The 72,089-nt window shown below is 43.8% G+C and overlaps 2 protein-coding genes across 2 annotated transcripts in view; both read left to right on the top strand.

Moving 5' to 3' along the window:
* The window catches only part of LOC147269721 (uncharacterized), an 11,885-nt gene extending 7,178 nt beyond the window's left edge, over positions 1 to 4,707 (top strand). Inside the window, exons 3-5 of the mRNA XM_086195727.1 lie at positions 206 to 377; positions 1,664 to 1,830; positions 3,945 to 4,707. Coding sequence (XP_086051853.1) covers positions 206 to 377; positions 1,664 to 1,830; positions 3,945 to 4,094 — 489 coding nt within the window. The 3' untranslated portion in view covers positions 4,095 to 4,707. The remainder of the gene's footprint in view (positions 1 to 205; positions 378 to 1,663; positions 1,831 to 3,944) is intronic.
* Positions 4,708 to 28,937: 24,230 nt separating this feature from the next.
* Positions 28,938 to 70,484, top strand: LOC147269720 (collagen and calcium-binding EGF domain-containing protein 1-like). Its single transcript, XM_086195714.1, has 11 exons — positions 28,938 to 29,384; positions 31,411 to 31,491; positions 60,852 to 60,904; positions 63,687 to 63,821; positions 65,063 to 65,200; positions 65,331 to 65,464; positions 65,999 to 66,104; positions 66,555 to 66,694; positions 67,260 to 67,295; positions 67,669 to 67,704; positions 68,325 to 70,484. Exons 1-11 carry the CDS (start codon positions 29,272 to 29,274, stop codon positions 68,511 to 68,513), a joined length of 1,161 nt encoding a protein of 386 aa, XP_086051840.1. The 5' UTR covers positions 28,938 to 29,271; the 3' UTR covers positions 68,514 to 70,484.
* The last annotated feature ends 1,605 nt before the right edge of the window (positions 70,485 to 72,089 follow it).

Here is a 72,089-nt window from a genome sequence, read left to right as displayed (position 1 = left end):
GCAGGCTGTATCAGTGCCTTGGGTGACTCACTCGCTGCTAGAATGCAGGCTTTACAGCTTTGAATGTGATGCATTTTCCTTGTTGTCTTTTCTTGGTTTTATTTCCATCTTCCTCAAGGATGAAGGAAACATCTGCTGAGTCAAAGAAGACATTTTCCTTCCATAAACCTCTCTTGAACTCTGCGTTTTTCCCTCATCCTCTCAGAGCGTGAGTTCTCAGGAAACGCTGGGTCACAGGAAGAGTTCCGTTTGTGCGCCGCGGTCTTTGGGTCAGCTGTTCATCCTTCTACAGTACCAGACACTGGCGCAGCGCATCAAGGTGATGGTCAGGAAAGCGGAGAATCTGGCCAAGCTCACGCGCATCCCAGGAGCTCCAGGTAAAGAAACCTGTCCTCTAAAATGACACGGAAGAGGTTTAGGTTTGGGAAGACTCTTTTCTGATTTGACATATTCAATGGACTCCATTCACAAGGTTAAAGGTTCAGTTGATTCAGCCATTATGGTGGGCAACAGTTGCAACGTCTGTCCTGAAGCCTCCAGTTCCTGCCCGCCCATCTACAGGCACAAGCGATCAAACCAGCCCTCTGCCCCATTCTTTGAGTTGCAAAACAAGACGAACATTCAGTTGACGGGCAGCAGCTCTTGTGAATATTCTGTCAGCGCACCACTTGTGTTGTGTTGTGCGATAAAACTGCGCCTATTAGAGTGTCTTGCTATTGTGACATTTCACCCGTGCAAGCCTTTTCATTGTTGTGCTGCTTTTCTCCATGAGAATTTGACATGGAAGAAACTTTGTTTGCGTGTAGAAAGGCTTGGATCTTTTACTTGATGAGAAATGGGGGAAAAAAAAACGAAAAGCAAAAAAAACACACACGAGTTTTGCATCTACATATTTATAGTGTTGATCAGTTATTTCATTTTCAGAATTGTTGCCGTACTCCCCTGTATTTTATCTTTAGGAACTCCAACTAAACCATTGCATCATCCATGCAGTGGATAAGAAGTACCATGACGCCACTGACGTACCCTTGGCCCCCCCCGGGCCTCCCCATATATGAAAGTCTGGTTCCGTCTCTGCCTACAAGTGGATGAATATTACGTTGCACTTTGCCTATGCTGATATTTCCCTCAAGCTGACGTGTGAACGGCTGGTTCTGCCTCCGTCTGAACTCTGCTCAGTTCCCTCAGACACGTTCAAGACCGACTGAATCCCTGATGGGCTTCGAGCACAATCAGATTAGGAAGCGATCGGGCCGGTGTCATTTCCTCTCGCGTCGGCATCGTATCTCACTGCATGTGATTTAAAGCTCTACCCTGATGATTCAGGGATGGGGAGCTTGTGGATGCAGAAAACAAGCAAGATACTTTGGTTTCTCTCATTTAGATTCTAGATCAAACATGCAGCATTTCGTTGATTAATACATCCAATTAGCACACTTGAATGGATTAACAAGGGAAATTATATTTGTCGGTAATGATACGGTTGTGAAACAATGCCGGTGGAGAGGTGGAGGCCATACAGAATAGAGAAACTGCAGACTTGTTAGTTTACTGCTCAGTTTTTTGTTTTTTTTTGTTGACACTAAGTTGCAGGAAATGATTTGATCCATGTATGAAACAGATAAACAAATAAAACTGCATAAACGCTGATTTCCCTCCTCAGACCACTATGTCGTCATCAATCTGCGTCAGGATGGGAGAGTGATCGGGACTAAAGAGACTAAAGGAGCCAGTGGTCCGAACCCCGTCTGGAACGCTCCCTTCCTGTTCGACTTGCCGCCTGGTGACATCGCGCAGCTGCCGTTGGTCCTTGAATTCATTGTTATGCAGGTAGGAAGTTGTGTGATTTTATACAACAGCACACATTAGTGTGCTGAGATATCGGTAACCAGGCTCAAACAAACAAACAAACGCTGCAAATTTATGACAAACAAACGCAAACGGAATTTTCACTTAGAACAAAGCATTTCCAAGGCAGAAACTCTTCAGGAGCGACAGCCACAAACACACACTAAAGCAAATGGAGCAGCGCAGTTTTACACAGTGACAAACGTGCTGTCTAATCGCACAGAAATATGGGAACTGACCGCGAAAATGGCTGCAACCTCTCAGCACCACATTCTGTGCTGGTGGCAGGACATGGAGGCACCACCATGACAATAGAAATCCAGTCAGGATCCTTTAGTTGTGGTGGACAGTTTCAACCCAACAGCGTAGCGCTTTGGGTGGCCGTTAATATTGTTTTGTCGTTCAGAAAACTGCTCTTTGCAATGACGTTGATTGTTGAAAATTATGTTTAATGATGGACCAATGGAGTCTCTTTGGGTTGTGTGGTGTTACAGTATGAACAGGACTTGAACGGGACTCACGTGTCCCACTGCGGAGTTCAGGGTCTGTTCTTACCAACCACCACCTCAACCACTGCCTGTCAATGACGTGACTGAACCAGGGAATTTCTGTGCCTGCGATGACAGTCCTAACTTTTAACTACAATCCCATTGTTTCAGTGGTGCCGCTACATAATTTAACACGCGACCTTCCAGCTCCACTCACGCAATTTCTCAGAGATCGCCTTGTAAAGCCCAACACGTCGAAATGTGGAGACCCAAATGCTGGCTCCTAAAGGGACCTCATGCTTAACCCAGCGGTGATCAGCAGAGACAGGGGTACAAATTAATCTCAGCACAGGAACACCATGACCGAGCAGCTTAAGGGGAGAAAGCCAAATGAGAACGAAAACAACTTGCCGCCGAGCGGGGAGGAAAAGCTGCTCAAGGTCGAAAAAGGTCAACCTGACCACTAACACGGGGAGACGGGGGCTTGGCGAAGCAAGGAGCAAACTCAGGGAAGTGACCGGAGTGTCAACACAAGGAGCCGCTTTCTCTGGCTCTGGTGGAGAGACGTTAGAGCTCAACAATGACCACCCGCCTTTGGACTCCAGAGAAGAGGAGTCTTCATCAGCAACCAATCACAGCATTTGACACCACTATCGAGTGATACTGGTCAGCTGGCGCAAACTGAGTGGGGACAAAGATAAATGTCTGCAATATGAACAGTAAAAGAACTACATCCCACTCCCAGGACCTCACATCTCATGTTTACCACTGCAGACACTGGAGCCAGCTGTGAGCCTCAACAGGTTCACTCGCGTAAGGCTGTCCTCGGCCGCAGACCGCCGGCGTCCACTGTGCGGTTGCAGGTGGGTGGCGAGGCCCAGCTAGCAAGGCGAGGCCGGGGTTAGCGCTGCCATGAAAAACAGCCCCACGTAAGAAAACATCCAGACATTCACCACTGGCTCAGATGCCTCCTGCAGTGATTTAACATGAGATATGCCGAATTTAATTATAAGGGAACCCAAAACTTAAATTTAACTAGCACGCCCAGCTAATGAGCACCGCTAGCATTAGCATGCCTCGCTGCTGAACAACTGATGCTCCTGATGTTTTATGTACGAGTTTGCCGAGAATTGTTTCCTCTCGTTTTATTAAAAACTGCTGTTCCAAAGTGGAGAGTTGTTACCGCAGAGCTGTCGCGTGGTTTGAATTTATGTTACTCTTCAGAGAGAGAGAGCGAGCAACAGGAGAATACAAATCTCTCAGCTGTCTTTTATTGATTTTATACTTTAACCTAAATCCGTGAGGGAGAACACCACTTGAAGAACTGCACGATGATGCTGTGACTCCAGGGAGTCGTCCGTCTGTATCAGCCTGGCGATATTTTTACACCATTTTTTTCACTAACAGGAGTGGAAAGCACCATTTCATGTAGGCCAGACCAGCTGATGTCACTGAACTGGACTCAAACCACATCATTCATACCAACTGTTGGGTTTGGGTCAGGTTTCCACACTCCAGAGCTGGTTTTGGAAAAAGAGAATGGGTTGATGGTGGTTAGGGTAAGAATACTGAAATAATGAAACTTTGATGATGTTTATGCATCCACAGGGCCGTCTCTACACCAAGAGCAGCATTCTGGGTTGTGTGTTGATTGGCGGCGATGCTTCAGAGGCGGGGCAGGGTCACTGGAAGGAAATGTGCAGTCGTGGACAAATAGAGACTGCTCGCTGGCACGCCATCCAATCAGACATCCAGTAGAAGTACTGACAAACTGCTGCCTCGTCTGTGAAACACAGGGAAGCTGGCTTCTTGTGGGAATAAAGAGCCAGCGGGGTGCTCGCTCCTCCCTGCGTCCAAACGTTTTTTAATTTATTTTGATGTGTACAGAAGTGATTACGTTGGATTTGGCTGCTGTATGGAGAACATCAGTAGCTGCAGTCTCATAGTCCAGATGATCCATTTGTGTCTAAGGGCTGTGGAGGAGCACTGATCAGAGGAGGCTGTGAGGAGAGCTGTGGGGCAACTTTCTCCACTTTTAACAGTATTAAACATCAAGCATTGCCTTCGTGATTATGATTTCATGCACCGTGACCAAAACTGTGTCCTTTCTGATGTTGTGGAACTCTTCGTATTGTGTCCTCAAGCTAGAAATGTGCAAAAATGTGTTGGTCTACAGAGCATATATGTTGCCACTCTGTTTGTGGTTAGCTGTGTACTGTGTACTGTGCCAGTATTTGTGCAGATACTGTAAACATGAGATATTATCTAACATACACTATGATACTATTATATTATTGCTTGTTTGGTGTGCAACCAGAATGAATAAAGCAGAATGAATAATTAAACAATGAAGTATTTTATTCTCTTTACAACCACTTTACATGAAATAAAGGTATTTTGCATCCACCTCCTTATTTGTGCCTTAATTTTGAAGTGGAGCTGATAAACCTTAAAATTGTGACCTGGAGTGGAAGGAAACTTTTTGTCCGTCAAATACATTTTCATTTTAGGGAACAAGTTAGCATCTGTCAGGCTGCGATATCCATTAGTGCAGAGATATGACACTTGGCCAAGCAACACGTGGCTGTGGACATAAACATTTGTGTCATTTTGTGGATGTGAGCCGATCTGGAGGGTGTTGGAAATCATACACGATAAATGAAAATAAATCCTTGTCAGTGTTCCAAAACAAAAAAGGCCTGACTTCAACAGTTTTTCTTTCTAGTTACAGAAAAATAAATGCAGTAACAGTTCACATGACGTGTGAGACCACCCACATTTGGCCGTTTGCCATACAGCAGTTCCACTAGGATTTTTTTTTTTTAATTTTGAAATGACCATAAACACTCTTATTATTTTACCCCATTTATGATTCTTCCACCATTCACGACTCATTGACCTCTAATCACAACCTTAATGTCTGTGACCTGGTCGGCCTGAACTGCTGATCAGTTGGAGCGATTGCAGTTACACCTGTAATCAGTACAGCAGTCGCACGCGCCTGCGTGCTAAAAATGTCCTTCTTAGAGGATGTTAATCGCAGCGAGGCCAGCCTGGGGAAGAGAAGTCAGAGCAGCTTCTCCACCATGAGAATCTCACATGACTTCCAGGGTGATGATTGGGATCATCAGGTTTCGGCAGGCTTCCCTAAAAGACCTGAATAAAAACCAAGCGAAGTTCCTCTGCGTGTACGGTGCTTGAGAACACTGCAGTCAGGGGGTGAACCTTGAGCAGGACTACTCAGACTGTCTGGAGTCTCCTAATCACACACTTCAACATTCGATCCCATGAGGAATGGAAGAAGTGGAACACTCAGTCAGACGCTCAGGAGCGTGCTGCAGTCCTCTCCTCTCAAAGAGAGCACCAGCAGATGAAACCTTCGCTTATCCATCATTTCAGATCAGGTCTGGGTGAGTCCCAAGGCTCCCTGGGGCGATGGATTGTTCAGACAAGTGTAGAGAGGAACAGACCTGAACAGAAGAGTCAGAAGCGAGGAGCAAGAAGCAAGACAAGAACCTGCAAACTCGTAGCTGGAGGACATTGAAGGTGACACAGCGATAGTGGACCTCAACCACAGCAACTGCAGAGGAGGTGTGTGACGCGAATCAGAGGAAAGTTTGAGTTCGCCGCTGACTCTTCTGACTATTATGAGGAGCAGGAAATGGAGGACGGCGTCAGTAATAACAATAATGACATATTTAATTGAAGGACACCCAAGGAAACCTTAGAATTAACAAAAGAGTTAAAAATTGCTTGCATTCAACATAGACAATTACCTTTTCTGATGACCTTTAAAATGGATGCTTTCATTTTCATTCATGTTTCATGTTTTTAAGGAGAAGATGAAATCAAAAATAGAAATAGACATCTGTGCATGCAGTAGAAAGTGGAAAGTCCAAAAAGTCACTGCATTGGTTCCATTTCCTCCATTTTCCATCCATCCAACATTTTTCATCCGATCTCGACTTTCAGTTTTGTTCTGCGCATGTGCAGAATCTTTCATTTCTGTCTCTCCATGATTACATGGAGCAACAAACGCAATGACTGGGATTTTGTGCTCCCAAACTTATAACAGCTGTGTGTGTTGGTTAACAGGCTGAAATTGTTTGTTCCTAATTAGCATTCACAGCAAAGTGAGCGCAGGAGTATTCCACTGCAGCTGTCTGGTATCACAACTGGGACAGAGAGCGAGCTTCTGCTCACACTCTCCTGCTAGCTAGAAGGAGGGAGCGGTGCTATGTTCAGGAGGCTGATGACGTGTCATCTGGCGCCTTGGCGTTAGCAACACTGACGACTCTCAAGAAATGTACCGTGCTCTAAGACTAAGAGGAAAGTTCCTAGAGAGTAATTGTTGTGCTATAAGTACAGTGTCATGATCCGGCGGTGGCTGCATGCGTTGTCTCTGTTGCATATCTTTGCTTTTAAAAGACTTCCCCACAAGCAAGAATTTGAAATAAATGGATGTGTGAAATGATCAGATGTGCAGATCTGAGTAGAATATTCATGTTCAGAAGATCAAAACAGGAGAAGAACATTCAGCAAAGTTTCGTCTGATAGAGAAGAACCTGGGCTGCACCCTTGATGTTAGCAGAAGGCCTACCGTTCAAAATATGTACTTTACTACAGAGAATAGCAGTTGCAGCCGAAGCAGCCAGGCCTGGCATAAATATATTCTTCATGACTAAATCCTTAGTTGTCGTTTCCAGTTCACAGTGGGTAACATCCCTCCCTATAGCTATAAATACAAACGGGAAGTGCAACTCAGAGGTGATGTAATCGAAGTCCCAGGGTGATCTTATGTCATACCACATCATCAACAGACCTCTGTTGCTCACACTTATAGAATCACACACTTGATGCCCACATCCAAGTAAACACTAGCATATCTGGTGCTCGCAAGTGTGACGACCATCGCAATGTGTAGAATGAGGAAATGTGCGTTTCATGATTCTGGTTGGGTGGAAATCACATTCTCGCATTAACGTGATCACGTCAAATCACGCCTCCTATTCAGCTTCTTTTTTTTGGGGGGGGGGGACGGGGACGTGTTCCTTGCAGATTCGCAGCTTCTCTCCTGATTCTGCTTGATCTACCGAATGACATCATCAGTGTTTCCTCTGGAGTTACTTGGAAGGTTTTGAAGTTTGGGAATCAACCAGCATCTGCGGTTTCTTTTCATGTTCCACATCAAAACTGTATCACAAGCACTGATGCAGATCGTATGCATTTCGCAGTTTTTAAAACTTTTGCTTTATTCAACAACATACAGCATGAAAGTGTCTCTCCTTTCGAAGAATCACCAGGTTAGTAGCCGACCACAATAATAGGCCTCATCTGTGACTTTACATTAGTGAATGAACGGAGCAAAGATTTTTTCTCGAGACGCTTTTATGGTGTTTGGGAATAAAATCCTTTCTGACATGAAAGCACAAAATACTGCACATCTTGTTTGGCGTAACAGATATGAAATAAAACTGCTGGCTTGAGTCTTTATAGCATTTGATACAGACTTGCTGCTCTTTGTTGGGTCCTCTGATCTGCCCACTCTCCTGGGGGAAGCAAGAGGAATCAGATTTTGCTTCTCTAGCTGCCAGCTGGCTGTGACGGCTGGCGGCGTCTCCGGTTCCATGAAGCGACGAGGCAGTATCCCTCTTTCTGTTCCCGTCCCGCCGTGCAGGCCAAGGCGTGCGAACGACTTGGCGACTAATGATGTTTTCTAACATCTTCCACACTCCACAGCAGGGTGCCTCTATGACTCACTCAGGCTAACGCTGCTTCGTTTGCCTTCACCAGACCCATCGTGACATTTGGTGCTTTTCCCTGCCCACCTGCTTTCATCGGAGGAGACAGCAGGGCTTTGCCTCTTTGAAACTTTATGGTAGGTTGGATGCTGAAGTTTACCACCCACGCTCCTAAATAATTTTTTTTTTCCCAGCGCTGCCACGACAAAGCGATTCAAAACTCTCTTTTGTGTGTTTCTCAGAAAACAAACAAAACAAACAGCAGAGAATCCATGAAAGTATTTCTTCAGACCTCCAGCGAGGTGTGATGATATGTGATGGAACCAGTTTATTGAAGCAGGGGAAAGAGGGCGGGAAGTCCTACTACGCTCTGTAATGACGCAGGCGTCCTCACAGGTAGTCAGGCATCCATGGGCTCCACAGCATGAACCCCAGTCACAGTTGGAGACCATCCTGGATCATGGAGGCGTTTGATCTAAGTTTTACTGCTAATGGACACAGTCCGATAATAAACCCATTAGCTGGTCGAATTGAACATTTTGGTTTATGGACACACTGGCAGCAGATCTGGTTGCTATTGGAAACACGCTAGCAACCTATTAGTCCCATGTATAGATTCACATCTTTCACGTGGTGCTTTTTGATCCAGACACAAGTCACAGATAAAAACAGTGACATAGATAAAATGCATATTTAATCAGTGCTGCTTTCTGCTCAGTGTGACATGCAACAACTCTAAATCCGAACTTGCACTTTCTTCACATTGATGGTTAAGAATTCCAAACTGTAGGGAAAAAAAAACCAACCCTCAATCTTCCCAATGAAACTATTGTAATACAGCAGCAAATTATAGCAGTAAGGGAAGAATATAGCAACCTGATGGTCATCTGGAAGGTTTTACAGCTCGAGCCTGGCTGACTGTCGCTGGTTTTATGATTTGAAGACATTCAATGCGTGAACTTAAAAATGTGATTCCAAGTGTTTGTGTGTATGCTAAATGTGCGTCTGTGTGGCCGTCGTATGTTATGTGATGCGGCAGCGTTGGGTTCAAAACAAATTTCCTGATGGGACACTAAAGTACGCCTTACCTTACCTCCAGGCTGATTCACACGTGTTTGTGTATTGATTGTCCTCCTCTTCCACTCAGCACTCAGATCAATAGTGTCAAACCCCAGAGGAGCACAAGCTGTCCGTAACCTCTCCTGCTCGTAGTTTAGGTGGGTAGAAATGCCCTGTGGCCCGAAAGAGAAGCAGCAACCAGGCCCAGAGGAAATGTTGCTATCACTTCAGAGCAGAGTTTTAGAAGTATGTGCACGGTTAAAAAAAAAGAAAAAGAAATCTCAAATTGATGTTAAATAGAACTCAGAGGACTCTAGGAGAAATACACCAAGACATATTACTGTGTTAGATTTGTCTCCCGAACAATAAAAAAAAAAAAAGTCCAGAAGAATCGAATCAAATTGTATCCACATGAGGCAAATCATAAGACGAATCAGTTTTTGGATGGAAGAATGTTCAGGGTTTCTGAACAAGATTACAGTGATTCGGTGCGGCAATTATGAATAATTGTGATGATACTAGAATTGTGAATATCATGTTAAATTTGAGTCGGTATGTCGTTCTGTGGCTTGTTAATGATTGCCCACGTCTTCACTCAGTCTGGTATCCTTGCTGCTGGCTATCAGGACATTGAGTACATGTTGCAGTACATCAGCATGTAGTACACAGTTCTCTGTATTCAATATCCCGGACATGACTGGAGGAAAGTGCATGCGTCAAGACTTGAGAGATTTGCATGAGTTTTTTTTTTCCCTCTGTATTGATGCTGAATTTTTCCAGTGGGTAAAAATCGATGTACCTTGGGGCCGCTGTATCTCCAGCCTTGTAGCGACATCAGAAACCCGTTGACCCGTCAGTGAGCACAGCATCAGGAGATCTCCTGCCCTCGCCGCTTCCAAGACAATTCGTCTCGTCTTGGAAAAATCGTTCAAATATTTGGAAGAGATGTCAGATTTTTCTTTTCTTTTTCAGCTTCTGGCTGTGACTTTCTGTCATTGGTTTTGCCCCGCCCACAAAAAAGAGAATGTTCACAGACAAAAAAAAGGGGTCAACAGCAAAGACCCTTCAAAATCCAATGTGCAAGTCCTTTTATAACCTGGTCATTTTTTTAATATTTTTTCCCTTCACTGAGAAAAAGGACAGTTCATTGCACGAGAATATGTTCTTACAAACCCTTTGAAGAAAATGTACTTTCACTTGAAGCAGAATAATATTTGGCTGGCATTTACATTTTTACTCAAGTACTGGGATTGTCCACCTCCACTAATTTCACGTCATTGTCTCGCCAAACTTTGACCATCATCCATGTCAAAACTGCTTGGCCACTGCTCTCTTGTGGATGTCTGAGGTAAAACATCTGCTGGCTTAAACCCCAGATGAACTTCACATAACTTGTAAAACATTATATGGCAGCAGACTCTGTTTGTCAATAAGTGTATGTGTGTGTGTGTGTGTGTGTGTGTGTGTGTGTGTGTGTGTGCTTGTGTCCTGACACGCATATAATAAATTAGCCCATTATTCACCATGCAGAGCAAAACCGACCCCTGCCTTCTCAGACACACACACACACACACACACACACACACACACACACACACACACACACACACACACTGCTGGGAATTAAAAAGCATCAAAGACTTGGCTGTCAACCTGCATATCCAGGTGAAAGCGTCCGTCTTGGCTGCTGCAACACAATAATGCACTTTAGAGCTCTATCAGGTCAACACAAACACGCCCTGCCTCTCTCCTCTTTGAAAACAAAATCCAGCACATGATTCTGCAAGTGCGTGTGTGTGTCTGTGTGCGTGCGTGCGTGCACTGTCAGCCCTCACATCTGGAGCCCACTACAGACCTGGTGAAGGATCAGAGAACCAAAGCTTAGATCAGATCTGCCTCTTTTCCTTTATTGGAGCTCTCTGTGACTATGATTAATGAACACTCCGTCATGGTTAGACCAGCTTTCACGCCCTCTTGTGCCCGCTCACAGCGTTACCCCCCCTGCCCCAGGCTCAGGTTGCTCTGGGTCCACCGTGGTCACAGGTCTCCGGGCTTTCGATGCCGTATCAAATACCTGCTGGATCGAAGGAGACAGGGACGTGGGTTTGGCTGCGGGATGTGGATTCACAGCTTACATGTATCTAAAAAGGAAGAAGGGTTTATCTGCCACCACTTGCCAACAGTTTATTCGATAAAAGATTAAAAGAAAAATGAACATTACAAGTCTCATGAAGGTAGCATTTACCGCAGGCATACTGCATTAGTTTTAGTCCAGGTGTACCTAACAAATTGGCGAGTGAGTGTATACGTGCTTTCAGTGGGACAGCGTGGTGCCAAGTACGCCTGCAGCTGCAAGGAGGGTGGGTGAGAGCTCCAATGAAGATGTGTTAAAGACGGCGAGATCCAAATATTCCAGAGCAGCTGTACTCAGTGTGCCTCTCTCCTCTCCGTGTAAACAAAGGGCCAGGCAACCTTAAGCAAAAACACATGAGACTTGTTTCTATTCAAACTATCTACATTGTTGAGCTTTTACTGACAGACTCCTCTGCACGAAAGGCATTTTTGAACGCCACAAAATGTTGGCAAGGTCGAGGGCGCTGTGAAAGAGTGTTGCTTCACCCCGGAGAATTTAATAAACCGGTTGTTTCATTTCATTTCAAGACGCCATGTTTTCTTGATGTTTTCTTTGAACGGAAAAAAAGAGAAAAATCTGCGAGCGCATAATAATCCGATTAAAACTATTAACTCGACTTGAGAGTCAACTTGATGCAAGAATCAACAAATGGTGAGGCTTTCTCTTAGCCAGACCGGTCTTTGTGCTGGCTGTAGCTTCTACCATGCAAGTTATTAATCTTTTAATTCACAGTAAGCATGTCAAACATATTAATTAGGGTCACAGACAATCGAGGGGAGGAGCATATTTCCGAAGTAGTTAATTAATCATCTCAGATGGTTCAGAAATGGGCCAACTGGGATATTTTCTTCTCTTACGGGAATCTACATGAAAAACAAAAACAAAAAAATTGCAGCACGGGGGCACCCTGAGATCACACACGTCTTCCAAGGTGATATGACATCATCAGATCCAGATGTGTTCAGTACTCGCTCCAAAATCGGATGAGTTGTTTCTCAGAGAATTCCATCGACCTACTAAATTTTCTTTTAATGACACAGCTGGATGTGTGGAAGCTGTTCAGATCAAAGTGTGCTTTCCGTTAGGTATCAGTGCAGTTTTGTGTTTTTGCATCCGTCCCTCATCTTCACTTGTAACTTGTGACTTTTGATAACTTTTACTCATTGCACTCGGCATCCCAACACTTTGTTGACTGCTGCATGCTCGATTATTTTATGAAGTGTCATTTCTTTTAAAGCATTGTTGATCGTTCTTGTTTTATCCCATGTGCATGAAGGGTAATCCTGCTTCCAAACCAGCACCAGTGAGCTCATTTTCTTGGCAGAGGTGAAAATGCCAGTTGTTTGTCTGTAAATGCGGCATATCTTTACACATGTACCACGTCTCTATCTTTTTCATCACTGCGAGCCATTCTTTTTGATGTGCAGAGCACAATGTCATTGTCTTCAGCCTGCTCCATGCACCACTCGCCGTAGCCTGCCAGCAGACTGTCGACACTGCGTCACTCCAGCTCTGTTCGCCTGCCAGAGGAAATAAATAAATAGGAATAAACCAATAATGGGAGTCAGATGATGATGTGACAATCATAAAACATTTCAGGTTTAACATGTGATTCACAGAGGGTCAGCTCCAGGTCTGAAGTGTCTCACTGCACGTCGATTTGAAAAAAGGCAAAACTTTGGGCCTCAGTTTTACAGTTTATCCAGGCTGTAAGATTTTATTACTTATTACCCTAACCGGATGTTTTAAATTAAATTATCAAGGCTCATTATATTTTACCCAGCTTAATTTGATCACGAGATCTTCCTTATAAAAGTTTTATATCAAAGTCGTGGCACCCAGGCAAGAGAGGTTGTGGAAAAAGTCCCACGACAATCAAGCAGAGGCAAAGAGCCAGAGATAACACAGAGTTGATATTGTTCTGGTTAAAGCAGACCTTTATTATCACGACTGCATCCCTGAGAGAGCCTGTCTCCGATCCCATTAACCCTTTTGTTCCTTATTGGCTCAGGATTACAGTGGGAGGTGAACATCAGACCACACAGATGCGCCCGTCAACAGTCCTGTACAACACACACACACACACACACACACACACACACGCATGCATGCAGACACACAGACATATGTTTACTCAAATCACTTTTGGGGAATTTAAATCGACTTAGAGTCTAAACCCTTACCACGAGTTTTTAAGCAACCGGGTTCAGAGCTTTTGTCTGAAATTGCACGTACCTTCCCTAATTAACTTGTCTAGTACAAGTTCCCAAAAGTGTCTTAGGTCAAGGCAACCCCCCCCCCCCCCACACACACACACACACACACTCACTCACACTCACATACACAGCTGCCCGTGATGTGAGGTTGATGCAATTAACTTCCCACCAGTCTCCATGTGTGAAAGTGATGAAGCTGGGAAAATCTTTTAGTGTCTTTTTCTCTCTCCTACTCAGTTCATGTCAGACAAGCTGGTTTGTTACTTATTACAATGACACCAGAGAGAAGAAGGCCCCACAATCAGATCCATGAACAGCTGGTGATTTCCACTGGAGCGAGAGAGAGAGGGAGAGAGAGTGAGAGGGAGGAACAACTAGAGAGAGAAAGGGAGGAAGAGGACATGCCTCTGAGTTTCAACTGTGTACCTGGTTTGGGTTCTTTTCAGCAGGTTTATTGTGGTGATGGTTTAATCTACAAAGATTACAATCATTGAAAGTTTTTGTATCCTTGCTCATTTTTAAGTGATTAATGAAATTAATTCACACGTTTGCATGTTTGGCGTATACAACCCACACACTCACGCACATACGCTTATAGACATGTACAACAACGAGCTAAGCTACGAGTTACTCTACAACAACAGCAGGACTCCGAGACCTCCTGAATCGGTCAGCCCCCCGCTGTGTGCCCTCCTCTACCTCCCCACGCTACAGTGACAAGCACAATGGCTGCAGCCAAACGTAGCAGTCCCCTCAAGACTGTAGCGGCAGAGTCAAACACAGATGTTAGCGCAGGACTATGACAGTCTAATGAAACCATCACAGCCTTTAGATAGACCTGTGCTGTTTCTATACTGGCTACAAGACATTACATTTGGAAAGATGGGGGGTTTGGTTCTTGAATAAATGCAAGCACCTTCACATATAAAACTGACAACAGAGTGAGGACGGAGGAAAATTCCAACCTGCAAAGTAATTGCAAAGTCATTTGTGGTGTTTCGGAGTGAGTGTTTTCTTTCTCACTTCAAAAATACAACTTGTTAAGAAGATTACGTTGGACCTCTCAACAGGGCTTGGAACAACTGCGGCCTGCAGCTCCTCATCAGATGGTTTTGATAAAAAAGATCGAATGCTTCTGATTCATTGCTGCTTGTAGCAACCATTTTTTCTCAATGACACAACTTCCACGGTACTGGCTTCTTTCATATTACCGTACTCCGACTTCAAATTTACAAGGAACAGTAAAGAGAGCTGAACAATAAAACTAAACATTTGAACTGGGCTGTTTGAGAACAGAGGTTTGCCTGCTGTTCCCATCTGCTCCTGCTTACTGGTGCATTTACTGTTTTCAAATCACTACTTCCCACCCATTTCCAAACTACCTCTTTTGTCGAATAAAGCAAGCCTTGTTGGAGACTCCACAATTTATTTGTTGCCTGGAGTCCAATTTGTTCTGCATTTGTTTATATTGCATCTCACGTTTGTAAGTCGGGTCCTCGGTGTTTCCGTCAGGTCTCGCAGGTTTGACCTGTAAGTCTGCAGGTCGAAGTGCGCACCCCTCATAAAAGTTGCTTTTATTTGGGCCAGTGACCGTGGAAACACTACAGGTTTGTCTTACATTTTTCAAATGTTTTTTTTTTTTACAAAAGAAAGTGGAGGGAAATTGTAAAACAACAGGTAGTTTCAACTAAACTACATGATTAGCCACAGTGAGTTCCAGTCGTGCTGATGCTGCCTTATAAAGAGAGCTAGTGGCTTCATTAATGAGAAAGTCATGTGGTAACCATGGACGTCTTTGTTGATTTTAATGTGTTTGTGAATGACTGTTCTGCAGAATCATCCTGATAGGATAAACAATGATTCATTATAAATTATGTCATTTTTTTCTAATGGGAACTTACCAAAATGACACATTGTGATGAAGCTTCTCCTCTGAAGAAGGTTCAGTGGTTTGATCTCAGGGTTCTGTGAAAGGGATTTTAGTGTGTGTGTGTGTGTGTGTGTGTGTGTGTGTGTGTGTGTACAGCTCAAATGCTTGACAGTACCGTGTGTGAAATAGCGAGCCAGCGTGTTACAAAACAATCAGCGACAACAAATTACCAGAAAGTAGATGAGTCACACACGCGAAGGTTCCTGTTATAAATCGAGGTTGAAAAATCTTGTTTTATATTCATGTCAGTGATTAAGTTTTGTTTCACTTCCTGTTCTGAGGTGGTCCACCATCTCTGAAAAGCAATCTCAAAGATGGCGTCCTGACGTGACAGACCACGCCCGGGTGATAAAAGCTTACTTCAGGTAGTGAGAAAGTCCCCTAGTTAATATTCACACCCCTGTTAGATTCACATTCTGATTGTTTACATTGCCAACAGGGCAGGGCTGCATCGTCACGCAGTCGTGGACCTGTGGTGCCTCCAGCTTCAGCAGCTCATGGTGAGACCGGGCGCTACTTGGGCCGATGACATTCCAGGCGACACTCACAGGAAGTGAACTTTAACCGTATTTGAGCTGTTTAAAAATGGTCAAAATGTGGGCGACATTCAAAGTTCATTGTTCCGTCACCTGAAGCTGGATGTCCACCCACATACCAACTCATTCCAGTGCTGCTGCACTGCATCTTTGGCCATGGAGCTCTGGTGATGCCGTGTGTGTTATATACAATATGGATTTGTTGAATGTAATGACTTAATTTGCCCTTTTGTGACACTAAATATGAGTTATTACCTTAAAAGCTTTCTTTACTGGAAGCCAATAACACTGATGCAACAGCTGGCTTGCTTTGACTTCAACTATTTCTCGAGCGAATTGAACTCTGACAACTGTCCTCCACTCCCCTGGACTGCAACCGTGATGTTGTGCTGAGCTTTACACTCTCCAGATGGATGGTTTGGATGATGGAAGGGTCACAACCTGGTCAGCCAGACAGGACAGGTCAAGGGTGAGGGGAAGAGGGTTGGGCTTGATGACCCCACCCTGGAGAAGAAAAAAAAAAGAAGAAGTGTGATTTACTGAAAATTTGACACATGAAAATCAAATGATGCAATAGCAGCTGTTCATAATTGATACAGTGAGAGTCTGTTATTTTTCTCAGAACACTTGCAACATTTCACACTGGTTTTCCAACCCGCTTCCATCACGTCAGTACTGTATAAGACACAGGCGAAGCTGTAGTAGCAGCACCTCGCCCAGGGAATATCATCTACCGCTCAGCTCATTACAGGTCATCGCTGCTCATCCCGGCAATCTTATCAGCTCCTCCGGAAGAACTATTTCATTAAAGTGTGACCGTAAGCTCCTGGAGCCCGACGCTGCGTAGACGGCGAACAGACTCCTCCAGCTCCTGCCATCACTACCAGAGAAAATGTCCTCTAGGAGCTTGATTCCCTTTGGGGTAACGTCACCTCCAAAGTCAATAAAGACATAAACCATTTCACTGGTAATGGAGAGCTGAATAATCTCATCCCCACCTTTGCGTGTGCTCTACCAACATTTCTGTGTGACTTACCGTATTGAGGAATGCCTGCAGCTGTGCAGCCTGATTCATGATGATGGCTTCATGTGATGTTTTCACTAAGCAGATTTACACATTTTCTCTCCGCCATGTCCCCCACTTCATGTTGGCAGGGTGTAAATCAAATGTCAGCTGGGGGGGGGGGGGGGGGGGGTGGTCCTGAATATGCACCCATCACATACATTCGAGTTAAGCCCCTAGTCCTGAATTTAAAATCAATCATAAACTATGTAACTGTAGATTATGGACTTTTTTTTTATTTCCTGTATTTGTAGGCTCTTTTTCTGTGAATGTGCCAACACAATCTCACTGAAATATGTGCAATGACCACGAAAATGACCATGAACTCTTCACACTGATGGAACAACTTATATCAAAATGCCAAGAGCAGAGCAGAAACAACGCCAAAAGAAATTCAGTCAGGATCCTAATATTGTGGTTCAGTTTACAGAAACACGGCGCCGGAAATGTCTCAGATGGGTGTCAAACATCTGTCTTCTGTTCTAAATTCAGGCTTGGGAACAAATAACACTCGGGTAAACTTAACTTAACCGAGTTTGAGGTTAATAATGTGAACACGGCATTAAAGAACGGACTTAAAGAGTCCTCCAACACCTTTGGGGGGAGGGTCAGGTGAAGTACCTCGTTTACCTGTTTTCTGTGAATAGTGATCCTCAAGCACAACTATTCTTTTTGAATGTGTTTGTTCGACTAAACTGTATGAGTTAAGTGAGTCACTGACCTTTTCATGTTGCTGAGTGCTGCATGATGTGTGCGGAGAGAGAGGGAGACAGAGGGACCCTCCCCTCCCACAGGTTGTAATCCCTCCTGTCCGAGGTCATGGCCGCTTAAAGAGGCATTCCAGGCATAGCCATCGGTTCTATCCCATTAAACTGATCACTGAACACACATATTGTGTGTTCTCTCTGCCTGGCCGAGCCACTGTGCTACTGCAGCCCCCCCACCCCCCCCCCCCCCCACCCCCCAGACCTGACCCCACTACCAGCATTCATGGAGATGAAATTAAGGGTTTGCCCACCGACATCTGCTTACACTACTTTTTATGTATCAGAATACAACAGCCTCCCACAAAGCCAGACAGCCGCCAAGGAACATGAATCTGCTGTTGCTGGACTCCCCATGGTCAAGTTTTTCTTTCCAAACTTCACCAGAGTCTGAACTCTGCCAGCTGAATACAAGCAACAGCCACCGCAGGACTGTGTCTGTTACAGGAAGTGAGCCTGACGTAACAAACGCCATTGGATTTACGTCACAATTACAGTGTTGTGATGCACAGCAGCATAATGCACAGCGGGTGTGTGTTCTCTAGCGCCACCTAGTGGACTCGCAGAATTAGTATCTGATAATATCGAACCCCATCTTTAGAGCTGTCCGAGGTTGCCATGGAGCTCTGATTATCTTCCTGCAGCCGCATCACTAATCACTACACTTACATGAGCAAAGTCCGTCGCTTCTCAAGCTCTTTGAGCAATCTCACGGTTAAGATAATGCCAATAGAAAGCATAACCATCATAATGACAATGCTAGGATGGAGCAACAGATTGAAGCTCTTCTCCATCACTCTGTTATCTGGGTTCGACTCTCTTCCCTTGCAGCTTTGCTTCTCTGCAACTTTGTGAAGTCACAGCAGATGGCGGGTAAAGTCATACGACTGTGAAACACCAAAATTCTAACAAACCGGACCTTTAAACATGAATTTTACTCAGCAGCTGATTAGCTACGCTAACAAATGATAGTTGGAAACAGCTTGTCCAGCTGGGACTGCGTCCAAATCCACCTACTGTACCAGAACCCTGTAAAACTCCCTAATTAAGAAGTCTCGCTGGTTCCCCTGGCAACCGCGAGGTGACGATGAGTCAGGAAGTTACTGCACCTGCGTGGCCTGGAAGAAGTCTGGCTCATTTCCCCAAATGTTGAACGGTTGCTTTGATAAAGTCCCGCTGTCATGAAGCCCCTTTCCATTGCCGTCCTGGAATTACATCATTGATGTTTCTTTTCTTTAATTAAATTTGTCCCCAGAATTATTAATTCTTTTGTTGTTGTCTTTTTTGTTTTTGTTTTAGATACCGGCTTCCTACTCACGTCATCATCTGACGAGCTGTGCCAAATCCATCACACTTGACACAGTTTCAGTGCATGGTCGAGTGTGTGTGTGTGTGTGTGTGTGTGTGTGGGGGGGGGGTTTATATGGGGAGACGTGTTGAGGTTTGACTTATTTGTCTGTGTTCTCAGCTGCTGACTGCTGGGTGCACCTGTGAGTACAAAATAAACCCGTTCACTTTCAAAGCCTCCAACACGCTGTAAAGCGTAGGAGCTCGTGTAGGTACAGTCAACGCCAAACCTCAAAAAAGTGGCAGTTAATTCTGACAGGAAAGTCAAGTTTGTCGGACACCAGCAGGGTCGACCTGTTTGTAGGACTTCCCCGAAGGATATCACGAGAACAAGATCTGTGATTGTGTATCACATTTGAGTTTTTACAAAGCAAAATTAACATTACTCATCAAAATATAACTTCTATGTACCAGATAGGGCTCTTAAAATTTGTGTTCACAGGAACTCATAAGAAGGTTGCCAGTACAGAGTTGAACAGGTGAGCCAAATCTGTCGACTCCACCAGCTGTCGGCAATCTGATCACCAAATCAGTGATTATGGAGCCTGAAGTGTTTGCATTCTTCATGTCCAAAACTGACAGGCATCGTTCGTCTCCGGGTGCTGAGTCCAGAAGATGTCGAAATGTTGGAATTTCAAACTTAAAAATGGGAGGAAAAAAAAACCTATGAGACTGAACTTGGGAAGCACAAATGAGAGGCGTTTTGATTGAAGAACGATGAACACTCATAAACAGTGTGAGTTGTCTTAAAACCACTTTATTCCTCCACATCTGTGAAAATAGTTTATTGAAACGGGACGATCTCAGAGAAAAGCAGGACATCTTGACACGTCGATGCCTGTTGTTGTTGCCGTGTGTTCGAATTATGTGGCGGCGCCACAGAAACATTGCGAACTTAAATCGGTGGGATCCTTTTTCATGGTGGATACATGAATTTCTTGGTTCAACAACGTCATGCAATGGTCAGTGGTTTAGGTTGTTAAAAGATTGAATCTCTATCAGGGGGCAGGTTGGGGTTGATGAGTCTTTCAGTTCTTTGCAGGTCTGTTTCCAGCACTGAGCTTCACAACTTAACCTACCTGACAAAGTTTTTTTTTTTGTGCCTAAATCCAACGAGACCTAAACACTATTATTCAATAGTTAAATCAAATCCAAGATGCTGATGTCAGCATCTACAAGACAACATGACGAGCCGCCCACACCACAGTGTTGTTGAACCAGGGATGTCATGGTTGTATCGCGTTCTCTCCGACTGTCCTCTGAAGGAGAAGCCCAGATGAGTTAGAGGACACCCAGAAACGACCCGTATTTATGCGGGACTGATCCTGCTTCCAGGACGTTTGCAGGTCAAACTGCTGGTCGAGTCTGACTTGACATTCCTCTAGCTCCCCTTTACTCATCACTTATGACTTTCAAATTGTTTTTAAATTCAAAGACAACTTAAAAAAAAAAAACAAAAAAAAAAACAGACATCCGCTCATGTTGAGACAGCGTCAGCGGGGAGTGATTTATGAAACGTTCCAAGCAGATATTCCTCATGACAAAGTGTCAAAAAAACAGACTGAATTAGCCTCGATGTCTTTTGGGTTGAAGGATGTGATGTACTTCTCTACGGAGCATTTTCAGCACCGCTACCTTTGACAATTCGAAGCACGAAACCAAACATCCAATCATTCTGCATCAATATTGAGCGCCACATGTGCACTAATCTACTTTAATCCTCAAGAGCCCAGATTTTCTGGTTCAGATTGCTGTATATACTGCAGACCGACGGGGATTTGAGGCAGTTTCACAGTAATAAAGTTGAGTACATGATCCATAGTTTTTTTTCCCCTCGTACCCTTATACACGGTAGATCGCTGTAAATAAGTAATCATAATATTTTCAAAAAGAGGACTGATCCTGAATATGAGAGTCAGATGTTGGAAGGTGGGAGCAGAGAGTAAAAAAAAAAAAAAACAACTAAAAAATAATTTTCCACCGGCCGTGCTACATCTGTCAAGCTTTTTATAAGCTGGGGGAAAAAAAAGAAGCTTTCTCAGGTTTGAATTTCATGGAACAATAAGAGGTGATGCTGCTGTGTTTTCACAAATTCATACCTTGTCCCTGTGGAGCGAAGGCCTCAGGCCCATGCTAGTGTGAAACCATTAAACACAGTCGCTCTTCAATCTCTGCCAGAATCCAACAGTAGGAAACTGACAATTTACCTAAAATGAATATGAAAGGGAGAGAGAAAAAAATCCAAGTGGTTCAAAGGTCAGCCAAATGTCAGTTTATTAGCTTTTGCCTCCGTTGAACAGAAACCAACAACCATTTAAGCTGTGCTACGTCTAACACTCAGCCTGTCTTCCACGTACGTTCTGACGCTGATGGATCACGTCTGGATTACTTGGCTTGTCGCTCAGGCGTTTGCAATGATAAGAGAGGCACGTAAAACCCATACATCCCAAACATCCTCAATTTCCAAGCAACAGCGGAATGATAAAAGAGAGGTCACTGGAACATCTTGGAGGACTGGGATTCCGAATAAATCAGAGAGACAGAAGTAGACCCTGATGATCAGCATCCATTAAAGTTACGCACAAGTCGATTTATCTTCCGAGCGTGCTTGTAAATATGAGATATGCCTGTGCAGTTCTTTGACTTCACTTTATGATACTATTTATCCTGCGAGTGAGTGACGGTGAAGGTCATAACAGAAGAGGTCACTGACTGAAAGAGGTCACTGAGAAGGGTTTCCTGAGATGAGCATAAGAGAGGACAGAGAGCCAAGCAGTCAGGCCTGTATCACTGTCCTGGGTGACGCTGACGGGCACTCGCCCACTTGTCAGGGCCATGATGAAGGCAGACAAGGGAAACTTTGCTCAACAACCGTTCAGTGTTGAGCAACAGAACTGCTGCCGCTCCCCTGCACAGAAGACCCAAATGAAGGTGAGGCACCGACTACCAATGACTTCTTCATGCAACACCAGCTCAAAAAAACAGACCTGTCCCTTTAAGATCAGCACCATAGCAACGCACCATTTTTGGCACAATCTCTGGCAGTAGTAATGTTACTTCAACAGTTAATTATGGAGGCGACACTGAGGGATGAGGCCCTGAAGTTTGCTGAATGACAGTGTATTGCATACACGCACCGGTGTGCCACATGCAGGTGCTGGTGCACCACATGCAGGTGCCGGTGTGCCACATGCAGGTGCTTGTGTGCCACATGCAGGTGCCGGTGTGCCACATGCAGGTGCTGGTGCACCACATGCAGGTGGCGGTGTGCCACATACAGGTGGCGGTGCGCCACATACAGGTGGCGGTGTGCCACATGCAGGTGCCGGTGCGCCACATGCAGGTGCCGGTGTGCCATTTCATGCCATACATGCCATTTCCTGTTTTATGGTGCCTCCATGATGAAAGTGGAGGAAACTTTTTTTTGTTTTAGTTGTCTGTCCGTCCCACACGATACCTCAGAGGGGGACTTGAGGAATTTCATTGAATTTGGCACAAATGTCCACTTGTGAATGAGAAGGAACAGAAGAGATATCACAGTCTTGAGTGAGTTTCTTCCATTTTGCTGCAGATGTCCACTTGGAGGTAAATACTGCAGCGGTACAAAACCTCGATGCAGTATCTCTTCCTGCCCCTGTGTGTTTTCTGCTCCTGTGATTGGTAGCTGCGTCAGAGTGTCTCTCTCCTGCGTCTGATTGTGTCTCGTTGTGTCCTCCCATCTATGCTACAATTCTACAATTTCATTTAGTGCACGCTTTTGTCCAAAGAGACGTACAACACAAGCAAGAATTTAGACTACCTTAGGAAGTAGACAAAGTGAAGTCTGCCTGTTCCCAGACATGGTTGGTCTTTGCTCTCGCTACAGTTCTAGCCTTTCCCCCCGTCTTCAGCCTCTCTAGTTGATTGTCTTCTGCTCTGTTTTTTTGAATGCCTCGCTCTTGCCATAGTTTGCTTCACTGTGTTGAATCATTTCGTTTCGGTGAAACTTAAGAATGATTCACCTGATTCACAACGAGTCAAACATGTAAGTCCTCGCCTCGTGTGTGAGATCATTTAACATCTTTGTGATGGTTTATACACTGCGATGCTTTACTTTAATATCCGGTAATCGTTAGCAGTCTGATATAGTCCTGCATTAACATCCGCAGTCACCTGAGGAAGAAACTGATGTTTCTCCTTAGATGTTGCACAAATGCACAAGCTTTGCACTCATTTCTCATATCCTTTATTTAAAATCCTGGTCATCTGGGCCTGCACAGCATTTTTAATGCCACAGAGCACGAGCGTAATGACTTGATTGTTCCATGCCAGACACCTGCATGGAAGCCTCTGCATTCTTTATACTTTTCCACATTGCTAAGTTCCCTCTGACTCTCTTGGTACACCAAGGCTAAAGGAGGGCTGAAGGATTTCTTTTGGGATTCATAAAGTATCTATCTATTGATCTATCTTGTATGTGTTTCACAACTTTGCAGAATGTGGCTCCAGATCTCAATCAAAAACACATTTCTTCCAGTCTGTTTATATGCAGATAGACAAACACCAAATAAAAACCACAACCAAAGTAAACCGGGAGAGGAGACTCTCCTTCGTGGGAACAAGAGAAACCGTGGCCTGTGTGGTCATAGTAACGACTGCCATTTCAGCGGCCGCCTTTTGCTGCGGTTCTTTAATAATGTTGCTTTATATATTTTATGAATTTATTTGATTCCGGAGGGAGCGTGGCCAAAGGAGACTGTGCAGTTTAATTTAATGTGCTGGACTATGTTACTGTGTGCATGCAAGTATACAGTACATGTGTAAGTGAGTGCATGTGTATTTCTAGCGTGATTCATTTGTGGTGAATAAAACCATCTGTTTCTATTGAACGATGGCCAAGAGCCCCATGCAGCAGGGGGAATAGACGGTGCAAGAGGCCGCTGCAGTGTACAGTGTTACCCAACATTGCCTGACCATCCACTGACCACGACGCTTTGTTTTCCACTGATGTGACTATTGGTCAGACCTGCTTGCAAAACAGCAGAATAACCCTTTATTTCCTTCGTGAACTCATTAGAAGCCACCCGCAGTCACCCACACAGGAACATCATATTTTTTCATAATTCCAGGTGGAAAAAAAAGTGTTTTTTTTCTGCGTGAACTTGTGATTTATTGTTCTTGTAGCTCATTTGACATCATTGGTATAATGTACATTCCTGAACAGGCCGATCGCGGTTGAAAGTTTCAGAACACTCCTGTTTCTCCAGTTGTTATTAATATTTGAGTTCGCATCCACTGAATAACCTTAAAGTGATATTTTACCTGAAAAGTGTACTTTGCTTGTCAAGTACTCCCAAGGAGGAGTCTTGAGTTTGCAGACACTTTGTTCCCTCCTGCATCACTTCTTTGTGACTCCAGAATGCAGAAAGAGCCAGCAATGTATGTTCAGCTTGAAGCTAACAATCCCAAAACTGTCCTGAAATATTATTTTGCAAACTCTCAAGTGCATCTTCTGGTACAATCCATGTTTTCTTTCTCAATCCACAAGCACAGAAGTCCATAAACACTTTGATTCGAGCTATAACCAAACAAACCCTAACCCTTCTGGTTTGGTGCGAACACGAACAAGCGTGGGTGAGTTGGATCAACTAACTGCACCAGCTAGTCCCTGATACTGAAGCGTTTGAGTTTGTTTTTTGCTCCAGTCTGAGTGTTTGTGGATTACTCAGGACAAAGGTGGACAAAGAAGATGTGGATTATACCAAACGATGCCCTGAAGAATTTGTTAAAAGAAGTTTATGGACAGTTTTGCTGTCGTTAACCATCTAGTGCTCATTAGCTTCAAGCTAACAAGTGTCTCTTTCTGAATTCTCGAGTCACAATGAAGTGATGCGGGAACAAAAAACAGTCCCAAGATTTCTATTAGGAGTACCTGAAAGGCACTTTTGAGGTGAGGTGTTCCTTTCAATCAAACAAATGTCAACGCTCAATTGCCGAAGATGAAAATAGGAAAATCATACACGTTTCCATTTTCAGAGATCAGTGGGGTTAAATCACACAGCTTTTCTACTATTGACAGAAATAAAAGAAGCCTTGAATGTTGATGCAAACCATTCATGCCGGTGTCCCCAACTTCTGCTGATGACTTACAAGCCGTCTGTTGGTTAAAAGCTCTGCTGGAACAGACTTTTCTACACCGACTGAAGCATCGTTCAGGTAGTATTACACCGCTGGAAGTCAAACGGTCCAGAGAAAACTCATTGACAAAGACGGAGGAAACTAATACAGGCAACACTTCATGCCTCTGGCAGTTTACATATAAGTTCTCTACCATTTAAACAGGTGTTCTCTAAAATCTTTGATTAGAAGTGTATGCAATGTCCAAATAACATTTATTAAAGATTACTGTACTTTTTCTTTTAAAGCGGGAACATGTTGAACCATACAATCTGGTTCTGATGTCATCCAATTACTCACCTAAAGTTTTTATATATATATATATAAATAAAATTTGTATTAATATAATTTCATATCAATCATATGTCAGGAAGAAAAAACAACAACACCCAGCCTCACCTCAGCAGGGCCGGTACAGATGTTCGCATCTCAGGGTAAAAGAACATCGAGAAAAAAAGAAGGATTATTCGTTTCAGTCCTGATGAAGCGAAATACAAACCACAGTTAACAGGGCGTGCGTGAGTTCATTAATATGCTGTTTTGTACACGTAAATGTACAAAATGCAGTTCATCATAATTATGAGAAAATATGAAATCTGTATGTGTGTTTTAATAATAACAGCATGAGCAGCCTGACCCTTAAAGCTCATGCAAACCTACAGCTCCAGTAATCAGGCTGTGATTGCAAGTATGATTACAAAAACACACCAATAACGAGAAGATAATGATCATGCATGAAAAAACTCAAACTACATAGAGGCTATTTTTTTTTTTTATCCACTTCTGCTGAATTTAGTCAGACGGGTGCCAGGATAAGTAATCCTCCCTCTGCCTTTTGCCAGCTTGTCAGATACGGGAATTGAAAGAAAGACTGATCTCATTTGTTTCCAAACTTGGAAGCTGAGAATGAGACTCTCATGAGAATCATGAAAACTACAGTTATGGGAAGATCTCACATACTCAATGTCATGTTGTATAAGGGGTCATTACGGAGAGTCCAAGTTGGAAACATTTCCTTTACTTTCAGTTCACGTTATGTAGAGAGTTGGGGAACATTATCTCTCCCAGATTGTCACACTGAAACTTAATGATTTATGGTTTAGAGAAGAAGATTTTGTTAACATATACCTAAAGTACACATACATACATACATACAGTTTTTTATGCGATGTAATTCAAGTTTTCACCAGCAAATCAAGTGATTTGTATGTTATCAATGTATGTTGAATCAAAATGTCTGTTTTTTGTCTCGCACCTTCATTTATACGTCATCGGTAGAAGGGTGGACGTTGGACGGGCGGCTGTCACCCGTCACTTATCAGTCGGTCGTGTGAGGTGATGAGAGTCAGGTGTGCCGGCCTGATCCCCCCCAACAAGGTCAGGTGTGTCTCAGTGCTTTTGTCTCCAGGAGGATTTACACCCCACTGATCCCAGACCTCGTCTCCTCTGCTCAAAGTGCTGCGCTCTTCCAGTTCACGCTTCCTTTTTCTCCTGCGTCTGCTTGGTTGCTTTGTTGTCTTTGGGTTATTTCCCCCTTATTATCAGCTACACGTTGGTGGTGCTTGCTTTATAGCGTTTTATTGCCCCCCCACTGTGATAACCCCTACAGGGATACTTTGAGATCCCTTTCCCGGCCCTCAACAGGGTCGCATTCCCCAATCCCTGAGACAGCATGTGCAGCATTTGACAATTGCAGGACATGTTTTTATATATATATATTTTTTAAAGTGAAAGATGTGTGACATCCCACATAATTTGAAGGGTGATTTTGGTCCCAAAAACCAGAAAACACAAGTATAATATGGAACTTTGAAGCCTCTAGTGCATAAAAGGCAAATGTGCTTTATCGATTAAGAAAGGACAGTGCATGTCAACAAATATTTTAGCTTTTGCATCCATGTAGATGTACCAGAGTTAGCCAGAAGGCTAACTTTCATACATAGACCCTGGTGGGTCATATATAATATATAATACACAGCATAACACAGTAAAACACAATATATTTATGTAATCTGGAGTTTTCGATGAGGGGAGTATGGGTGTGGGGAGGTTTCTGCACCAACAACGTCAGGCACACACTGTTTTGTACAAATTTTACATGTGCAGAGGGAATCGTTTGTATGAACGTTTTTATTTCTTCAACTGTCAACAAGTTATGGTTTTAAAAATGTGCATAATCGTGATGTGTGTAACCCTCATCAATCCATTTGACAGGCTTGGACTTCACCAGCACCTGCACCGAGGACCTCATGGGTCGCTGTGGATGAGCTGCATCATTCCGTTCCTCCCGGACCGGACCTGGATCTGGTGGTTCCAGTAATATTCGGCCAGTCACTGTTGTAGCTGATCCACGATGTTTCATGTCACTGCAACAGTCTGCTCTTCTCTGCCTTCTAAAAAGGGCAGAGAAAATCTTGGTTTGGAGAGTACTGCAAGCCCCGCGGACCCCACCGCTGCTCAACATTAAAATAACACAACCTTTCCAAACACGACGCAGATGATGCTCATTTTTACATATTTATATCATCTGATCACTTTGGTTTTCCAGCAGTCTAATGAGGTCAGATCTTGTAACAGCGGTTACAAACAAGTGAATCCGTGCTTTTGTAGAAGGCTATTCTCTGGACTTTTCTGAAGCCCCGGAACAGCTGCAGCTCATTCAACTGCTATTAGAGTCCCAACAAAAGACTAAATCCATCGATTCAGTTCAAATCTCTGCTTTGAAATTTGATTTGTCCATAGATTACTGAAACCTTGGGGACAAAAAAAGCAGACACAACACGTTGCCAGTCGTAAATGAAAGAAGGGAAATCCATAACCCAGAATTCAGTTGACATAAAGAACACGACATTTCCGATAAATCATCACTCAAACTTTTCAAACAGTCAAATCATGTTTGTAAAAGTATTTTTGTGTGATTTTATATGGGGAATGACATGAAGAGTGGACCATCATGCAGCTGTGTGATTAAAAAACAAACCCAGCTACATGTGTTAGCGTGCTCCAGGTCTGTGACAGTAAGGCTTTTTACTTTCCAAGCCTCCTTTGATTGACTGAACCAGGATTTTTGTCTTTTTTTGTTGTTGTTGTTGTTTTTATTATGGTGTTTTGAGGGACACCAGCAGCTCCTCTGTTGCTTCTGTACTGAGTTTTTGTGGGATGTGAAGTTTCAGTTCAGCTCTAAGGACCAAAGCTGACCCGCCGACGGTTGACAACATTACATCCAACACTTAAGTAGTTTACTCAGTACATGCGGTGGACGATCTGGGACTCATAAACTCTGTAAACTCTATTTGGCTGTGTGTGTGTGTGTGTGTGTGTGTGTGTGTGTGTGTGTGTGTGTATGTGCGCGTTTCACCAAAGGCTGTATTTGCTGTGAAAGAGTATCATTTCATCTATTGCAGATATAGTTTTTTCCTCTTTCCTCTCATTTGAATGATTTTTCTGATGAAATTTGAAATTTAACTCCTATTACCCCCCCCCCCCCACCACACACACACACACACACCACCCCCACCCTCCTTCTCTGGCACAATACCGTCCAATAGCATCCTTCAATGTAAGAATATCCTATTTACTCTCTACTGATTTTGTAAAACTCACTTATAAAGGGGGTTTACTTGAATGAGTAACTATCATAACTCCATGTCATCGCCATGCTGTTGGGCTCGTGTTTCCTCTTTAGGGGCAGGAATGTAAATCCAGAGGGATTAGTGAGAGCACACTGAGCTCTGGACTCTTCAGCAGCTCTCCAAGGGGTCTCTGCCTCAGTGCGTAAAGTTCTAGGATGGGCTCCGGGACGCACCGCGCAGCGCTTATTATCCAAGAGGCTCCATGTGCGTCACCTCAGCGGGGTCCTTGACGAGGATTTCTGATATCTTGACTCCAGTATAGAGGCGCGGGACGCAGGCAGATGAAAACATCGGTGGCTCGCTGATGTCAAGGCGTTTTCCTCGAGCAGATCGTCTGACACGGAGCGCAAAGGGGACATGGGTCAACTTTATGGTGCGACTCTTCTACCGTTTGGCGCAATCTGTGTGGTTTTCCTGTGGGAATCTGGTGCCAGCTCTATCAGGACGACACTCGGAGTGGACACCTCCAGGTAGGGTTGGTATGAGGATTCTGGTGAAGCTCTGCCAAGGAGCTTTAATCTGGCGCGATGTGGTGAAGAATTATGACGCAGAACTTAATGTCAAACTTAAAGAAAAGTACAGTAATTTGAAGGCAGAGATTTTAATCTCGGGATTACAATGTGTGACTCGCTTTATGACCCCGTGGGTTTTGGAGATTTATGAGAGGAAATAACTTCGGCAGCATCCACTTGTTATCAGACGAGCTCAAATGTGACCTGAAAACCAGTTTCCCTGTCGGATCAGCACACTGCCAAAAGCTTTTTTTTTTCTTTTTTCTTTCTTTCTTTTTCTTTTTTTTCCCCTTTTAAATATATTTTAATATAAATGATCTCTAAGACTAAGTGCGCGCGGGCTGTCAAGGAACAGACTCCTGGATGAACAGCCGCGGTGCGTCTCATCTGACGTGAGTTTCAGGGAAAACGGCAAAGGCAAAGAGGGAAGGAAAAAAAAAAAACCAACAACCTCCAAATGGTTGTAATCGGTCGCGGTGAGGCACTGAGAGCCAAATGTTACTTGTGCTCAGACATAACATGACAGATACTGAGGAGGTGCCCGGAGAGAGCAGGTCGGGAGGTGAGGAGGAGGAGGAGGAGGAGGAGGAGGAGAGGATGCAGCACAGGCAGCCGATACTCAGAGGAGAAAACAGGTCAGACGATAAACCAGCAGTATTTATACCGCTTTGTCTCCAGTTACAAGGAACCTCCAGAGTTGTTTTCAAGTTGGTGTAAACTAATCAGATTCAGTTGGATGGGAGCATCTGCTGTGACTGATGGTTCTCCTGCAATAACACATAACTGGCTGCGCTCTACTGTGTATGGTTTGGCTGCAACATGGACAGTTTCCCAGCAGGCTGTTAAATTCCCATTTAAAAAAACCCAAAACAAAACAAAACAAAAAAAATGGTTGCTTATATATTTCTCTCCAACTCTAACTCTAAAAATAAAATGTGTCAACTCAACAAAAATAAAGCTGAGGCAACAGTTTCCATCCAGTCTTTTTGGGGACTTCAGTTGAAATGATTTACACTGAGTCTGAAGGAGCTTTTCTCTGACAATGAAAGACATTTTTAATCAAGACCTACCTAAAAAAAACAACAACACAGAATAGGTTTAAGTTGTTTAAGTTGTTGATTAATCCTTAAAAGTAAGTTGAAAACATTCTCAACTGTAACACATTAAACATCTCTCTGTTCAGGGGTGTACTGTTAATACGGGCGGCGACTGAGATTCTCAACAAAGGCGTTGATCTTAAACTCGTATTATCTGGTTAACTGCACTCTGGTTCCCACTTAAATTATGCAGATATTTTGATTCAAATGAAAATTGCAAGCGGACGCGACTCGACAAAATCTCGTCTGCTACCTGGATAATTCATCTAAATAAGCATTTGAGACTCTTTACCTTGCAACCAGATTGTGTTAAATGTTTTTTTTTAAAGGGCCTTTTCATGAGTTTTTAGACTCATATTATATTTTATATGATATACTTTAACAGCATTTCTCGATGGAGCTACAATTTTAAACCGCATCAGCCCCGCTGAGGTCGGTCAATCCGCTGTATCAGGTTTTGGTCTTGAACTAATATATTCAGCATTTTTTTCTCACTGGCTGCAGGACTTCTTGCTGAATTAATTCGATTGCAAGTATTGAAAGCAAAAAGAGACCGAACCGCAAAACTATACAAAACATCTGTTCACAAACTCTCAGATGCATCATCCAATATAATCCAGGTCTCCGTCATCCAGTTGTGGGATCAGTCGGAAGGATTAAAACCCTTCGGCTCTACATGCTGACACCTCATCGTACATCTGAAAACATCGAAGGGGCCTTTAATTTTGCCGCCATTCATCATGTGCAGGTGCTTTGAGCAGGGTGGAATCCCTGGATGCTTCTCTCGTATCGTGCAGTTGTTTAAAGGGTTCTAGGCCGTTGGTTAAAGTCAACTCAATCGATATCTGCCTTTTGAGTTCATTTGCTTTGCTGCTGTGTTTCCTCAGGACTGAGTGTCCAGATAACAAAATCTTGACGGTGGAGTATCCCTGCTTCAGAGCTGGAGGGAAGAACAGCACTTGTTTCAGGTAAGACTCCAAACCATCTCATGGTTAAAGCTGCAGGTTCCTACCAAAGAACCAAAGAACCAAAGCCACTGAGGCAAGCAATGGAGAGTTACATTATACAGACCAGTAACAAATGTTGTTGGCCACCATGAGCCAACAGAACAACTTCAATGTGTCTTGGCGTAGGCTCTGCAAGTATCTGGAACTCTACTGGAGGGAGGCGCATCATTCTCCCAAAAGATTTTCCCTCATTTGATGATTGTAGGATGTTGGAGGAGACGGCGGTCTAACACGCCGGCCCGTATATGTGTAGAGATGACTTGATGATTCCCACCGAGCCATTCAGGGACACCTCGGAGCATCTGCAGACCCTCATTCATTCAAAATGCATGTCAGGTGATCAAATCAGTTCTAAACTTGTGAAACGTGTCCCTGACGAGGATGTAGCAGCCTGTCAGGTGACATGCACCAACTGGCCCTGTCACAGGCAGTAACCAAATCTGAACACAAGTGGTCAGCATGGAGACGCATGGGAGACACTGCGTCATGTGTCTTGTTCGTCCTCTTCATCACCCGAGACAGCTTTTGAATCCAAGTGGAAACAGGGTCCATGGCATTCATTCTGGGTTTCCTTTAATTCATCACCTGTGTGTGTATTCTGGTATTCAGCTGATTGTCCTCTTGGCTGCAGTGATTCGCTCAAGGACACTGTGACAGAACAGGCTGCCGTTGGTGTTGAACCTGAAACTTCTGGACTTGTAGAACAGTTTCCAGAAGCCATTTTACAATATATATATATATATACATATACATATATATATATATATATATATATATATATATATATATATACATATACATATATGTATATGTGTGTGTGTATAAATATGATCATCATACAGAGACTGAATGATCTTTGTTAGTGTTATTTGTTAAGCAACAGCAGCATTCCAGGTTCTCTCAAATAATTCCAATATGAAGTTGTGTAACAAGCCACAAAAACAAAAAAAAAAAGTAAGGATACTGTCAGTTTATAATGAAATCATTCTTGTCCTACTACTGCTGTTTCCATCTGTCCTTAACTCAATTTCGCCTGCGACAGTAAAACACAAGTTGAAGTTTCTCAGCTTGGATCCAGAGCTGAAACATTTGGAGAAGACCCCCCCCCTCCCCCCCCCACACACACACACACACACAGGAACTTAGGTCTGCAGTGTGGCTGAAAAAGTCCGACTGGATAGGATGTGATTTGTTATTTTTATTGCTCTGTACTTCTCTCCCCTCACAGGAAGAGAGGGACAACAACCTCCTGCTAGTGACTGGAAAATTGACTCGGCTGATTGATTATCAAATCAGTTGTTATTGGTTTTTTTGAATCCGGTTAAGTTCAAAGAATCAGAACATTTAACCACAAACTGCGCACAAGTTGATTAACCAATAATTCACAAATAAACAAGGGACTTGGCAAAAAAACAAAAACAAAAAATCCAAACAAACATAACTCGGTTTCATAGAGATAAACGTAATCACCACAACATCTGTTAGAATGACATGCTAGAACCACGGGGAACAATGTCAAAAGAAAAGAAATTAGGATCCTTTTGTTGTTTACTGTTGTTTTTGTAATTTAGGAACATTGCACTGTTGGAAGATGATGTTTTATGGTGTGTCAATACAGTAAAAGTCTGCTTATGTTTAAAAACACAGAAAAAAATGAAAAAAAAAAACAAAAACCTCGGTCAAGGTTAGGAAAACATTGTGGTTAAAGTTGTGAAATTCAGTGCTGGAAATGAAGCTAAAAGGGGACTTGAACACCCGTCTGACGGTGCAGAGTCTGGTCCGGTTGTGCTTAGGCACAAAAACACACTTGGTTAAGGTTGACAACACAACGGTTCAGGTAACTGTTGCGAAACACTGGGAGTCAAACCTAACTGAGAACACCGATCGGTTCCAGAATCTGGTGTTTGTTGATACCGGCCACTGCCCCATCCCCCGCCTCCTGATAAACACTCCTGATTTTTTTTGGGGGGGGGGGGGGGCTAAAAAATCCCCGCCATAAATCAGATACGATCATAAAAACACATTCCAACCGCCATGTTTCTACTCCGACAAAGCCCCACCCCTATAACATCATCAGCATATTAAGACAGCTTTTCATCGCTCGCTCGCCGAGGAAACGTTGGGTCTGCGTAAACGTAGGAGGTCTAAAACCATCCCTTTCATAAAGGGTCATGGGGGTGGAGCCTACCCCAGCTGACACTGGGTGAGAGGCGGGGTTCGCCGGGGACGGGTCGTCGGTCCGTTGCGGGGCCATCAGGAGCAATTAGGGACTCAGTCTCTTGGACATGGTCACCGGGGGAAGTGAGCGTCAAACCAGTGGCCCTTCGGTTGCTAGACGGCCACTCTACCTCTGAACATGCCGTCTAAAACCAGACTCCTCAAATTAATTTAATTTAAAAAGTATCATGAGGTCACTTTAGTTGTGATTCGGTGCAATGTAGTTAAAAAAATGATGAGGTAATGCGTTAAAATTGACGTGGTGACGGAAGGTTTTAGTTCCTCACTTCACATATTTTCCAGGAAATAGCCCTGAAATATAAGTTGGATTAAAAATATGCGAATACATGAAGTTTTGATAACACCTAACCCATTTATTATTGGAATGAATAATGGTTACACAGCAAGATGATGTAAGAGAGAGATATTTGGCCAGCACTTGAGATATACGGATGTGGGAAGTCTTTCTTTCTACTCTCTCTATTTGTACACACAGTTTACAAGAATCAAATTTATGAAAATGTTCTTCAATATGAGATTTTGCGGTTAAAGGAAATTGATGAATTCAAGGCAGAGCCGAGGTGGGATCCAAAACTTTTACAGGACTTATTTTGACATTCAGATAACTTTCCTATGAAGCCAAACTTGAGATTTGGCTTTTGGCTCATAAGAGGACCCTTTAATAAATGAGGAACCAGGTCTGGTACAAGGCCAGACCATCTGATCTGTTCAGTGTCAAGGTTGGACCGTAACAGGCCCGGTGTCTTGTTTCATTTCTGGCTCTAACGGCAATGTGTGGTGATGTAGGAGGTGGATAAGATGAAACTCTATTTTCTTTGCCATGTTTCTCCTCTCTTTTTCGATCCATGTTTCATGTATGTCATGTTTTACCGGCTCAGTTACACTGAGTGCGGCGTGCCGACTTGACGTTCATGCGCATCCATCCTCAGACAAATGGAGTGTTTTAAAGTTGTGCCTCTACTGGTCCAGACCAGAGTCAGCAACAATGACGACAGAGGCGGCATGAATGAAGTTGATGCAGCCTGTAAAGGAGGAGTTGGGGAGGAAGTGGGTGGCAAAGCCTTACTGCAGAAGACTCTGCACACTGAAGCAGCTCAAATAAAGCACCTTAAATGACACCTGCCAGTAGAGAGCATGGAAGGGAGTCAGCTGAGCCAGTCCAAGGGATGAAGGAGCTGAGTGGGTCGCCAGCTGAACTGAACTGGCTCAGAACAGTTGACTGACAGCTGCTAGGGTGTTTGTGGCCTTCCGGAACTACCAGTCTGCTCCATTTCAGTCTATCCCTCACACTTTTGAGCTTATCGTCTCCGTGCCTGTGTCAGATGTCTTGCCTTATTATAGTCGCTGATCTGTGACTGGACAGGGTCATGGGGGGGGGCTGGAGTCCATCCCAGCTGACATTGGGCGGCGGGCGGGGCTTGCCCTCGGTGAGTCGCCAGTATTTCACAGGGCCATCTGGAGCAATTAGGGGCTCAGTGTCTTGCTCAAGGATACTTGGACGTGGTCACCGGGGGAAGTGAGGATCGAACCAGTGACCCTTTTGTTGCTAGACGGCCACTCTACCTCTGAGCCAGGCCGCCCCTTCAAAAGAAATAAATCCATTCAAAAGTTATGTCTGGAAAGTAGAGAATCTGCACCTGAGAGCGCCCATGACTGAGGTCATTAAACTGCGTTTGACCTCCAACGGGCTAATTGTTACCCAGAGCTCTGCAGGGTCCTGACACGCTGCACATTTCCTAATTATGTCTGGTCCTCCACTTTTATTTCTCCATCTGACGCCTCTGTTTCCTACTCAAACAAGGATCTGGAAAATTATTTTCAGTTATGATTGAAGATGACATTCTAACCATTAGGAAAATCCACTCCTTCCTAAAGAGAGAGGGCTTAGTTGCTATCAAAACAGCGAAGCCAATTATGGTAGTTAATGTGCTTGAATTGTAGGGGCATATAAGCTTTCTTGACTGAGGGGGAACAATTATGAAACGGTCCTGTAGCACAGAATCCATCCTTGTAGACCCTAATGTGTGCACTTAGGACACTGTTATTCAGAAACTTCTATCAGTTGCACTTGATGGCGTTCAGTGTTGCTGATCTTCTTGTCAGCTGCGCTCACTGTGTTTTGATGTGGTTGACAGTGTTTTTCGAAGTTCCTAAAATGTAACGTCTCGGTGGACTTCAGCGGTGTTGTGAAGGAGTAAAACCCTCGCTGCTCGACATCCAAACAATGCGCGGGCAGCCGCAGGGCTCCTCCTCCTCCTCTCCTGTGGTTTTCACAGCGAAGAGGGTGAATCCTTTGGATATTTTTTTTTTACATTTCTATTGTTCTGGCTGTTTCATGTTTTTATTCTGTCCTCCTTGGAGGTCAGATTCCAGCAGCACCAAGCCAAATATATATGGTTTGTACACAGATCCTGGAGGATGTGAGAGTGTGTGAGCGTGCATGTTTATCTAGGAGTCTGTGTGGCTTGTCTCTGTACTGTCTGAGCTGGCAGATACAGGTTTGTGATGATGAAAGCTGATTTACTCTGAAGTTTGGTTTCTAAACGCTCTCAGCTGTGGAAGCCTTATCTGACAGGATCGATCGTCTGAAAACCACCCCTTCTGGTGATTGGCGTCTTGTTCTAGTTTAAATATCCTGTGTGGTTCATCACTGTACTTATGTTGATACAATGCAAGTCTTTGTTTGGTATCGGGGTCGTTACAGTTTCATATGCCATCATATACCATAAGTTCCCCTCACAATCTTCTCAGGGGAGAGAGGCAGCAGTGTCCTGCTGATGTTAGCTGGTGTTTCAAGCAGGTGAACTTTTGACCTCCATCCCATTGGCACAGAGCACATTTTCTGAGGAAATTTGACGAAGTTTCCTGCAGCCAGATGAGTCACTGAACTCACTCCCTCATTCACCGATGTTAGGAATGGAAAAACACATCATGACAGCAATGTCACCCAAATTATTGTGTAACTTGCTTGTATCAGTGGCTACAGAGAGGAGCAGGAATGAGACCCAAAACCCGAGGTGAATTATCAACGGTTAACCCTCTGGATCCCTCTTTTTAAAAATCAATGTATCAAAATGTCTGACATGAGGTCTGTGGTTAACACAAGATTGAGGTATTTCAATGTTTGTTTGTTTTTTAAATACTGCATAAAAATTCCACATTTGTCAACAGCTTTTGTGTCTTAAATGAGGTGGTGAAAGGCTAAAACAAGACTGAAAAGGGTAGAGGGGAAAAGTAGGGGTGGAGAGATTCGTTGCGATGATGTTTTAAGTGAGCTTCTTAGCGCTACAGTAGCAATCGCGCTCAAAAAATGTGGATGATTCGTTAAAGATTACCTTGCTGAACAAAACTTGTATGGCCTTTTTTTTAATGACAGAATTTATTCATGGCAAAGATCAAAAATCCAATGTGACAAATCCCTCTGTCTTTGGGGTGGACCTGCACTCTCTGATGAATGTGTTTGCCAATGATTCCATGATAACCCTGGACTTGGTTGCAGTACAAGCGTTAAATCAACATGTAAAAATACGACATCCCTCGTCCTGTGGGTTAGTTTACATACAAAGGTGTTGTAAGTAAGCAGCTTGAGGTTAAAAGAAAGAAACAAGCTGTAACATGGAGTTTTATGTCGGGCCAGAGAGGCAGTTGCTTCTCCTGCCTCGCTCGTCCTCGCTACATTGAAACAATCAGTGCAGGAGATGCCGCTAGCTCCGCGCGTGGAGCACGGTTATGTTACGCAATTGAGAGCTTCTGTCACCAAAAGCGTTTAAACGTGACGGGAATGAGTCAAAAGTCAGCTCAGGTCTGATCCCTGACAGCCGTCACTGACGAAAGCAAAATCAAAATTAAATTACATTAAAATTCCATCAAAATTACTTTCAAACGGTGACTGGGAGATGCAGCCCACTGTGCCGCCCCTCACTCAGAATTCTTCTTTCACTTGCACATCTGAGAAACTTGCCGGGAGGCTGACTCTTGTTGTGGTGGTGGAGTCCCGGGAGCTCAGCAGCTTTGTGTTTGCCTGCATCCACAGTTACGCCGAAAACCCTGTGGCAACTCTCCAGTGTGACTCTGCCAGACTGAAAGCGCTTATGTCATGTGATGTCATTTCTTAGGAAATTAAATGGTTAAAATGGTTGACAGGGTGTTGAAAGCAAAATCAACCAGAACTGACATCCCTGCTTGAGACACGCCTTGGGATGCAGACCAAGGAATTGATAGGTAGAGCAGGAAAACACTCAGCAGATACGACAAGAATGAACAGACCTCCTACACGCCTGAAATGATCCGTGGGCATTACGACTGCACACCCATCTTCATACATCCATTCCTCTTGCACACGTACAGGAACTCTGTTCTCCTTTCCTCATGCCTGGAGAACGAGGACCTGGAGCAGAGAGTTTAATGGAGTTACATGTCCATAATCTACTCTTTCCTTTTACTTTCTCTCATCCACAAACACATGGCTACACTAAAATAAATTACAGTGCATGTAGTTGGATGAAATCAGGCTGTATTTAAAAGAAATAACATGGTTAGGAAATGGAATGCTAACAGTCATTGTTTCTGACGAATATCTCAAGGCTGAGTCACTCAGGATTTGGTCCTTTTGGCTGAATTCTGGTCTCTGACATCATCACAATAGAGGCCTATACATGCGTTTTGTTTTGTTTGTTTGTGTGTGTGTGTGTGTGTGTGTGTGTGTGTGTGTGTGTGTGCTTTTTTGGTTTGTTCTCCATCTGTTTTATTTGTTTGAAAACTTTACCAACATACCAGACATTTTCCAAATGGAACATAAAGCCAGAACTTTTCCCACTATATGCTAAATCCCTCTAAGCCTTGTAGAGACGAGGGCCTGGTAACTGTCTTTGCTGGAGTGTTTGACTGTGACGAGGGTAGATGAGAAGGAGCAGACACACTCAAGCACACACACACACACACACACACACTGTTTTTTTTTTAAATGATCTCAAAAGAGCTCCGTTGGTCAGAGAAAAAAAAAACCTTAAATAATTTGAGGTTTCATTGAGGTCAGCCTTAGATTTGAACCACAACTACTTCCTGTCTTGACTCATTATTGCAGGGTTTGCCTCTTAACATACTTCCACGGTGACTGTCGGTCTGAAGGCAGGAAACCCCTCTCCACCTGGAATTCACATGCGCCCCGTGGATTTTATCCACATCGAATGTATCTTAGCTGCTTTCACTTTATTCTTTTTTTTGTTTGTTTCCAGAATGCAACTTTGCATGAGTGTCTAGTGATTCTCAACTAAAAAAATGTGTTTCCCTTTCTCAACCATTACTCATCCAGTCTGTTTCACAATTGGCAGCTGCATTGTTGAGGATCTAAGGAAGAGCAGTGTTGTCTGAAGTGGTTTGGATGAGTGACGCTGGAAGTCAGTCAGACTCGGAGAAGCTGAGTGTGGAGTGACGTCATGAAATACTGCAGTTGAACGATACCCTGCGGCAGTTTTACTGCATTTCACTCTGCGACACACAGCGAATTGGAGCACCAGTATGCTGAATGTCAAACCAGCATCACACCACATATTCAGCTATGGACAGTTCACACATGGAATTCAGATTTATGCCATAGGAAGAGGTTTGTTTTCACTCAAGTCCGCAGAGACGTCCTCATTCTCTCCAAAGCGTGTCATGATACAAGATCTGTGACAGAATAAGTAACACCACTTAGTAAATGATATAATTATATCCGGTAACAGGTGATTGACAGGCGGGAACTGAGCTACATACTTGATCATAAAGCAGCGGAGTTCAAAAACCTCTGGAGTTGATTTAACTTGATGTTTCTTATGAAACCAAGAAAACACACACTAACTCAAATTACAATGAACCCATTCATAACACTGTAACCAAAGTGAGCCCTCACAAGCACAGGAAACATAATTAAAACACATTTTTCTACCCAAAGCAGATGATAAAACACTGAAGGTGGTCTCGTGTTCAGGGGGGTGCACATAAATCCCCACGTGGGAACGTGAATATCCAGTCTGCCCCGACAGGGTGTCCCTTCTCTACCACTGTGTTGTGCAGCCAAGTTTTCCGGCGATGAAGAGCAATTACTCAAATTCAATTTGTTATTGATTTGCTTCATCAACTTTTTGGATGCAGCCCCAGCCCCCCCGCACCTCTACTACCAGCGCCCCGGTTGAACTCTCCTCATGTTTTGGTGCAAAGGTGTTGTTTTTTTATTTTATAATTCTCTCTCAATGCTTTTAAGTCTGTAGCCTGCACTCTGATCATGGCTGGCTTTTTGGAATAGCTTTGGTATTACACATTAAGATAAACAGACCTGGGATCAGGTCTCACCACAGCATTTAGCTAAACTTGTTTCCTTATCTGAGGTTGACTAAAGTCTCAAAGCTACGATTAGCAGACTAACTCATTCTACTGCTGCATGCAAAACTGTGCACTGTATCTCATCCTTGTTGCCTAATCCTGCAGTGACGCTGCACCAAACGGAAGAATACTCACAAGACTACAAACATTCTCACCAAATGCAAAGTCACTCTTCAACCTCAAGGGTCCAAACTCTCTCCATTGAAGTGGTTTAATCATCTGCGAATATGCTTCATATTAGGTGGCAAAATGTAGCATACAATCTCATCACAATACGATAGGATAGAAAAACAAACGAAAACCCACGAAGGCTAATTCCACTTGTCGTCAGGTTGTTTCTCACCATCTGTCTTACCCATTTGAAATGTTGCCCTCCTGCCTGTCATTCAAACAGGTAGTTTTTGTGGTTTCGGTACTTTAAACAAAACACTCTCTGAACCTAGAAGAGCAACAATTGGAAACTCCTCATTTAGTGAATAAAATCCCCAGAAACATGAAGCCGTGACCACATAAGCTTCAGTTTTGTCCTTGGTTGCCTGTAGTCAGGGGATATTGTTGTTGGCTTGCCTCGCACAGTTAAACTGCACCATTTGGAGTTTTGCTTTTCTTTTTTTTTTTGACTAGATGGTGATGGTCTTTGTTGGTGCCTGCTTTTGCTCTGGACTTTGTGTTTTGCGCAATCAGCACTCCTTCCTAAAATAGGTAGTTAAAGATTAGTGATGTGTTTGCCAGTCTGGCCATTGTGGCCACTCATCTTTCCCTGGGAGCTTTAGTTGTCTCTTAGATGAGTCTGTCACAAAATGCCTCCAGTTTCAGTAAGAAGTGGCAACTACAAGGCAGCAGGCCTTTCTTACCACGGATGGAAAAAACCCAAGCGCCACTATGAGACCCCTCCCACAGTTGCCCTGCATGTCACCCAGCAGTGCTGAAAATGTTCATCACTGCAACCTGACTGAGACTGACTCAGCTCCAGGCCTGGACTCCATCTTCATCTCCTCTCCACAGCTTCCTGCTCTCTAATCGGACTCGGCCTCTCTGATTTGCTCAGCGGAGACAGAAGCCAGGCGTCCGTCTAGTCGCTTAACTATTATACATTTAGGTTGAGGTCAGGTCAAACGAAATAAACAATCAATTTCATATGTGCAGTGCGTTGTTTTGAAGTGCGCATAATTATAAGACTCTGATAGTTGCTAGAGCTTTAACGTGCTAACCAGATGAGGTCAGGGAAGTTAGTGGTGAGATATTTATTTTTTCTGATTTATTTTGCCAGAACAATTTGTTGACTTTTGTTTTTAGCCCTTATAGCCCCCAAAGTTGTAATTTACACACAAATGTACAAAAATATTCAATAAGTATTCATGTTGATGGTATTTAACACATGAAAATGCATTAAAAAAATGCACAAATCGACCATTTCAATGACACTGGCAACTTGTGTGTATGATGAAGTTTTGGCAAGAACATTTGGGGCCCATTAATCTGCTTATACGCTTGGAAGTACATTTACTTCCAGGGGAAACCTCTGTGATTTCAAGCGTGCTTTTCCAAGTTCCTCCTTCCTTTATTTCTAAAGTGAAAAGTGATTCACTATGGGGAGCAGTAAGATGATGCGAGGTGATACAAAGACCAGTGAGCTTCCCTTTCGCCTCCAGGAAATGAGTCTGGATGACTGATGCTTGATTTCGTGTTGTTCGAATTCCAACAAATAGAGCCAAAATGATGTAGAAGTAAAAAAAAACAACAACAAAAAAACCCCCACCCAGAATAAATACTGCTCTGGTAAAAGTATAACTAAATTCAAATTTCTACTCGTGAAAAATCCGAAATACTTCTCTACTTTTACAGTTTTACAGTAGTAGGAGGGTTTGTGGCTGCATTTGTGCAAAGTACTGTATGTTTCATCATGTCTTTCCACAAAGTGACAAGCAAACAACTTTTAAAATATTTGTGTCCTCCATGGAGTTTGGATACCATCAGCGACAGTCAATTTGAGGTTGTATTGCTATCTGAGTGCGAGCGGGTAGATCTCGTCCTCCTCTGCTGACATCAGAGGTGTGGTGGAAAAGGTTGGACCACTGACTCGCTGTTTTGAATCATGTAGGACCGCTTGTGTACCTGTATCATGTCCGAAATACTCTGAGAGCAGCCAAGCAAGGACACACAGGGTGAATCTCAATAGTGACAGGAAACAATTAAGTCCTCGATTTGCTCTTTGACCCTAGCACCAGTGGCCCCTGCTTGTAGTGTTAATTCCTCCTCTCAGGACCGCGGTGGGATGAGGCCTCAGAGGGGATCATCCCTGGTGTCACGGTCCCTGTGAGAGATGAAGATCTCAGCTGTTAAACCTCTGAAACAACACGGAGCTGGGAGACACGGAGTCTGCTCACAGGGCCGTAAATGACATCCGGATTTCAAAACTCCTTCAGACTCGACGGTTGAACAACTAACAGACTAAGTCACTTGTTGACTGATTGATTGACAGAATGATTGAATAACTTACTAACATAGAGGAAGGGTGTTTGTGTGTAGGTGTGTGTGGAAACGTGTACTTTGCTCTTTGACACCTTCACCGCTGGACTACAGAGAACACAGGATAATCTCACATTCTTAAACTCATCTCTCTTGTGTCCATCTGGGTTTCTGGCACCAGATTTGACTTTTTACCTCGACTTGGATTGTTCTCTGAAAATTCTTCAACTGTTATTGACCGTACCCCCCCCCCCCCCCCCCCATAAACACACACACATGCACGCACACATACACGTCCCTATGAAACCCCAGTGTTGGTAGTAGAGATGCATCACTCGGTTGCAAATTTGTCAGACTATGTTAAAAACATTCCAAAAAAAGCAAAGTAAAAGCAGTTCATGTTCAGAATGAGGTGCAAAAAGGCCGGAGTGGTTCAGGAAAGAGTCAGGCCACAGCAGAAGAGATATAAAATAACTGATGAGTTGTCCAGCTATGCAAACACTGACGAGGCAGTCAGAGAGGCTGAGAGACACTTACAGAGTAAACAGGGGCCATCAGGACATTAAAGTCACATGTATCATCCCAGCAAGTGAGGCGAAAACAGAATGTGGTGAGCTGCTCTGCTGAGGTCTTCACTTATAAACATTTATCCAGCTATTTAACAATATGGCCACGCCTGTCACTCAAACTGGAGGCGCTGACTCTACTATTTCCCTCTGATAGAAATCTGACACTTTCGATACAGAAAGCGGCTAAACAGCAGGGGATGATAAAGAAGAGAAACTGCTTTTATTTCCTTTTTTTTTTTTTTTTTTTGCATCAATGCCAAACAAAATTGACAAAAAACAAACCCATCCACTGGATCCACAGTTTCTCAGGCTCCAAGGCTTCTTGAGTGGGTTTGCCTCTTGGATTTCTTTGACATTTAATCTGCACTGAAGGAACAAAAAAAGAAGTAAAAAACAGATTTAGAGTGAGATTGATTGAGGTGTCCTGCTGTGGTCGTTACATTGGCTGGATGTTAATGATCCGTGCTTTTTGTAAATAAACCCATGCAGACTCATTTAAAGTTTGCCTCCATGAAACACGAGGCACTAATGCAGCAGTGGGAGATGCAAAGAGATGAAAACAATTAGAAATATACACACCAGTGAGGTGGAAGATGGAGGAATCAAAAAGCAGAGCAAGCGGGGTCTTTGGGAGCAGAGGTATTTTATTTTATTTTTTTTGATCCAAATGAAATAAAGCTGCACCCTGGCAGCCTGAACACTCTCCTCTGTGGGGGAGGTCTATAAAAAGAGTGAGAAGGGGAAATCAGTGCAGTTGCTGCATGTTTTTCCTCCCCTCTGTCACTGGCTCCCTACCCAGGTGAGTGCGTGTGGTGGGATGCTGACAGAGGCTGACTGATGGTGCAGACGCACAGCAGCTCCGCTCACTCGACGTCAGATTAACTTGTACTCTCCTGATCTTTATGGTTCAGGCGCTAGAGTGATCGTCGACCAACCCAGAGTGCCCTTGAGCCCTTAACTATCTCCTGATATCATCAGGGTTTGAACAAAGAATGTGTGTGAATGCGTCTGCAGGCTGTCACCTTCCATCGCAGCCACAGGGTGAATGTGCTGTGACTGGTAGGTGAGTCAATTTCCTTTTTCCTTTTCTGTCATTACCTTTTGGGGTTTAGAATCTTGTTCAACGATCAGTGGGGGAACAGAATGAACCAGCGACCCTTTCACCAGACGGCTGAGCCGTGCCGCCCTCAACAAGCCATAGGGCCTCCAAACCACCAGATTGTGGGAACAAGTTGCTTCTCGCAGCCTAAATCGAGGGAACAAACCACAGATTGTAGCCACAAAACAACCAAAGTGAGGGAACAACAAACTTTACCTCCAGGCCACAAATGACTTCGCAGGACTTTGCTTCTCTTTCCTGTCTTATCTGTTGGCAGGTTAACAAAAAAAAGTTGTGTATAATGTTTTAGGGAATTTGGTAGGATGGTAGAAATTACGTTTCAGGACAATTACTTAGATGTTGGAACTGACCCAGAACTGGATCCAGCTCTTGATGGCGTCATACCGCCCTACCTTGAGTGAGGTATTTGCTCCGGGACTGCCCAGTTGGTTTGGTTGTTAGCAGGATGTCTCAAAATCTGAAGGGTGGATTTTGATTAACTTCGGTGGAAAGATTTGGAACAATAAAAAGAACGTGGAAGCTTCTGGAGGCGAACTTGATCAAATCGTGGATCCTGGATTCCTGAACAATTTACCTTATTTTTCAGGTCACAGACAAACTTCGATCAGATTCCTCGAGTTCATGTGAAATGGCTGTAAGGAGAATGTTCTGAACATCATCTTGATCGTGTTCTGGTTCCGGTCCTTGTTTTTGATACGGTGGAACGTTTGAGCATATTCTGACATTCTTTGAGGCGCTGCTTAATTAGATGACATGGATGGGGTTCTAGATTGGGGATCCAGAGGACCTACTTTTGGTTTGATCGCTTCCATCACATCCACGTTGCCTCCTTGGTGTAGGAAAGCCCTCTCAGTCTGCTTTCTAGTTTTCTCTCTCATCCCTCCATATCTCTCTCAGTCTATTTGTCTTTTTCTCCATTCCTGTTTCTATTTTACTCCTCCCTACAGTTTAAAGTTGCTGTCTCCTTTTTTTCCCTTGTTTTTTCCGTCTCTTCCCAGTCGGTATGTCCTCTTTCTCTCCCTCTCATTCATTCTGACTCACCTTATGCGTCTCCCTCTTTTCCACTCTCACTTCTTTGGTTTCCTGTTTGAATCACGAAATGTGTAACACAGAAAGAGGGGTTATATCTCAACACACCGCAACTTCCTCTCGACACACAAAAAAAATGAAGTGAAAACATCCCAGACAGAGACGCTGCCATCTTGCACTGGTGATGTCATCTGACTGCCTTGATGTTGATAATCCCGGGGGTTTTGCGAGATTTATAACTGCTTTCAGTTGTACCTCCAAAGCCATTACGCTCCACACCTTCTCGACTCTCCTTTCTCTTAGTCGTTACATGAGCCAAAGTTTCATGCTTGTAGGCGCATGCACCCCGCGGGGCATGTCGAATTCAAACAATAATGCAGCAACAATGTTGTTCCAGTCTGTTATATTGGCCGGTGATTTGTGTTGTTAAAATATTGACAGTGACAGTGCAGCCTGAAAAGAGTTAATCTGGAGCAGATTGCATGAAAAAGCTGAGGGGGGAAAAAAAAGTGGTTTTCCAGAGGGCCGTTCAGGTGCACACTAATCAGAAAAAGATGGGAGACTGGAGTTTTTGGGGAGGTCCGGCGCTGTTCTACAACCCTGCGAAGACAATTACACCTCCATTAAACACAGGAAGCGAAATTCTAAAGGCCTCTTAAAAAATATCCTTTAGAAAATGAAGACAGAGGGCAGTGATAAGTGCTTCTCAGTGCAATGAACCAGCATTTGCTCAAAGAATCTGGTGTCAACTCCAAGTGTGAGAAAAATGAACAGGTAACTGTTCCCACCGCTTGGGGTCTGTTGATCACCATCCAAAGTACACAGAGAGAAAACGCCAAAGGGAAAGAGAGAGTGATAGTTTGAACAGGACGCCCCCACGGACTTCTGGATGCAATGCAAACAATCTGTCAGTGGATCAGTCTGAATGTGCTGCCCCCTACGCGTGAATTGTTTGTTTCTACAAGGCAGAGATCTCAGCGAGTATTTCAAGCTCACACGCTGCTTGAGAAGGTGAGGAGTTAGTTTGTCGAGTGTGTTGACGATGAGCTGAAGACAGAGCTGTCAGTGCCTCCGTAAAATCCTTGCTGTGTGATAAACACCAGGCTGCAGCAGGGAACCAACACATGCTGCATGTACATGCACCTACATATGTTTGCATTTATCAAATGTTGTCAGAGTCGATACCACCAGGCATTTATAAGCTAATACTACACACACACACACACACACACACACACACACACACACACACACACACACACACACACACACACTCATACACATTTACAGCCCTGCGAGGATTACCTCACATATGTGCACCTGTGCAGGCACACAGTCACATATAAAAATATAAAATGTAGTGATATTAAATCCAGACCAAGTCTAACATCACACACGGACCCCTGCACAGACAATCATTCTAGTCATGAACATATGTCCAACCACACACACACACACACACACACACACACACGCCCCAACGATGGCATTTGGTCTTCGTTATCTGCTCCAGCGCACAATGCTTTTATTCTCATGGCCATGGTATGGACTACAAATGAAACATCTGAAAGAGTCATACCAGCGGCACCCAGCAGGGATGAAATACAATAAATGACACTACAAATAACGCTGGGCCTGTAACGCTGTCATAACAAGAGTAATTTAAGCACATATGAGTGCATTGTTGCATATCTGTATTTTATTATGTTCATATTCTTGTGGTCAAACAAAGTATGATGCTTGTCTCCCACATTTGTTCAAACAGTCAGGGTTTTTGTGGTGGAGCAGGACCCAACAGGGAACCGTAGGGACGCAGGATGTTTCGTCCCTAAGCTCCTCAAATCAAAATAAATACAGAATAGGTGAACAGCATGATGGTGCGAGCAACAGGCGGGGTGATGTGAGGACTCGGTCGACCAAACTCAAATACAAACTCAACAAGAAACAGGTTGGAGAACATGAGGGCAGGGAAGGAGCTGATGGGGTGAGAACATGGGAACACGGTGACAGGACGCAGGTGATCCACGAGAAGAAGTGGCAAACAGACAGACAGGAAGTTTAAATCAAACCAGGACGGAGTGATCAAGCGATGAAGCAAATTTCTCCTGGTGCAAATTTCTCCTGGAGATCAATAAAGTATCCATCTATCTATTTTGAGGAAAAGATTAGGCTCTGATCAAAACCAAACCACAAACAATGAAACTCAAGAAACTCAGAGAACAAAACTGCCAGAACTGCAAAACCTGCGAGTACATAAAAAAAACGAAACGTCCCCAAATCAGCGTGGCTCTGATGCAGCCGGGATCCACCAACTCATAAGTGTCCTCTTATTTCGGCCCTCCAGTCGCCTCAGTCTAAGTTACTTCTCTGTGCTTTGCTTTGTCATAAAAGAAGTTCTTTACCTTGCAAGGCTCCTGTTGAAAGCAACGACCTCGAACAATTTCAGTTAAATATATTTTATGTGTCTGACCCTGGATGAGGAAATATGATGGTTATTGAGCCCTTGGATGAAACATTAAAAGCTCTTAACTGGGTTGACTTTTATTATGCAACACTCGCTGGAGCTGCAGTAGCTTCGTCAGTCAGCACTACTTTCAGTTACTGTTACTGTTTATTTTTATGAAACATAGCAACAATCATCTTCAGTAAATATGTAATCCAGCAGGGAGTAACGCATGAGGCAGCAGCAGCCACAGTGGGCTGAGAGTGAGATGAAGAGCTACCGGCGACAGGCTGCAGCCTCGACCTCTACCTAATAGCGTTTGGCCCGTTTGTCTGATTTCTCTGGCCAGTCGTTCTCAAGCCCCATGTCAGTGATTCTGTGTGAGAGAGCGAGAGCAGGGCTGAGTGTGTTGAGGCACCGTGTGTGGCTCTGCAGTGGAATTAATAAATTACAAAATCAACACCTCTTTAATTGAGATTTTATTGGTTTTTATAAAGGATACGACCAGTAGGCTGAAAGTGAAGATGTTGGATGTTTTTGCTGACAAAGAACCGGCTGAACCGATTGACAGGACAACAACGCCTAAAGCTGGCCTCATTCCATTAGTCACCGCCCGGCTCAGTGAGAGGAGATGCAGAACATGGCCCCTTTATTCATGCACACTTTGAAATGAGGAGGCGGCAGACCACTAATCTAGCAAATTAAAATGAATCAAGCCAGCCAGTCCCAGATTGAATGCCTGACATCAGTAACTAAGCTCTCTCAGTGTTTGCTGACTGGTGCTGTGCGCGTCACATTTGCCTATAGAGTAACTGTGATTATTAGAACGACAGTTGGAGTCGTCGGGAAAGATGTCGCCAAATAAACCAGGACGGAAATATGAAAATCCACAACCGTAAACCCAGCATGCAGATCCCACGCTTTTCTGAGCTGATCTTTCAACCTCTGCTCAATTCCCATTGATCTGTTTCAGATTAAGAATTCTGGTTTTTCATCAAACTGTCAGGATGAAGCCCTCGGAGACGGCTTTGGAACATCACCTGCTCCGCGCTGGCCCAGAAAGATTTCTTCCCAAAAACAATCATTAGAAAAGGAGCAGATGTGCATATGAACTAATTGAGTTTAGTTAGGGAGGGTAGGTACTGACAGTCACACCCTCTGTCAGCACTGATCAGATGCAACCTGCTGTATACATCAGCAACAGGTTTCAGAGCATCTATCAACAAACTACATTTCAGACAAAGTAAAAAAGGACCTGCCTCATGACTCTGAGCCTTAGTTACTGTCTCTGGGGGGGGGGGGGGGGGTTTCAGCAAGGGATCCTCCTTAAAAGATCGTTCTTCTCTGGCATGAAAACTCAACCTCACACATCATTAGGAGGAATCTTTCGTTAGCTTGCGTAGCTGCTTCCACTCACCCACATCTGCCTCTGCCGTCCTACTCCCATCCCTGTTGTACCTCCGATCCCTCCGGCTGTCACGTTTGATTCACACTGGTTGTACGCTGTGATCTAATAAAATAATCAGTTTAATTAAAGTCAGTTTTGTTGGCATTGATTTTTGGTTCCAAGTTTTAATATTGAGTTAATTTAGAAGATACACTGATGGGAGCAAATCTGGCATTTTTCATCCTAATAATAATAATAATAATAATGATGATGATAGTAACAACAACAATAACAATAGCAATGAGATTAATGATAAGTGACATTGTGAAACGTCCTAAACTCTCACAATGTGGGCAGGAGCCATCAACATCTGGTCAGAAAGACATTGCTGACCAAAGGATAAATATGACATTGTTTGTTTCCTGTTTCCAAGCATGTGCTCCACTTTTCCAACATTATTTAACGTAACCATAACAACTTCCTCAAAGTCTCATTACTTTGGGGAAGTATGCGAATCCAAGCCACCGTGTTTTCCTGATGCTAACCTAGATTTCAACCATAGCCTTCAAGCATCATTATTCCTTTGGACTGTCACAAAAATAAAAATAAAAACTTTTGCTTTTGCTTTTATTTCTCTACGAGTTCAAATAAAAGATCTGTGTGTCAATATTTGCAATATTTATGTTCATTTGAGCGTGGTGGAATGGTTTCTTAATCACAAATTTGTTCGCGTCCATTTCACCTTTGCCAAGGCGATCCTCCACCTGCAGGTGTGGCCTATCAGCCCGCTGATTAAACAGCAGGATTAATGTGCAGAGTCTGCATCTGGTCACAATTAGAGACCCTGAAATGTGGGGTTTTATCACTCAGCACAGCACCTGAGAAGTCACATTCTGAGAGTGCTTTCGGCTAACATGCTGGAATATCCGCTAGAGTTGTTGCCTTTCGGCTGACACATCATTTCACAACCAAGAGCCGTTTCTCATGTCATTCCCCATAGTTTGGCAGCGCATCCAACAGTTCTCATAACCACAGGCCACGTGTAACCACACCAGTCCAGGATTGCGACATCCAACTCCTTAACCTGACATACTGTCTGAGACGAGACACCCACACAGCTGATGCAACAGTCGGTTTGCCTAATCGAAGAATTTCTCAGAAACTGTGAGAATCACGTCTGGTTTTCCTGCACCAGCAGATGTGCGGTGTTGTGTTGGAAAGGTTTTCTGATGTCAGACAGAATGGCGCTGGGTTATGGTGAGGTCAGGTAGAAGCTACCGACAATGAACTCAGGTGAATTTTATTGATGGTAAGTTGAACGCACAGAGGGATACCATGATGACATCCTGAGCCACATTGTTGTGACATCCATCTGATCAACCCCCACTACTCAGAGGAAATGCATTTCTGGGACATTTGTCAATGAAAAAAAAAAATAGTCTAGTGCCAACAAAGGTATTTTGTCAAGATTTCTGAAGTCCTTTTTTTATTGTGACCAGTCAAAGACTCACCTGTGCAATAATCCTGCTGTTTAATCAGCATGCTGATGTACCACGCCTCTCCGGTGGAGGGATAATCTCGGCCAACGTGACATGTGAAACACATTTGTGAAACAAATCTGTGAGAAGCTTTTTACATTTGTGTGTGTAAGAAATCTTGGATGTTTGACTTGAACTCAGGACATGATTGTATTTTTGTTGAGTGTATTTTTGGAAGGGGGATGTGTTGGCTTGTCAGGTGGATGCGTTTTCCTCATGGAGCTTTTTGTTGGTCAAACCTCAAGCCTCCACTCACTTCAACCAAGATAATAAAAACCTGCATATCTTACATTTTATTTTTAGAAACATTTTAATGAGGCTTAGTTTACGTGTCCGTCCCTCCACGTCTCCTCCGACACATGTTCCAAACACTCCGGTCTGTCAGGTGGGACATCAAGCCTCCAGATCCTTGGAGACAGAACGGAGCAGGTCACATGTGCGTCTGCCATAGAACAGCTCAGAGGGTCAGAGATGCCTCATTGCCGCAGTGACACTTAGCCTGGATGAGGTCAGGTTCTCTCTCAGTACATACACACGCACACACACACACACAGATTTGACACAAATCCTCAATCTCATCACTGAAAAATAAGTTCCAGCCGTTCAACAATACGTATACAAAGTAACCTGTGTTAATTCCTCTGAAAATAACAGCACATGTGAGCTCAATTGAAAAACTGGCATGAAGTGTGAGAATGAATCACTTTTCACTGCAATCTCTCTGTTAGTCCATGATGAATCAATGAAAGGTAGTTTACAAAATGTCGCAATGAAGTGGTGAGATGCTGGATCATTTATATTCTCTGGGGTGAATTGGAAATCTGGTTTGTGGTGTCTGAAGTTTTGTGTATGATGGAAAAATGACTAACAGAGGCTGAGAGGCATCTTGTTCTATTCCCTCTGTTTTACAGTGCCTTCGACTTGTCTGGTGCTGTGGTGACACTGAACGACAAGTCTTCTGAATGTGTTGAGTACAGTTTCAGGGTGAGATAGGATGTTGTGGCTTGTGAATGTGACTAACTGGCTTCTTCTAAGGATCCAATGATAGGATCAGAAAATATGAATAAAGATTGTACAAAGAGAAAGACAACAAGAGCACCGGCTCCCCAAATTACCAAAATAAAATGCACATAATTCACATGACACATTGCATGCAATACATACTCCCCACACCCAGTGGTAAAACACAATGAAAAACTATTGCACAACCCCATGCAGCCTCAAGCAGCATTTTTTTTTTAAACTTTGATAAGAAGGAACAAAAGAGTGTTTAAAAAGGTTGAGTTTACAGTGGAGAACTCTGCCAGAGGACATGAGCTCGTATTCTGAGAGGAGGATGTGTGATGGGTCGGTCATTATTCTCCGAGCTTGCCTAAGAGCAGACTGGGGAGGCTGGCGTTCACTCCTCCCCATCACCTTCATGCCGTTGAGTTTGTAGTTGTTAGCCGACAGCTCATATCTAGTTAAGCTCCCTGATACAGCCTGATAAAATGAAAACATGGTCTCTAAGTCTATAACTTAAGTCTGTGTAAAAATATAGTCCCCTTCTAAATGGACCTTCCAGCTGAAGGTGTTTCACCAGTGAACGCTGGGATCGTGGGAGCTGATGGATGTGTGTCATGTATGGCCACAGGACTATGATCCCCCACTGAGCTACGGTCCTGAACCTTCTCCTTCGTCTTGCTGAAATGAGATGATTGGTGTCATACCACTGCACAAAGTTTCTAGAGAAATGGGCCGACGGGCTTGTGTGGAGACAGGATTTATCCTCTCATCTGACTCACAAACCATATTTGTAGATAATATATATTTGCAGACTTTATTCATGTGAAATATCTCACCAGCTTTACAGTGTGACAGTGACAGAGGATAATGTTTCTCTCTGTTGCAACATGGAAGGTTCAGCCAGATTCTTCCCGTAATGTTGAACGTGGATCTCCGTGGTCATTGCCTTTGAGGAGAGAGGCAGCGAGGGGATTAGAAAAAGAGGACAAGGAAGTATGATCGCACTTGGTTCAAAAGTTACAAGGTTAAAAGGTGGTTTGGAGTCAGGATGAGAAAACAGCACAAGAAAATGATGGAAAGATGAGGTGAGTGGAGAGAGGGGAGGCATTACAGGACTGGGAGGAAGGAAAGGAGGAGTGCAGGTCAACCTTTATTCTGGTGGAAGTGGTTCAGACCTCCTGTGCTCCCAGTCAAAGCTTCCTCTGTTGAGCCAGAGCTCTGATGTTTCCCCTGAGGCTTGGGTCCTGGAAGTGGGCTGGCAGAGCAAATAAACAGAGAGGAGGCCTTCACGGTCCCCACACTAACACCTTCACATATGTATACTCACACAAGTTTCAAAAGAATACACACACACAAGCAATTACAACCTTAAAAGAGCTGCGGTTTTGTGGAACGCCTTCACACCTTCGAGAGACAGCTGACAGAAGCCGGTTGTGTTTGATTTTGGAGTGGAAAATAAACATGATAGAATTATAAAAAATAAATATATCCTGCAACAACCAGAAAAAAAATTACACAAAACATGAATATCAGAATTCTGAAGGACATGTTGGCAGATCTTCGTAAGACAAATACATGAAAAGATGAACTTTAGCCCACCTGGAGTAATTAAAAATGTTTTTACAAACTGTCCAACCCATCGTCCATTATAACCCATGTCTTTCTAATCCCCAAAAAACTTTGATTTTTAGCTAAAAACAATCTAATTAGAACTGCTCCAGTTCAACGCCATCATGGTTCAACTGTCACTATTCATCCTACCGTGAACGAGCACCTCTCCAGAAGGGAAGGAGATGTCCATTATGCCAGAAAATATGCTTGAAAGTTTATAAAATAACATTTTTGAGCAGTTTTGCAGTCACCAAAAAAAGGGGCAAGGGGAAAAGGGCAAATAACCCTTTTTTTGGAGGCAGAGTTGTTTTAACACACGCGCACACACACACACATACACACAGAGGCAGACATATGGGATCATGGACAGAATTCCTCATAAAAATGTTTTTCCTTTAATCTCCCACCAGCAACAGCAGAAAAGAAAGTTAGAAACACATTTAAAAGACTAAAAACTACAGACTCCAAAACAAATATGTGAAAATGTGATGTGACAGCCTCCCAAATATGTTTTATTGACAGCCCTATCAGGCTAATGTGCTTTAGCATCGTCCATCATCACACTATCATACACAACTCGACCAGCCAAGTTCCTGAGCAGCTCGTGACCGTGAGGTTTTCTGAGCAAATAAATCAGTTACAGCATGTTTGATTAATACAGCATGCTGAAAGTGTAACAAGTATAAACCACATCAGTAAGAAGCATCCATCAATATGACAAGACCTACACTCACACACACACACACACACACACACGGTTGGTCTCCTGTCCTGGTGTGTCAAGAGGCCGTTGACCTCCACTGAGCTCCACTTCCTGAGTTCCTCCCACCAGAGTCCCAAGAGGAAAACCTACAGCAGACAACAGCCTCCTTCCCTGTCCGCTCTTCCTTCTCACCATCTGAGGAACGAGACGTGTGATCATTTTGCAGATGGTGTGTAGAAACTCTTCCATCTGACATGAACTGGAACCCTCTGCAATGTGAATGTGGCTCATGACGTGCAGTGGTGGCAGCATCATCTATGGAAAGCATCATTCATACTGTGCCCTGCTCTCAGGAACCCCTGTACTGTCTGGGTTAGGGGCTTGGGGAGGTAGTTGGGGGGGGGTTTTGCACTATAATGAATATCCTGTCCTTGTGGCGCATTCCTGCCTGCAAATGCACATATAAATCACAGTAATACTGGATGAGAAACCATAACAGTGAGCATTTCCCCCCTGGAAGGAGACCCCTTGCAAAAGTACATAATCTTCAGTGTAAAGTGATCCCGGTCCAGGGCTGCCTCTGGAACCTGTCTCACTGTTTCCTCCAGTGCTGCCATGCTGATTTTGGCAGCAGCTGCTGCAGTAGATTGAGGTTGTACGCGGGCCTGGCTGTACCTCTCGCTGGGTGTTGGGTCAGACACTAACGGCACAAGTGATGAGGAGCTGATGCTGGTACACAAATCAGATCAGAGAAGAGAATGACACGGCGTGAAGTGTCGAGTGAGTATTGAGAGCTTTTAGACGCTCATCACTCAATCTCAAAACACACTACTGTCATGGTTAGTGACCCTTTTCCCCACTTGTTTCAAATTATTCACCACCCAGCCATCATTTCAGCAGCCTAGGGGATCTGCACCATCTGAATCACAGCCAAACATGAGTTTTTGAGGGACTGGTGTGACCTATGTATGTTTAATTTCCAGTGTATTGTAACCTATTGCACTCTAGGTGTCAAACTCAGCAGCCAGCCAGTAGTTACACTTTAGAATAATATCCACACTGACAGTATGTCAGCAAGCGTTGTGAGCAGAACCAAGAGAGGCTGTCCAAACCTTCCTGTAAGCCAGGCTACTATGTATTTTCTTAGTGCAGAACCAATCAGCTGTGAAAGATATGTAAATTGAAGTTACGTGTGACTAATGTTGATTTCGGTGAGGGTTTACAAAGTCAGAGAAATACATACTGCAGGTCAGTCTATGTCATGTAGAAGACGTTACGTACTGCAGGCTGAGCCACTGCATGATAAAAGCTCCATGCAGAACAGATAAGCTGCCACAATGTCCTTACAGTAGTTACAGTCGCTTATGTTAGGTTTCCTATTTAATGCACAACTTTGAACTCCACACAGATAATTATGATGTGCAGAAAAATTCAATTCTGTTTCTGGAATAAATCAGTCCATTGATCTCTACATGATTGGATTTCTTATTTGTGTCCTGACATCTGCACATTTTTTTTATGACATGATAGATGTGAAAAACTTTAAACAGGACAGCATGTTGTTTCTAGTGAAGAGGATATTTGCAAATGTGTGCAGCAGGATTTGTAAAACTGTATCTGCGCAAGGAGTTCCACACGTCTTTAGCTTCTTGTACGCATTCACAATTTAAACAAGATGTTAATGTGTGTGAGAATCTTAAAGCCTGTTATTTTTGGAACATATTTTCTTCTACACGCATAAATCTAACCTGACCCACGTCTTCAAGAACGCCTGAAATTTTACTGAATGTTTCTCCACCAAAGCTGCACAGTGGTGCAGTGTCGCCTCACAGCAAAAGGGTTCCGGGTTCGAGTCTCGGCTCGGGCACGGAATCTTTCTGTGTGGAGTCTGCATGTTCTCCCTGTTCCTGTGTGGGTTCTCTCTGGTACTCCAGCTTCCTCCAACAGTCCAAAGACATCAAGAGGGGACGAGGTTCATTGGATACTCTAAATTGACTGTAGGTGTGGCTGTCTGACTATATGTGTTGGCCCAGCGATGGACTGGTGACCTGTCCAGGGTGAACCCCACCTCCTACCCTTAGCTGCTGGGATAGGCTCCACCCCTTAACAGTTATAAGCGGAAGAAAATGAATGGATGGATGGATGGATGGATGGATGGATGGATGGTTTCTCCACCACGAGAAATTAAAATTTCCATCTTTACTACTGTCACCTCACACCAAGAAGATTCTGGGTTCGAATCCTGGCTCGGGCACAGTTTCTGTCTGTGTGGAGTCTCCATGTTCTCCCTGTGTCTGTGTGGGTTCTCTCCGGTACTTCAGCTTCCTCCCACAGTCCAAAGACATCAAGAGTGGATGAGGCTGATTGATACTCTAAATTGACTGTAGGTGTGACTGTGAGTGTGAATGGTTGTCTGTCTATATGTGTTGGCCCTGTGATGGAGTGCAATTTTGTTGACATGGGTACAAATCTAATCTGCAAGTTATTTACCTTCATCTGAAGTGATATTTACAGAATCCACACACCCTCATTACTCTTAGTTGACACACATTAGTGACCCATAGTGTAATAACATTAACAAATGAATTAATTTTCAGTTTTGACACCCCTATGGCAAGGACATCAAGTTGCGTTCTATAACTTTTTATTGTTTAAATCTGCTATTATAAATTATATAAAAGGTATGATAAAATGATATTTTAGTCATATTTTCTGTTCCTGTTATTCTCACCGTATGAAATAACACACTTCAATGACATGTTGAATATAATGTGAATTTCATACATCATCCTGGTGTAGTGATGTTAGTCTCTCCAGAGGCTCAAAATTCAGTCCTGCAATCGGCCAAACTCCTTGACTTTCATGTGCTGCAGCAGTCCCCAGGTAGTAAACCTCAGAAACACTTTTCTTATATTCTGTGTAGCAAAGAAAGCCCTGTTCATGGGGAATCAATGTTTGAAGGTCTGTTTCTAAAGGTCTGGAAGATAAATTATTTGGTGCTATGATGTAAAAGTAGCTGTTCATCACTTTTGAGCAATCCTGGCCAAAGCGAGTCTTGAGAGGACAGATAGATATGCATCAGAATGAAAGAGAGAAGGAAAAGGCAGACACTTCCTCTGGTTTCACCGTGGAAAATAAGCCAACAACATGTCAGTCAGGGGAGAAGAGAGAGAGCGAAACAGAGATTATGTCAACAGCTACTAAAGTTATGGGGTGCAATGAGAGACCTGAACATCCATTGACATGTTTCAGATTGGACTAGATGTAGGAATAAGTGAAATAAAGTGCACAGAGAGGACATGAAGAAGAGGAGGAGGAGAGAGAGCTTGCTAGCATCATGGAGCGCTCTCGCTAATAAACCCTGACTGACAGGACAAGGCTGGACCCAATTACTGCACAGTGTCCCAGCCCTCACACAGCTCACACACACATGCAATCTCACAGATATGGACACACACAGACAATACTGCTTAAGGAGGTTTTTTTTTTCTCTGAAAAAAATGCTAGGTGTTTTGATGCCAGAAATAATACGACTTCAACATATTTAATATACTCTTCGCTCTCTGTGGTTTTCTCCCTCTGAACCTTTCCCGGTTGCTTTGTGTCTTCCTCAAGATCAGGTCCTCCACCAGAGGTCTGGGGGTTTAAGCGTTCTGTGCAGTATCTTAGCTGGTCCTCAGACTGCACTTTTCTTGACAGATATCTCTGATGTTGTTCCTGGACTCTGCTAGAACTGCTCATCCAGGTTTGGGGTCCTGTTACCACTGGGGTCCCTGAGGATTCCACCCTCTGCATCAAATCGTGCTCGTCCTTCTGTATATTGTTGTATGAGAATCAGCATCTCTAACTCTGAGTCTATGGTCCTTGCCCAGAAAAAGGTGGAGTGCCATCTCTGGGTCGGGGATGAGAACCTTGTGGTCTTGTTCATGAGTGAGGGAATGCCAGATTGTGAGATCGAAGAGCAGATTGGTGCTGCATCTTAAGTGATGCGGACTCTGCATCAGTCTGTTGTGGTGAAGAGGGAGGTGAGCTGAAAGGCAAAGCTCTCAATTTACCAGTTGATCTATGTTCCTACCCTCACCTACAGCCGTGAGCTTTGGGGAATGAGTGAAAGGACAAGATGGCGGGTACAAGCGGCCAAAATGAGTTTCCTCCGGAGGGTGGCTGAGTTCTCCCTTAGAGACGGCGTGAGAAGCTCCATCATCTGGGAGGAGCTTGGAGTACTGCCACTGCTCCTTCACATCGAGAGGAGTCAGATGAGGTGGTGCGGGCATCTGGTCAGGATGCCTCCCAGATGCCTCCCTGGGGAGGTGTTCAGGCCACTTCCAAATGGTAGGAAGCCTCTGGGAAGAACCAAGACACGCTGGAGAGACTATGACTCTAAACTCTGATCTCAACAGGCATTAAGTGGTGAGGAGAAAGAGGAGGTGTCACAAAATACTAAAGCCCTCGATGGGATGACCCACTGACAGAAGATGAGCAGGACTGCCGGAAAGCACAGCAGCTCCTGTAGAAGAAACAAGTAGCAGATCAGTTGAGGCAGGGCTCCACCATAATGAGAAAGATCCAAGATGCAGGCCATGCAAAGACACACCTGAGACTGTTGAGCCCTTAGAAGTGAGGTGAAGGATGTTAAACAGGAGAGTATATACTGCTGGGACAGGACACAGGAACATCTGCACTGAATAAAGACAAAAAAGTCCCCAAGTATAAGTCCAAAAGACCACCAAATGTGGTTGAAAGTGGCAGAGCCAAGATCCTTTGAGACTTCAAGTACCAGACTAAAAAGCAGGTGTTGGCAAACCAACCCAACGCTGTGATGGTCGACTAGAAACAGATGAAAGCCGCCGATGTAGCAATCCAGAGCAACTGCAACAACAGGAAGAACAAGGAAGAGAAGCTGGAGAAGATTTTGAAAGGTCGAAGGAAGATTGGAGACGGAAGGTGAGATCCACGGTGGGTCCAGGAGTAACTGGAGCGTTTACTCAGCTCCAGCAGATTCCAGGAACATCGGAGGTGTCCATCCAGGAGAGCGCAGCCCTGGGAAGACCTACTCCCAGACACCTCAGGGTACAGCCACATCTGCCTCATTTAGTCCAGTTGTATCAGATCCCATCGGGCAGGTGTGAAAGCATTGAACAATCCCACTCAGGTGCAGACCAAGATCCTGCACAGAACTCTCAAACTCACTTGCACAACCTAAAGGGATGAGAAGGAGAGATCTTCTCCTCAGAAAACACACTTGTTTTCACCCCAATCTTGCACACACACTCTGTTTGTGTTGTGTGTAATGGCCGGTGTTATAGAGGCAAAAACATTTCAGGTCAGCCTGTCGTCAAACATATTTACGCATTTCAAAACAAAGACACACAGGTCACCCCTCTGCCTCCTGTCATCCGCTGGTTCAGACACCGGGCCTCTCCTGTCCTTCAGAGACACCCATGGGACCGCCGCTGAGGCTGCTGCATTTCTGACTGACAGGCTGAATGTTGATGATGTCGCTGGTCATGTAGCCTGATCTGGATCAGTTGGTTTTCATGGCTGTGGGGGCTGGGGGTTGTCTAGATGAAAATTTTCATTGCTCGCTTATGTTACTCACGAAGGCACCGAGCTTGATTCGCAGCATTCGTCCGTCACAAAAGTGTATTTAATTAACCGGTTTTCATTCGGTTCAATGGTTCTCTTTCACTTTGTGCATCGTGTAGCCAGGTTGAATCTGATTAGATTGTTTGATTGATTTGTTTTAACGAATCCTTGCACAGCGGTAGCACTCAGAAAAGAAGAAAATCTCGCTCGCACTCTTGAGAGCGTGAGTCCTGGTATTTGCAGGAGTTTGTTTAGAGTGAGAGTCTGTTCTCAAAGTAGGTTATCAAGGTTATCCCCTCTTGAATCTTCCACTCATTTTACTTTCTTCCACACAAACATATCAGCTTCCTCTCCTGGACTCAACTCGCATCTGTAACAAATTAAACCAACTAACTGACTGACTGACGGACTCACTGACTGATTGATTGACTGACTCACTGACTGACTGACTGAATGAGTGATCATTTTCCCCTTAACCCTTCTCACTCCTGTCTCCGACTTGTCTCCATCCCAGCTTTATCCACCCCTATCAACGCACCCCGCTACCAGCTGCAGATTAAAGGAATCCTCATCTGGATCTCATCAGTTTAGACCAGCATCGTCGTTTTATGCGTTATTTTTCTTTCAGGAGAAGGAGGGGGGATCTTCAAGTGATTAAGGGTTATACTGTATGGTTGCTGGAGGAGAATAAAAGCAACCAGTTGTTTTGAGGAAGCCGTAAATGAGGCAGCATGTTAAATCCAAGCTGGTAACAGCTTGTACTTTTTAGGACAGCAGTTGGACATGATCTTCCTTCTTTCCTCCAAGTACATGCATGTGATATTTGTTGTGTGGTTATGCGGCTCCAGTTTCTTAGATATTTCCTCTCAATTTTTCCAATTGTAGTGTCTGTAACATGGATTGTTATGGGATGGCTAGACAAGTGTCATTGCCAAATACCATAAATACATTTGGGGATAAAATGGTTTCCAGATATTCACTTCTCAGACGAGACAGGCTCCCTTCACGTAAGCGAAGATTCTAAAGGAACTTATTGCATATTTGGTTAGGATTCAAGCAGAGACTAGAGTACCAATGGAGACAAAAAAATAGCTGGAACAATAATTTAATATCAACATTTCTGCTAATTGTCACTCTGGCAGCCTGTTCTTGTCTGGGTTCATGCTGGGGTAAAAAAGATTTGTATGTCAACGTGCAAACACACAAAAAAAACCTAAACCAAAACTGGTAGAAATGCTGTAAATACTTTTTTTTTTCTTGCAGGAGGCAATGCTGTGAAGGATTCCGGTTTGTGATGGGCCAGTGCATACCTGAAAGTAGGTAAACCACACACCCTGTCGCCCACGTCTGACTCAGGAGTCTCACATCTGATTAACAGGCTCTAAATCTCATCTCTTTTCCTGATTGCAGCAGTTGATAGATTATAACATTCTGCTCAAAGGAAGGTCTGCAGAACACATTGGTCTCTGTTGACCTCACAAGTCCACATAATGCTGATATTATGGTCAGCTTTTGTCAATTTGGAATAATTTTGTTAAGTTAAGGCCTCATTTTTGCTATCTTGCACACTGCTGGCACAAACAACAAAGCATCTGAAAGGGAACCTGCCCATATTTTTTTGGCACAGGCAGCTGGCACATGTTCTTCTCCATAAAAAAGAAATGATGGTAACTCAAGAATTGATAGAAATGAATGAAGTAAACCTTTATTTGCTCTGGGGGACTTTGCTCTGCACAACTGAACTCAAAGAGTATTGAAAAACAGCAGCACAACATGAAAGTTTAGCAACTGTGAACTAAGAAGCATTAGTGGAAATGATTAGAAGATATCAAGAGCGTGGCGGCACGGTGGTGCAGTGGTCAGCACTGTCGCCTCACAGCAAGGAGGTTCTGGTTTCAAGCCCCTGCTCCAGCACTGGCTCTTTCTGTGTGGAGTCTGCAGGTTCTTCCTGTGTCTGTGTGGGTTCTCTCTGGTACTCCAGCTTCCTCCCACAGTCCAAAGACATGCAAGTGCAGACTAGGATAATTGGATACTCTAAACTGACCGTAGGTGTGGCTGTGAGTGCGAATGGTTGTCTGTCTGTATGTGTTGGCCCTGAGATGGACTGGCAACTCGTCCAGGGTGAAACCCGCCTCTCACCCGAAGGCTGCTGGGATAGGCTCCAGCCCTTCTGCAACCCTTAACAGGATAAGTGTTAGAAAATGGATGGATGGATGGATGGATGGATGGATGGATGGATGGATGGATGGATGAATATCAAGAGCAGAGTTCAAGGAGGTTCCATGTTCAGACTGTGTGATTGGAGCTGCTTCTGCCGCTGAATGTTGGGATGACAGATGTCTTACCTCCTCATCTTAGGCCTTCACCTTGATCTTAAACATGCATATGCAGACCAGATGGTGCTGCAGATCTGCTACTCTGTTGTTAACTGAAGTCATGTACTGGTCTCTTATAAACTGCATATCTTATTCAAGGTTTATTTAAGAGGGACAGAGCACATTACAGTGATAAACATTGCCGTAAATGGGCCAGAGTTAGCTAGCAGGCTATTTTCTCTCAGTAGTCCCTGGACAGATATTACAGAGTCATTCTCAAGCTACAAAAACAGAAAATATGATTGAAATTATAAAGTTATTGAATTTACTTATTAGCATGCGTGGCAGATTATAAAAGAGCTTTAGTGTTTAAAGAAAAGTGCTACGGGACACTCATCTTGTTTCTGTCTTCCAAACTGGCCCACATTCTCACCAGTTACGTCACTGACAGCAGGTCCCGACACCTAAACAGTTGGATGAACAATCAAATTCAGTCGCCTGTGAGTAGACATATGAGATAAGAACAGCCCAAACCCCAAAACAAGATTACTTCCTCTCATCAGCTCACACACAGGTGATGCGATGCTACTGGGTGGGCCTGAGACTGCACATGCCACATGTGTTCATCATGACGGGGGAGGGCGGAACGGGAGGAAGGGGCGAGTGAGGCGTCATCATGGTTAGCAAAATAAAAAACCAGAGCTCTATCTGGAGGTTCAGAGCGAGTTAATTGTTGGTGCTCTGGAGGGTTCAAAACAAGGATCAAGAACAACCTGCTCCCTCTGAGGGGGAAAGGCGTGTAGGTGGCAAGAGAACAGGGAACCAAAGTCTGGGCCTGTCTGTCATGCACACCCCCATGCGAGACTCATCCATGTGTATTAAAGATAAGTGTGTCAATGTGTATGTATTTTTTGTGTCTGTGCATTTGTTTTGTGTGCATCAGTTTGTGTCAACAACCCAGCAGATGTAGTCCAAATTTCTATTTACGGCAAATGGATCTGATGCCTTGAAGGCATCATTGTACCGCTAATGAGAAAACACATTATTTGTCAGATTTTCTTCAATCAAGTTTTAATTCATTCAACTAACATTTGTTTTGTTCCTGCATTGCACGTCCGGTACTGTCTGCTGTCCAGATACTCTCAGATCATTTTATTGGTGAAAAGATGTGGACGCGTCTTTACACCCTGAGTGATCGACAGATACGAAGAAGCAACACAGCACCACTTTACTGTAGACCTCTGTACACCTGAAGTACATGACCACAGGCACTAGAGGGCACCGTTTCTCCATGACCATGAAGGACTGTTGAACAAACTGAACAACAGTTTGACGCCTGTGGCTCAGCAGACACTTCCACATGAAACAGTCTTCAGTATTTGCAGATTTTCTTCTACTTAAAAGGATTATGCACAGTGGAAGCTGTTGCTTGAGCTTTTGAAGTAATATTAAAAAAATAAATCCTGGAATCAGATAAACCACCAGGATGTTCCAATATAGTTTGGAAGACCCTTTCATTATTGATGAAAGGGAATTAAAAATAATATGTTCATCAATCTGAGTAGTTCAGGGACACACACATAAAATTCCCTCATCTCAAAGCTGAGAGCATCATCTGGCCTCGGTGCTGATGTTGTAGCTTTATGAAATTAATCTCATGAACATGAATGTAATAAGGTGGTAAAAGAATTAATGGTTTCCTCAGGTGGTCAGTCTTATAGGATGGACTGAGGAACTGAGTCTCTCTCTGTCTCTCTCTGTCTCTCTCTCTCATTCTCCGTAGGCGTGGATGTGTGTGCTGCGTCGCCCTGCGAGCAGCAATGTACTGATAACTTTGGACGAGTTGTCTGCACGTGTTATCCCGGCTATCGGTTCGACCGTGAAAGACACCGGAATCACAGGTCACCTTATTGTCTGGGTCAGTGTCCTCTCCCCTCGTCAAACACGAGTTACTTTTACTGCCATGATGCGACAGACGTGGAATATTTCATGTTCTCTCAATACTTCTTTCTCACATTCCAACAAATAACTTCTCTTTGGATTTGTTTGACAGACAAACATAAAGATTCAAAGTCCATATCAGTTTAAATCACAGAAAAGAAATATCAATAAATGTACATACCAAAAAAAAAACAAAAACAAAAACACCCAGCACTGCTGTTCTCATCCTTTTCTGACCACCTAAAAATCCCAAATACCATTCCACCTTTATTTTTTCGACATACTTCAGTAATTGCACTGTCGGTCACGGTCAAAATGTGTACTTGAGACCTAAAAGAACAATAATTTAAATGTATCCTCATATCACTAACCCTAACCCTAACCCTAACCCTAACCGAGCCTGCCCACATGTAAGAGTACAAGAGTATCTCCACATTGGTCTTAGTTTTAAGATCTGTTGTTGTCGTTTACAGTTTTGATAGTTTGTACTTTTTTTTTTTTTAAATATAGTTTTCAAGCAGAGATGCACTGACTCACACATTCAAAAAAGTCTAAAATGAGAAAAATGATATCAAAATAAAGTTTTTATGTAAAAAAAAGAAAAAATCTTTTTTTCCCTCTATACCAGGGGTAGGGAACCATGTGCCATGGAGGGCCGTGTGTATGCAGGTTTTCCTTCCAACCAAACCCTTTCACAGGTGATTCCACTGATTAACACACCTTCAGCCACAGAAGAGTGTGAATCAGTGGAATCACCTGTGAAAGTGTTTGGTTGGAAGGAAAACCTGCATACACACGGCCCTCCATGGCACATGGTTGCCCACCCCTGCTCTACACGATCATTTGGTGACCTCAATAAATGACCCCTATGTGGGTCTTGAGCCCTTTGTTTAGCACTCTTGCATGAAAGATCAATGAAAACGCAAGAGGGAGCACCCTCTTCGTCTTTTGCTGTGAAGCATGTTTCCTATTTGCCATGCATCAAATCAGAATTTGCACCTCATGTTGTAAAATACCATTCAGAATCAGTAACACTGATGCGTGGCGTCAGCGGGGTCACAGATCTGGATGGCAGCTCCACTCAAAAAGCTCCAGACTGCCAAATCTTGACATTTACAGAACGATTTTTGAAGGGAAGAAAATGCATTTGCTGTTGTGAACTTGGTGGTGGTGATGGATGGATGTAAGATTTCCTCCCTGTCTCACACACCTGCACAGATATTGACGAGTGTGAGGACCCAGGCAGCAGCCCGTGTGACCATGAGTGTGTCAACACAGCTGGCAGCTTCCTGTGTCACTGCCGCAGTGGATACTTACTCGCTCCGGACCAGCGTTCCTGCATCCCCCTTCACAACTGTGAGCTTCTGGTTTATCGCTGAGATTAAGATGCACAAGATGACGAACAAACACTCAGACATTGGCTTTTTGTAGAGGTATCTTCCTAGAATTGCAATTAACGTCCTATAACTGTGTGTTTTGATTGTAGTGAGTTCGGCGGGGAAGTCGGACACCTTGATGAGTGCTGGCACCTGCTCCTTCACCTGTCAGGATTTTATCAACATGAAAAATAGTCTGCTGCAGCTGAAACTGAGGCTTGGCAACACACAGTCACAGAACCAGGTAATGTGTTGCTGTCGAAAGGACAAGCAGGGGGTGCAGAGCTGTGTGGCGACCGTTAGTACGCTCTCAAATGAGCTTTTATCTGATCAGTAAATCATCTGTAAACCATCTCCTATGTTAAAGAAAATGAAAATAGAACCTTGGATCCGTCTCGAAGTTTCGTGGGTTCTTCTGTGGCCCGTGCTCCACCTCCCCGGCAAATCTTGTAAAAATAAGCGTTGTAAAATAGAAAAAGAAATGTTTCGATTTAGTGAATCACAAAAAACAAACGATTTATAATAGTGGAAATATAAAGAATCACACATGCTGTACCTTCATTTTTTTGTCTTTTATAATCCATCCATTTAGAGTATCCAATTAACCTAGTCTGCATTTGCATGTCTTCGGACTGTGGGAGGAAGCCAGAGTACCCGGAGAGAACCTACGCAGGCACAGGGAGAACATGCAGAACCTTCTTGCTGTGGGGCGACAGTTCTAACCACTACACCACCGTGCTGCCCTCTTTTATAGTCATCTTTTCTATTTTCTTTGTAGGTGCCTGACCTCCTCCACAATCGTGACAAACCATCTCTGGGGAGGGCTGGAAAAGTTCCTGACGGCCCCTGTCTATCTGGTCCTCCAGGAGCTCCTGGGGTCCCAGGTGAGGCACTGTACCTTCAGTGTCTAGATGTGTGCTCAGAGAGAGTTATAGAGCGGTGCAGAAGTGTCGTATTGGCATTTGACCTTCAATAATCTTAAAAGTAAGAAGAAAAAAAAATCCCAAACCGAAACATTAGTTCAATATGGAGCTTATTTGTGACAAAAATCCAAAGTTGACCTTTGGTTGAGGGAACCTGTGGTGATGCTAACTACAAAGATCCTCTCTGGCACTCTTTTGATTAATGCGCTGAGCATCAGTAATCACGTTGCTTACATCTACAAGACCAGCAGAAGAGGAGGAACACGCTTGGTCAGCAGTCAAGAGGAGAAGTCAGTCCAGATCTACATGGAACACTGAGAGATGATGTGGCTTCTTGTTTACTCTGTATGTCTACATGTTGGCACGTGTGGGTAGTAAGAGTCATTATTTCTGCTCCGTCTGTCCTCACAGGACACCCAGGACAGCCAGGAAAGAGAGGGGACCCGGGGGAGAGGGGCCTTCCAGGCCCTCGTGGTCCCCGGGGAGACATGGGACCCATGGGTCCTGAGCCAGACCTGAGCCACATCAAAAGAGGCCGCAGGGGGCCAGTGGTAAAATAAATAATTAAATAATAAATAAATACATACATAAGTATGATGCAGAGAGAAAATGAGCCCATCGGCCAATGACGTGCCGAGGTTTGATGAAGGAAGAGATTCGTAGGACAGGTTTAGACAATGATTGGTGGAGATCTTTGTTCTGTTCCTGAGTTAAAGCCCTGACAATATATTTGAACCTTGTTGATCAGTAACTTTAGGTGAGCTCTTTGTTTCCCATTTGCCCTCATTTGCATGACTAGTTGATGTCACATTTATCGGTTCAGTGACGGTTCGCAGTTGGCCGCCGCCATCACCAACTCTTGTTAAACTAGAAGAAAGCATGGAGCGGCGTCACTCGGTCGTGTTTATCAGCACTCCTGCATCACACGAGCAAACTTTTTAAATTGTTTTATATAACTTTCAGTTTAGCTGAGGTGCTGTGAGGTCTGACACACCTTCAGAGACGGCAGCCGTTTGTAGTTAAAAATTACTACCGTGCTCGCCCTCATATCGTTGACTACTGGCTTACAGGTGTTGTGTTGAACCGTTTCAAACGTGTGTCTTCTTGTGCGTGCAGGGACCACCTGGTGCACCAGGAAGAGATGGATCAAAGGTCAGCGTTACCTCATTTTTATTTATACGCTGTGTTTTCCTCTGTTTGATGGACTGGGTGTGTGTGTGTGTGTGTGTGTGTGTGTGTGGGTGTGGGTGTGGGTGTGGGTGTGTGTGTGTGTGTGCGTATTTGTGGAGCTGCGCCGGTGCCATCTAGTGTTCACACTGCGCGCTTTAAATGTGTTTCACTGTGATTGGAGGCCACTGAAGCTGCAACAGCGTCTGCTCCAACTGGGACTCATTCAGCAAAATGATTTGTCACTTTGTGCGATGGAACATTCCAAACTGATCTCAGGGAATTGGGTTCTGAACCTTTTATACAGCTCTTAGAAAGTAAAATCTCTTGAAACTAATATGAGTTTTCTCATGTACAGGGAGACAGAGGAGCTCCAGGTCCCAGAGGTCCCCCTGTAAGTTTGACTCACAAACTCACAGATCACGTTTTCAACTCTAACTTCTTAAAGTAAGAAAGACCTGGTTGGTCCATGTAGGTTGACCATCCTCTCTTTGTCCTCTAATAAGACCTGATGAAGATCTGAGCACCCAAACTTTTTTTTTTCTGTCAACTTTTGTGACTGCTAATAACAAGACAGTGTGAAGGATTTTCCTTATTTTCTCCATAACTTCACCTCTTGCCATTCTTGTAACTTCACAAAATCATGCAAGGCGATGGTGGATTTGTCCGTTAATTTCGCAAGTTAAGGTCACATTAGTCAACGATACCTGCAGCTGTTTACGTAGGATGACGTGACATAACATGAACTGAAGTGAACCAAACGTAGCATGAATAATACACGATCTCATCCATAAACACGATTTCGGCTTGACTCGCTTCAGACGCAGTTGTAATTTAATTGTACAACCCTGCACACATTTACTGTACAGAATACTACATAATGTACTGTGCAGTGTTTATTCATGTGTTTGAGATCCACATCTACCACCTTAATATCCTGATTACTGACTGTCATGCTCAGTGAAAAATGGCACGTAGTAAATCTTAATTCCTGAATTCCCTGTCTGTCCTCAGGGACCACCCGGCTCTTTCGACTTCCTTCTGCTGATGATGGCCGACATTCGCAATGACATAATAGAACTCCAGGAGAAGGTGTTTGGGGAGCGGCGAGGCATCTCCCTGGACAGTCCCCCTCATTCCAGCGGGGAGGTGGATTTTGTGGATTGGGGTTCTGGACAAGGAGATCTCATGCTGAGTACCTGACCTTTGACACCTTTCCCACAGTAACAGTCAGTCAGACGCAGCAGAGCAAACACCAAACTTGACTCTTTGTTTCTTTGTTAACGGATGCTGGCGGTCAAACATGTAAATAATTCCTAACAGCTGGGATCAACTGGACAAGGAGACATTGCACTCTCAGCACTGCTACAGACAGTGAGACAGAGAGATACAAATTGGACCAGTGGGTCTCTTAACCACAGCAGGCAAAGGCTTGCTGGCTTCCGTATGCCACGAATGTGAGTTAGGGATGTGCGTGCAGGAAAGAGAATGAGAAAGATGCCGTCTGCGCCTTCATGTCTTAGTCGCTGAGCTGTGCCTCTGAGCTGAACCACTTCAAACGATGGACTTTATCGTCTTCATCTCTTCCTGTTCCTGAGTCTGTCCAGGGAAGCTCTGCTCCCACTGACAGTTTGCCTGCAGGGCACTGGTACAAAGACCCAGGACCCGCACTGTGAGCCTCCCCTGCACCTCCCTGCAGGATCAAGTCTGAGCAGCGATTCTCCACTGTGAAGTATGGACCGTGTTGTTGGACAAACAGAGATAGCCTTATGTACAGTATCTTGGAAAATCTGCAATAAGTCAAGTGCAAGTGTGAAGAAAAAGCCATACTGCTGCAACATGTTCCTGTAAATATAATATTAAAGTGACATCACATATGCAATATATTTGTATCGGCAGCTTAAAAACAATACGCAGCATGAGATATTTAAACTAAAGAGATTTAAGTGATTTATGCATCAGTAAAATGGTGCAGATCCATGCAGGGCAGATAGTCATGTTGTCATTAGAGCACACTTACATTGGCAGGAAAGTTACATACACAGTATTCTCACCTGGGGGGAGGCGGATGGCATGTGCACGAGAGCGCTGCTGTAAGAAGGTACTGTGAAGCAGCCACCAGCAAGGGCTCATCTCTCAATAAAGGTTTGTCAAAGTCCATATTCATCCTTTCATATGTCTCTTTAAGGGAAAGAATGAACATTGCAGATCCGATAAACCTGTGGATTCTTTTGGTTTTACTGTGATGTCTTTAATGCTCCTGATGCTGCAGAGCTAGCAGCACCATAAACCACCAGACGTTTTGTGCCTGATCAGCTGAAATTGTGTCATTTCGTAGGTGCAGAGAGGAAGAATAGAGTGCCACAGGGATGGTCTCCTTTGTCACCCTCGCGAAGCTTTGTGCTCTCTCTGTTTTATGATGATTAATGTCTTCGACAACATCTGTAGTTTCCTTTAGCCACTTGTGAGCAACTGTCATTTTTAAGGTACATAAACACTTCCATATTCGCGAGTGCGGTTCCCATTGACATATCTTTATATTGGCATATAAAGGTGAAAATATCTGAACCTCTTGTGAGATGCTGACCTTCTTTCGGGCCTTTAACATGTAAACCCATAAAAAAAAAAAAAAATTATTTTAGGGTTTAAGAATCATGTCTATGCCACTATATTGAAGAATATCATTGTCCTTATTCGCATGATGGTAAAACTGGAAGTTTAAGCCAAAAGTGTTCCATAATGTTGCTTTAACAAGCTTTGTTTGTCAGATCCACACCAAATAGTGTGAAGATGATTGATCGGCCTCACATGAACATGCGTCTCGTGGACGCCTTTAAGTGCATCAGGTCAAACCTGGAAGAAGAACGCGTTTCCACTTTCACCTCAAGTTTCTGCATGTGACCAGATGGCAACTCCCTGTGCAAATAAATAAGACCAAATACTTTGTGATTTTCAGGCACCTAGTTTGAGCTTTTGGAAATTTTAAAATAATATGGACGAATCCAAACAATACACACTGGAACTAGATCTCAATGTGCTCTCAGTGCATCTCCTGGCTGCAAATGGTTGAGAACCTCTTACCCAAACTAATGGCCTCCTGAGTCCAGTGTCACATTTTAATACAGGAGTGATGTTGGTCTTCTTTCTGAACTCACTTTGTGCAAGTTTACGAACCCCAAGTAAAGACTGATGTCTGATCAATGATGTTTAAAAGTGTCTGTTGCTTTTCTTTTCCTGAAGTAACACGTGAAAAACACCTGAGAATTTACACCGGTGACCTGCAACTCAGATCTCGGGAAGAGCTACTGGGGATGCGGGGAGAACTTAAGCACTGTGAATATTTCATGACCAAATTAACATTTTTAAAAATGTGTTGTTGTTTTTTTCCCCGAACCATTATATTTGAAACCAACTATTTAATTGAAGTCTCTGCTCCAGCAGAGGGAGCTGGGTCACTCGTGCTACTTGCCGCGCTGTCCGTAAATATTCTTAGTATCACAAACACGCAAGTTATTGTTTATAAAAATTAATCACGCTAACTTTTATGTGCAAAAAAATCCCATGCCTCTAGTCATCATCCTAAACACTCTTGAACTGTAGCGTGGCTAGGTGTCATTATGAAAAGTGTAGGTATCAGAGGTCAGAGGTCAAATGCCTGGGTATAAACAGCTGGAGGCATAATTGTAGACTGCAGGTTGTCAGAGGGGGCCTGCCTGAGCTCGCACCCACCGACGGAGAGGTGTTCAGTCCAGAATGAGTTCAGTCAGAGAAATTACACTCGGTGTGTTTGATCTGTGGCTGTTGGGTTCACGCTGTCTGGCCTTTTGCTGCGTTTGATGCTTTGATCCTTTGAAGCGCACTGAGAAAAATCTGCTCTGTTTGAGAGAATGAACTAATGAATAGATCATTTCACACATAAACAATGGGATTTTTTTTTTTTAAAGTCGCACATCAATTATGCACATCTCTACACCTTCATCTAGGTGTGTGTGTGTGTGTGTGTGTGTGTGTGTGTGTGTGTGTGTGTGTGTGTGTGTGTGTGTACGTGTGTATCCTGCACGCGCGTTACTTGACAGGCTTCTCACCTAACAGCTCCGCCTCCTGCCGTGCAGTCACTGCTCACAGAACAGTCGTTGCCAGGGCAACCATCAGGAAAAACAACATGAAACAATTTAAGAACCATGTCAGTGTGAGAAAGGCAAAGAGAGTGAGAGAGATTATCTCATTTCCTTCACCACTTGTCATGCAATTGGAGGCTTTCCTCTCAGCCTGTAGGGGACAGCAAAGATGAGGTCAATGGAGTGCAAGTCAAAGCAAAAAGTTCACATACCTTCATGCAGCGACTGTACATCAGTCACCTTCACCCCAACGAGGTCCACTGAGAGCAAAAACACTTCTGTGAGGATAGAATCCATGCTTTTCTTCTCTCCTTATAATACCTAATAACATCTTACAACCATATCACAATTAATACAACATGATAAAAGTGTGCCAACTCTTTTTAGATTGGTCATTAACATGCACTCATAAAATTTAAGTAGAATAGGGAAGAAAAAAAAATTCAGCTTGAGTTAAGCTGTATTCTAGCAGTAATACACCTTTTTAACCAGTACACGTTTTCCAAAAATACCCATCTTTTAATACCTCAGACAATCTATGACGCAATAAATTTCATGAGAACTTTCATCCAGGCCGCTGGGATGCCAGGCTCCACTGATGTTGTATTTTAGGCGAGTTGTGTAACTATGTGATAGCATCTTTAGATGGAAATAAAGATAC

Source organism: Aulostomus chinensis, chromosome 2, assembly GCF_037954235.1.
Source record: "Aulostomus chinensis isolate RoL2024-O1b breed Wild chromosome 2, RoL_Achi_v1.0, whole genome shotgun sequence".
In the NCBI taxonomy this organism is placed as follows: Eukaryota; Metazoa; Chordata; class Actinopteri; order Syngnathiformes; family Aulostomidae; genus Aulostomus; species Aulostomus chinensis.
This window is presented reverse-complemented; position numbering and strand designations above follow the sequence as displayed.

What these genes read in the sequence shown, in the direction of transcription:
- LOC147269720 (XM_086195714.1), top strand. Translation starts at nt 29,272, where the DNA reads ATGGGTCAACTTTATGGTGCGACTCTTCTACCGTTTGGCGCAATCTGT. An exon ending in AGGAGCTCCTGGGGTCCCAG is followed by an intron (nt 66,105 to 66,554) that starts GTGAGGCACTGT and finishes CTGTCCTCACAG; the next exon opens with GACACCCAGGACAGCCAGGA. An exon ending in GAGGCCGCAGGGGGCCAGTG is followed by an intron (nt 66,695 to 67,259) that starts GTAAAATAAATA and finishes TTGTGCGTGCAG; the next exon opens with GGACCACCTGGTGCACCAGG.